Here is a 58314-nt window from a genome sequence, read left to right on the forward strand (position 1 = left end):
AATTAGTGAATCAGTGGTGGGTGAACGAGTGAAATTAATGAATGAAAGAAAAAGAGATTAAAATAAGAGCGAAACAGAGGAAGGGATGAGAAAGAGAGAGAGAGAGAGAGAGAGAGAGAGAGAGAGAGAGAGAGAGAGAGAGAGAGAGAGAGAGAGAGAGAGAGAGAGAGAGAGAGAGAACAAAACAAGAGAAAGAGACAAGAGAGAAAATTTGTCAGAAAAATCGAGAGCGAACGAGAGTGAGAGAAAGATTTTGTGAGTCAGTGGTGAGTGAACTAGTGAAATGGATGAATGCTAGAAAGAGATCGAAATAGAGAGAGAAACAGACGAAGGGACGAGAAAGGTAGAAAGACAAATGAGAGGGAGTGTTTGTGTGTCAGAGAGAGAGTGTGAAAGATACAGGGAAAGCGAGAACGAGAGTGAGAGAGAGAAACAGTAAGTCATTTGTGAGTCACTATGTGAAATGAATTCATATAAGAAAGAGACAGGCACAAGAAAGAAATAGAGAGACAGCGGGAGACACGAAAGAGAGAAAGAGACATGCTCGAGTGAATGAGTATGAGGTGCGTGAGAGAAAGATAATTAATAAGGTTAATTAATACCAATATGATAAAACGTACACACAAAACGTATACAATAAATAATCGAATAAACTGATTTAATATGACATTTTCTTTATAAGCTGAAATAATAATTGAAATTGGATGACATAATTATTTATTACGATCGCTTAAGATATTTGAGTATAAATAATTAAGGTCCTGGGTTGTAATCCCGGCGTAATTCTTGGTTTTTTAATTGAAAATAGTATGGGAAATATATTGTAAATTTTTTGGCCCCTCATCTGCGACACCTAAAGTGTTAGGACGACTATTTTTTAGCATTTATGAGTATTATTTTATTCTTTTCTAAAATAAATGTAAAATTTAAAAAAATATATTTATTATTATAACCATTGCCAATGTTCTTAAATTATAAAAACGATTAATAACCCAATTTAAAAGTAAATTGTTTGGCTTTTGATTTAATTTAAATGGACAGTTTCCAATTATTTTTGTGTTATTTTGCTTTAGCTAACGCGTTTGTGTTTATTACATATTAACTGATTATATTATTTGTAAGTTATAAATGGCTGTTCCTGGCTTCTGAAATGCTGAGAATGCCAAACGGCATAACATTGAAAATTTAGCACACAATGCCGATAACATTAATTTGATTTGATAGTATAGTTAGCATTGCTAAATAACAATACAAACCGTTGCATAAACTTGTTCCGAGTCCGTGTCTCGAAAGTTTTATAATTTGTTATATTTATGTTTCAAAAATTATGGTGTGCGGGACCGAGGAAGTCATGATTATACGGTATCTCGTGGATCTTCGGGCAGACCTTGAATGTAAAGCCTTGGTTGTTGTTTTTACCACATATTACATAACAAAATGTTGACGGTTTTTTAATCAAATAAAACGAAGAAAAATTTATGTTGGAATATACAATATTGATTGGTTTGACAATAAAAAGGCGAGCTTTTACGAAAGCTGGTTTACTTGTTGTATGCAAGTTCTAATAACGGAGTTATAAAATAGGTCATAAATAGATTGCTCTGGTTCCAAAATTCTAACTTTTGTTTTGTTATTTTTCGATTTGAATTTGTATAGACTGAAATACGCATATGAACGTACATACATACGAACAAGTGCCGAGTTGAGCCTATTGGGTTCTCGTAGTCCCCAGGCAATTCCAGCTTTTTATATTTACAGTAAATTGCCGGAAGACATGAGAATCACCAACACGGGGTGTTGGCAGTCCGGGGGCAGACCTCAGTATTATCTGTCCGGCCACCGAGGTTCGGGTCCAGGGGGTTGTTAAAAGCTAGCTAATTCAGCACCTAACGACTACAGTTCCAAACCCACTCATTCTCACGTTCATTCTTAAATATTTTGACTCCTATTTACGTACCGTTCTTTCCATTAGGGTGGTGGAGACTCGATATTCCTCCATCACCTTTCACACATATTGTACAGCTAGCCTAATTGAGGGTCCGTTTTTGTTATGTGTCTGTCAATTGAAATATTAGGGGTATTCACGATCTTTGTGTTAACCCTGTTAACTCTGTTAAGTCCTGTTAAATCGAGAAAAATGATGACGTAGAATTGTAAGAATCGGCTAGTTAACATTGCTCGATTAAACAGGCCAGGGCCAATGTTAGATGTTAGGTCGAAAATGTAGTCACATTGCTAGCCGTTAGGGCGTAGGTAACCAACATGGCAGCCATGAATTTCATAGCTGTTTTTTGTTTACGCGTCTTTTTATTCTTAAAAAAGTATAAATTCAACCAGACCAATACATTTCTTTTGTTAATTTCTGACCTGTCCTTATACTCTCATTTATAAAAGGTGACATCTCATATATTATAAAATTGTAGGCAGTTAGACCTTAGGTTACAGGTTAGGTATGTCGGCATTAATTGAAGCGTATCATTTGTTAGTACTTGTCGAGTGCATAAATAGCATTTTGAATGAAAGAGTTGATTAAGATTCAGTTTTTATTAACTTCTGGCATCTTACAATTTAACAGAAAAGAAAACCAAAAAAAAAAGCAACACCAAACCGTCAACGACTGTTATAGCTTTATTTTTGGTTCTCCCAATCGCCACGAGCAGCATTGTGAAAAAATTAACGTTTAACACCATCTTACAAAAATCGTGAATACCCCTATTATTTGTCTCTGTAGTTCTGTATTTTCGTGATGCTATGCCAATAATGATAAAATATCATTTATACTGATACTTAAGTATACTTTATATTTCGAAGGAATAATATACAAATCAGGAGAAATTAAAACTACTCAGTATGGTTAGGGATGGCAAGGTTACTCGATACGGTGATTATACAACGTGCAACAACTGCATAAACTTATATGATTTAATCGTTACAAATTTTAACAACAAATTCCAACAACTAATAAATTCGATATAAAAAACGGCGCGCGCAATTAAACGATCAAAAAATTTATGATATGTCATCACATACAAGTAGAAACTAATAAAAAATGCTCAATTCACAACTATATCGAAAGGTACGTACAAATTAATTAATCTATCTACACTGAAAGGCAATAAAGTGACAACCCTTAATATTTTTAATTAAAGATTATTTAGCGATCATGAGATGCGGTTTGATGTGACGAAGGTTTTATGAAAACATTTTCTTTATCGTGCCAACGTTTCGATTTTTATTGAGATCATCTTCAGGGCCTGGGATTTATAAACATTGTTTAAATTTTACAAACACATGTAGGATATGAAAAAAAATGAATTTATACAATGCTAAAAATTTTAGATTCAATCAAAGTATTTGTACAACTACTGTTTAAAAAAAAAAAAAAATATATATATATATATATATATATATATATAGCGGTCATAAATTATTTTTTTAATTAAATTTATTTATAAAAACTGGTCTTATTAGACCAACCATTAATTAATTTAATAATATACATAGAATAAATAAATGTTTAAATTCTTATAAACTCATTGGTACAATAAGATGTATATTTCACTATCCACAAATTGTTAACTACAATAGTTCATATGGCTTGTTCTTTTTAATCGTTTGAGTCTGTTTCGGTTATGTAGGAGGACGCTTCCACATTCTCGTGCAGGCTGAGGCGAGACTGGTGTACGGCGGCAAATCTTTGTATTTCCGCCGTGACCTCCGGGATCTTAAGATCCAAGTCCTTATTCCTTAAGTACCAAGGTGCAATGACTACGTTACGTAAGATTTTATGTTGGAGTGTTTGTATGATTTTGATATTGCTGTGTTTGGTACAACCCCATAGTTGAATACCACATATCGACATAGGCTTTAGGACGAGCTTCTATAATAATAGGGGTATTCAGGATCTTTGTGTTAACCCTGTTAACTCTGTTAGGTCCTATTACATCGAGAGAAATGATGACGTAAATTTGTAGGAACCAGCTAGTAAACATTGCTCGATCTAACAGTCCAGGGCCGATGTTAAATGTTAGGTAGAAAACGTAGTCACATTACTATCCGTTAGGGCGTAGGTAACCAATATGGCAGCCATGAATTTAACAGCTGTTTTTTGTTTACACGTATTTTTATTCTCAAATACGCAATTATTAAATCACACCAATACATTTATTTTGCTCATTTCTGACCTGTCCTTGTATAGATACATCCTATATATACAACTTTATAGGATATGGGATGTATCTATATGAATGTGCTGTTAGACGTTAGGATACAAGGTCGGTACGAATTGAAGTGTGTCATTTGTTAGTACTTGCTCAAGTGCATAGCTAGTCATAGTATTTTGAATGAAAGTGTGGATTAATTTTTCTTTTTTATTAACTTCTGTCATCTTACAATTTAACACAAAAGAAAACCAAAACAAACAAGAACAAGCCTTCAAGGACTGTTATAGCTTTATTTTTGGTTCTGCCAATCACCACGCGCAGCATTGGGAAAAAACACAATATGCACATGCTAAGAAAAGAAGAGCATTCACGATCTTACAGTCATTTCTATAGTCGAGTTAACACGAGTTAACATCTTACAAACATCGTGAATACTAGACTACTCTGACGTTCAACTCAAGCCGAAGTTGTGTTGCAGTCGCGTCGGATTCATGCGTCGACCGCAAGTCGCCCATCTATGGAGCGTCTCTCCAGACGTCACACCCACCCCAGAATAAACCTCTGTAAACAGCCAAATTACAAATTGATTTTTTTCTGGTTTGTTTGTCTTGAGATTAAGTGCAATTATTTCATAGCCTAATAGGTCTTTCAATGACAGGAAAAAACGTTGATTCGGCAAGGCGACAAAAAAATCTCCTATCCCTAAATTAAAATCCAATTGTTGAAGGTCGGAAAGAAGAAGAAAGAGTCAGTATTGCTAAGAGGGGAGGCGCTCGAGTCCGGCGAGTGGGGACGGCATCCTGTTCAGTATCATACAAAATGTTAAATTGATACTGCTGTAATGCTACCCAACAACAATGACCGGCTCTTCACTAGCACTCGCCCTGCTGGCTTTCTTGATATGTAAGTTGTTTAATTCAATCATCTGGGAAGACGAGAAGGGTAAAATCAGAAACATCATAATTTATCATTTCTCTTCGTTTGAACGAATCTGCACGACCGACAAAATTTCAAACGAAGCTAATTCAGCCAGTTGATCTAGTTGATAAAAAATCGGCCAAATGACGATAAAACTTGAATATCTAATATAAAAAGAAGCTGGTGTTCAAAGGAAAAAAATCATCTTTCAAATAGCTGCACTAAATACTATTTACAACTAATTCGAAAAATGTATCTGGTTAAAAATAACAAACACAACATACGGCTACATAATAGAGGGTTATCCATATTTACATGCATTATTGGCTGAACGCAAGCACTAATAAGCACATAAAAACACGTGCGCACCCCAATATTTCATTTAATATTGTTAGCCGTTTTTTTAATTCTAGAAACATTATTTTTATATATTTTATTACAGCCAGATGTTTTCTTTTATCATCTTCATATAATTTAAGTAATTAATCAAATATCGAATAAGCCTGTTTAGCTTCATGCATTGTAGTTTGGATACATTATCAAACAAATTTATTTAAGAGTGACAAAATACAGTTTTGTTCAATACAAAACCTTGTTGCTTTTCCTTCAACGGTAAAGTGGGTGTCCTAGCAACATTTGCGTATTTCATTTTGTTTAAAAAGTAAAAGTTCGTTATTATATATTTTGATTGTACATATTAATAATTTAAATGAATGATTTTTAACATTCGCCAAACACACGTACACACACAAAGGAAAAAGTGTGGGGTGAGAGAGAGAGAGAGAGAGAGAGAGAGAGAGAGAGAGAGAGAGAGAGAGAGAGAGAGAGAGAGAGAAAGAGAGATAGAGAGAAAATGAGTGAGTTAGTCACTAGTGAGCGAGTGAGTGAAATGAATGAATAAAAAAAGAGAAAGAGCTGAGGGAGAGAAAGATGTAAACATAGAGAGAGGTGTGTGAGAGAGAGAGAGAAAAGAGAGAAAAAATTGTAAGAGTGAGTGGGAGAGAGAATGAGAGGGTGCGTAAGTGAAAGAGGGATAGAGAGAGAATTAGTGAGTCAGTGGTGAGCGAACGAATGAAATGAATGAAAGGAAGAGATTGAAATAGAGAGAGAAACAGAGGAAGGGACGAGAAAACTCTGTGTGTGTGTGTGTGTGTGTGTGTGCGCGTGCGTGCGTGCGAGAGAGAGAGAGAGAGAGAGAGAGAGAGAACAAAACCAGAGGGAGAGAGAGGAGAGAGAGTGAGAGAGAGAGAATCAGTGAGTTAGTCACTAGTGAGTGAATGAGAAAAATGAATGAATAATAAAAGAGTAAGAACTGAGAGAGAGGAAGAGGTGAAAATAGAGAAAGAACAAAAAATCTAAGAGTGAGGTGGAGAGAGAAAGAGAGGAAGAGTGTGAGTGAGTGAAAGAGAAAGAGCGAGAGCGAAAGAGAGTGAGTGAAAGAATTAGTGAATCAGTGGTGGGTGAACGAGTGAAATTAATGAATGAAAGAAAAAGAGATTAAAATAAGAGCGAAACAGAGGAAGGGATGAGAAAGAGAGAAAGAGAGAAAGAGAGAGAAAGAGAGAGAGAGAGAGAGAGAGAGAGAGAGAGAGAGAGAGAGAGAGAGAGAGAGAAAGAGAACAAAACAAGAGAAAGAGACAAGAGAGAAAATTTGTCAGAAAAATCGAGAGCGAACGAGAGTGAGAGAAAGATTTTGTGAGTCAGTGGTGAGTGAACTAGTGAAATGGATGAATGCTAGAAAGAGATCGAAATAGAGAGAGAAACAGACGAAGGGACGAGAAAGGTAGAAAGACAAATGAGAGGGAGTGTTTGTGTGTCAGAGAGAGAGTGTGAAAGATACAGGGAAAGCGAGAACGAGAGTGAGAGAGAGAAACAGTAAGTCATTTGTGAGTCACTATGTGAAATGAATTCATATAAGAAAGAGACAGGCACAAGAAAGAAATAGAGAGACAGCGGGAGACACGAAAGAGAGAAAGAGACATGCTCGAGTGAATGAGTATGAGGTGCGTGAGAGAAAGATAATTAATAAGGTTAATTAATACCAATATGATAAAACGTACACACAAAACGTATACAATAAATAATCGAATAAACTGATTTAATATGACATTTTCTTTATAAGCTGAAATAATAATTGAAATTGGATGACATAATTATTTATTACGATCGCTTAAGATATTTGAGTATAAATAATTAAGGTCCTGGGTTGTAATCCCGGCGTAATTCTTGGTTTTTTAATTGAAAATAGTATGGGAAATATATTGTAAATTTTTTGGCCCCTCATCTGCGACACCTAAAGTGTTAGGACGACTATTTTTTAGCATTTATGAGTATTATTTTATTCTTTTCTAAAATAAATGTAAAATTTAAAAAAATATATTTATTATTATAACCATTGCCAATGTTCTTAAATTATAAAAACGATTAATAACCCAATTTAAAAGTAAATTGTTTGGCTTTTGATTTAATTTAAATGGACAGTTTCCAATTATTTTTGTGTTATTTTGCTTTAGCTAACGCGTTTGTGTTTATTACATATTAACTGATTATATTATTTGTAAGTTATAAATGGCTGTTCCTGGCTTCTGAAATGCTGAGAATGCCAAACGGCATAACATTGAAAATTTAGCACACAATGCCGATAACATTAATTTGATTTGATAGTATAGTTAGCATTGCTAAATAACAATACAAACCGTTGCATAAACTTGTTCCGAGTCCGTGTCTCGAAAGTTTTATAATTTGTTATATTTATGTTTCAAAAATTATGGTGTGCGGGACCGAGGAAGTCATGATTATACGGTATCTCGTGGATCTTCGGGCAGACCTTGAATGTAAAGCCTTGGTTGTTGTTTTTACCACATATTACATAACAAAATGTTGACGGTTTTTTAATCAAATAAAACGAAGAAAAATTTATGTTGGAATATACAATATTGATTGGTTTGACAATAAAAAGGCGAGCTTTTACGAAAGCTGGTTTACTTGTTGTATGCAAGTTCTAATAACGGAGTTATAAAATAGGTCATAAATAGATTGCTCTGGTTCCAAAATTCTAACTTTTGTTTTGTTATTTTTCGATTTGAATTTGTATAGACTGAAATACGCATATGAACGTACATACATACGAACAAGTGCCGAGTTGAGCCTATTGGGTTCTCGTAGTCCCCAGGCAATTCCAGCTTTTTATATTTACAGTAAATTGCCGGAAGACATGAGAATCACCAACACGGGGTGTTGGCAGTCCGGGGGCAGACCTCAGTATTATCTGTCCGGCCACCGAGGTTCGGGTCCAGGGGGTTGTTAAAAGCTAGCTAATTCAGCACCTAACGACTACAGTTCCAAACCCACTCATTCTCACGTTCATTCTTAAATATTTTGACTCCTATTTACGTACCGTTCTTTCCATTAGGGTGGTGGAGACTCGATATTCCTCCATCACCTTTCACACATATTGTACAGCTAGCCTAATTGAGGGTCCGTTTTTGTTATGTGTCTGTCAATTGAAATATTAGGGGTATTCACGATCTTTGTGTTAACCCTGTTAACTCTGTTAAGTCCTGTTAAATCGAGAAAAATGATGACGTAGAATTGTAAGAATCGGCTAGTTAACATTGCTCGATTAAACAGGCCAGGGCCAATGTTAGATGTTAGGTCGAAAATGTAGTCACATTGCTAGCCGTTAGGGCGTAGGTAACCAACATGGCAGCCATGAATTTCATAGCTGTTTTTTGTTTACGCGTCTTTTTATTCTTAAAAAAGTATAAATTCAACCAGACCAATACATTTCTTTTGTTAATTTCTGACCTGTCCTTATACTCTCATTTATAAAAGGTGACATCTCATATATTATAAAATTGTAGGCAGTTAGACCTTAGGTTACAGGTTAGGTATGTCGGCATTAATTGAAGCGTATCATTTGTTAGTACTTGTCGAGTGCATAAATAGCATTTTGAATGAAAGAGTTGATTAAGATTCAGTTTTTATTAACTTCTGGCATCTTACAATTTAACAGAAAAGAAAACCAAAAAAAAAAGCAACACCAAACCGTCAACGACTGTTATAGCTTTATTTTTGGTTCTCCCAATCGCCACGAGCAGCATTGTGAAAAAATTAACGTTTAACACCATCTTACAAAAATCGTGAATACCCCTATTATTTGTCTCTGTAGTTCTGTATTTTCGTGATGCTATGCCAATAATGATAAAATATCATTTATACTGATACTTAAGTATACTTTATATTTCGAAGGAATAATATACAAATCAGGAGAAATTAAAACTACTCAGTATGGTTAGGGATGGCAAGGTTACTCGATACGGTGATTATACAACGTGCAACAACTGCATAAACTTATATGATTTAATCGTTACAAATTTTAACAACAAATTCCAACAACTAATAAATTCGATATAAAAAACGGCGCGCGCAATTAAACGATCAAAAAATTTATGATATGTCATCACATACAAGTAGAAACTAATAAAAAATGCTCAATTCACAACTATATCGAAAGGTACGTACAAATTAATTAATCTATCTACACTGAAAGGCAATAAAGTGACAACCCTTAATATTTTTAATTAAAGATTATTTAGCGATCATGAGATGCGGTTTGATGTGACGAAGGTTTTATGAAAACATTTTCTTTATCGTGCCAACGTTTCGATTTTTATTGAGATCATCTTCAGGGCCTGGGATTTATAAACATTGTTTAAATTTTACAAACACATGTAGGATATGAAAAAAAATGAATTTATACAATGCTAAAAATTTTAGATTCAATCAAAGTATTTGTACAACTACTGTTTAAAAAAAAAAAAAAATATATATATATATATATATATATATATTCTACATGCTTCATACAAAATATTACGTGTAATACAATAACCATAAATATAATATTTTTAATTATCTCTTAAACAATCTTCTTACAATAGTATTTGCTTCGTTTGAAAGGATTAGAGGTAAATAAAACACAGATACAATTTCCCAGGAGTTTCTATGGAAGGTCCCACAAACTTGATTTTCATCGAGGGTTCCCTAACATCTGCGCGATAGTTTGAAGATGTGTTAGCAGAAGATGACAATGCAAATCCCCACACAAATGATCGTTGATGACTACTTGGAACGGGCATCAATTCAATGTTCGGAGTGACCGGCATGAAGTCCCGAAATAAACCATATTGAACACCTTTGGGTCGAGTTGTCAAAGTCGCCCAGTGATGCCAGAGAATTTGGAGGATTTGCGAATGCCACTGTTGGGGAAGTATGTAAATATTCCACAGCACTACGTTCAGAACTTATAAAATCAATGCCATGTCGAATGCAAGCGGTGTGATCAATGTAAGAGGAGGAAATAATTCGTACTGAATTTAATATTTTGTACATTCTTTCAATTAATTAATCTTTATGTAAGTTATTGGTTAAAATGAAAAGTTAATGTCACGAGCTGGATTAGACCCCACGACCTTCGGCTCAATACGCCGCTGCTCTATCACTTGAGCTATCGTGACTTCGATCCACTCAGACACCAACTTTCCATCTCAGCCCACCTTTAGAATTTTCCCTCCTTTTTGCCATTTTTCAAATGTCGTGTAATCAGGATCCGATTCTCGTCGACAAATGAAATGGCCACGGGGAGCTTTAGTGAACATAGTTTTACTTATTAAATCCATTATATTTTGTGATCCGAATATTAAAAAATGCCATTCTATGAAGTTTTTACCGTCGTAAAACTAATTATATCTTCACTTAATCTATTAATAATACTGTTCTTCTTTTTAAAACTATTCTAACGACCTTGGTGTTATTTTTGACCTCAAAATAAATATAACTGCTCACATTGATCATATTAAATCTTCAAGCTCTGTGCTGGGTTTCTTATCTAGTTACTCTAATAATAAAATAAATAACAAATTTATCAAACCTACTGTAATAAATCTATTCATAAACTTCAATCTGTACATTTAAAATATCTCAGAATTCTTCATAATAAAATAGGAGTTACTATTATTGACTATAGACAGTTTGAACAGTACTCTAATTTACTTCCTAAAGTCTCCTCTTAGGCAAGTCTTCCAAAGCTCTGATTTATTTACACTTTTTAAAATAAACAACTACAATATTGACAGTCCCTTTTTACTTTCAAATTTACTTCTCTACGAGTCACTTGACCAGGCATTATAGACTCTTTCATATTTCCTAACGTCCTATTAAATGTGATAAAAATACGCCTATTGACATAATTATACGTTCTGTCAATAAATTTTCTCGCCTTTCTATTTTTAATTATTCTCTTTCTACATTCTACCGTCAGGTTTGCAGACAAGTTACATCTTGAATTATTTTATATATTTTATGGTAATATATCTTTCATAATTTTATAACAATATTAATTTTATATCGTATACATTATTTAACTTGCATTTCTTGCAGACAAACACACACGCAGACATAAGGGTACGTGTATATTTGCTGGTTTTAACTTTAAATACATTTTTTTTAATTAAAATTTTTAATTATATATTTTTTCATCCCATTAGTATTATTAAACGACTTCACTCTCTTAATTATTTACTTCTGTTCCAATAAACAATATGTTATTTCATTTGATTTTATTTTAAAAAAATATGTTGATTGACTAATTGGGAATAATAAACTATTATTTTTTTCTGATTATTTCTGATGTGTGTTTATTATTAACTTGTTGTTTCATTATTTGTTGTAGTCGTGAAGAGCCGTCAAGAATGAGATAGTTAAGAAAAATACCTTTTTCAATTTTTTGCCGTCGTTTCGACGTTTATTCGGGTCATCTTCAGGGCTTGAGTAAATTACAAAGTATAGGTTAATAGGAAAACATATGATACACATGGATCTATAAATACACTGCTATAAATACAATTCACCTGTAAAAAATTAATTCTATAAAAATAATAAAAACATTTATAAGCTGTTTGATAAAAATTGCAGCAATGATGATTTCGATTGTAAAAGTGTGTGTGTTTCTTACTGACCTGCTGTTTCATAATTAGTTGAATTCGTGAGGAGCCGTCATGAATGAGGGAGTTTAGAAAAACACCTATTTCATTTTTTTCCCGACGTTTCGGCCTTTATTCGGGTCATCTTCAGGGTTTGGGTAAATTACAAAATATATGTTGATAGGAAAACCTACAATATACATGTAACTATAAATACGCTACTATAAATACAGATCATCTGTGAAAAAATTAATTATATAAAAATAATAAAAGTATTTATAAGCTATTTAATTAAATTGCAGTAATGATGATTTCGATAATAAAACGAAGTGTGTGTGTTTGTTTATAGTAGTTTAGAAAAACACTTTTCATTTTCTTGCCGACGTTTCGACCTTTATTCGGGTCGTTTTCAGGGCATCGGTAAATTACAAAACATACGTTGATTGGAAAAAATACAATTTAAGATGTAATTGTAAATTTTTCAACCATGTTTTTCATACTCACATAAAGCGTGGTGCTATTCTTGTGCTGTCATGACCAGAATAAAGGTCGAAACGTCAACAAAAAAATGAAAAAGATGTTTTGCTAACCTACTTCATTCTTGACCGCTCCTCACGACTTCAACAAATTATTTCTGATATTTTTGTCGTTTTGTTTGATTATGAAAGGATGTTTTGCTGTTTTTACTTGCTTAATCAACATATTTTTGTTGTACATTATTTACTCATATTATTTATATAATAATCTTAAATATCTTATAATACATTAACCGATCGTTTCGACAGCATGTGTACAATGGTAAATGTGATGTAACAATTTTCTTACTGTATACACAATGTAATTTTTTCCCTTTTATTTTCTGAGTTTTGCTTTATGTATCGTTATGTTTTGTACATTGATATATTTCTATGTTTAAACATTTTTGTAAATTGGATTTATTCCATGAAATATCTGTCAGAGACCAATGAAAATACAGATATTTTTGCAATTTCGTCTAATTCCTATCTCACGATGTGTGAATTTTATATAAAAATCAGGGACAAAGCTAATTTGAAAGAAACGAAAAATTAGTTCTTTCGTCAAGCTTTCATACAAAAAGAAACATGTAAGCACCTACACTATTAAAAATTATGGCTTCAACGCTAATGAATTTATGAGGTTAGCTTGGCAGAGTGGACGAGATCCTTTGCTACATTACAATTGTACAACACATCAAAAATATGTAGATCGTTGTAAAAACGTCTCTGAGGTTTGAAAAATAATTTGTTATTCAGCATGACATGAAATTTCCAAGATTTTCCCCCCGTCGTGACAAATACGCAGATTGAACGCTATGATTTGCATGATATGTTTTCCGGGATTTGTAATTAAGCCAAACGGGAAACGGTCTCGCGTCCGGACGGCCTTCGTACCAGGACCGGTTCCTGGTCTCGCGGATTGCCTACTCGGACACTTTCGATTTTTTCACAGTGACCCAATTTTACCAGTGCAAATATTTCAAATCAGGTTCGATTATCATCGGGAGTCGTAGCTCAGATGGTAGAGCGCTCGCTTAGCATGCGAGAGGTACCGGGATCGATTCCCGGCGCCTGCAATCAACATTTTTTGGTAGTTTGGTCATTTTCGATCTTTTTGGCTAACTTTACCCCCATTGCTTCGATCTGTGTTTTAAGTCGGGAACACGCTTACCTGATGGTTCGCTATGTGACACTACCCAAGGCGACGGGTAGCCTCGTCACGTTTTGGTAGGGTGTGCACATCTATGCGACGTCAAGCGCACGCCACGTAGAGTCACACAGCGTGTATCACAATAATCACCTTCACAATCCCAACTCCTCTTTTGTTCTTAATGCACTAATTTGAGAAAAACCGTGTAATAAATTGTTAGTTAAATTTAATTGTTTTAAATAAAGTTATTCCGTTGCTTTGATAAATTTTCTGCCTAACCATCATAATTAAATAATTTTTATAAAAACTCATGAATTTTTGATCTCGTTTAATTTGGTTTATATTAAAATAAGAATATTGTTATTAATACAATGACAAAATTACATATACTTAGTTTGAAATAAACTACAAAAAAATATGCGTGTCCTGTTCTGACGCTACTCAATAATTTTATCAGCAAAACCATGAAATAAATTGTTAAATAAATTTTATGAGCAAAACCGTGTAATAAATTGTTATTTAAATTCATTTTATCAAAAAGTGGTATTACTGTGTTTTGATAAATTTTCTATCGAACTAAAAAAAACGTAAAAACGTGTTTACGCAGAAAACAAACACTTTGAGTGAGTAGAAATTCTTTGATTGAATATATTTAAAAAAATATTTTTTGCATTGTATAAATTCATTTTTTCCACATCCTACATGTATTTGTCAATTTAAACTATACATATTTGTAAATCCCAGGCTCTGAAGATGATCTCAATAAAGATCGAAACGTTGCCACGATAAAGAAAATGTTTTTCTGAAACCTACATCACACCAAATCGCTTCTCACGATTTTCGAATAATCATCGACTAACGGTCACTAATTACCAACCATTTCTACCAAACCATTAAAATTAATTTTTTGAAATAAAAACTAATGAATTTTTATCTCGGTTAATTTGGTTTATATTAAAATAAGTATGTTGTAATTAGTATAACAACAATAATACATATAGTTTGAAATAAAAATATGATTGTCCGGTTCTTTTGTCTTCGATTGTACTCGATGCTAACAGACGAAAATCAGGACAGTGGGGATCGCATAGCATAGAGTCGGGTAGCGTTGCATAGCATCCGGCAGATGTGCATAATACAATTTTATAGAAAATCTGACTTTGGATTTGGGTCGGGTAGCATCGGGTAGCGTCGCATAGCATTGCATCGGGTAAGTGTGTTCCTGGCTTTAGGCTTCCAAGCCCAGAATATATAAATCAGTAATGATGGACATATCAAAATGATGTGAAACGACCTAGCCTACATTCTCGCCGATCTCAAGGATAGTGACTTTCGGATACTCTCAATGTGAGTAAAGTGACGCCTAATTTCTTTCGAAACCAAATATTTATAGTATCGAGTTTCCACTTTAAATACAAGTACTGGTACCGAGTACTTCCTTTGGTACCGGAAAAAAACTCGAATGGAATAGTGGTTGAGTGAGCTTAAAAAAATACCCGCATGGAATGACTTTCCTATTCTATCGATAGGAGTGTAGTATCGAATAATTTCTTTCGATACTAAATACGTATAGTATCGAATCTTCAATTTTGATACATTGGTATACGTATTGGTATCGAGTATATTCTTTGGTATCGGAAAAAATACTCGAATGAAAAATGGTATAAATGGAACCAAAGTGTGCTTTAAAAAATACCGGTATAGGAACTGAACTAAAGTAGAGAAATAATTGCGTTGAGATTTGCTTGGGAACATTGGTCGAACGGAGATCCTTCCTCTATGGTCACTTCTATCACTTCTACATTACATTCTCAAAAGTTCAAAACAAACAAAAATTTCATTAATATACCTCTCATTCATTAATATACCATTAATGGTGCTCAGTAATAACTAGATATATATTTTTTTAAATTTTATTTAATCTTTAAATTTAAAAGTCAGGGAAAGAAATCGCTGAGTTAATTCCAGGATTTGCATCGATAATTTGAATTTGTCACAAAACAAGCTTCTGGAGAGAATGCGCTCTCTCAACAGTATTTCCAATGGCCAACATAATGATTACTGAGCTGCAAGCTGTGATAATTAACCCGACATCAGTACTGCATGAAATAAAAGAAGCGCTTCTAACGGATTCCCGGATAAGATTATCAAATTTAGAGAAAAATAACAACCTGACTATTTCAACCATTTTTCACTCAAGGTTCGAGAATTTTCATTACACCAAACCAGCAGCTCGCTCAAATGCTATGAGCATCATTAAACGGGGAACACCCGATGCAACGCATGCGACGCTACCCGACGCATATCCAAAGTCAGATTTTCAATAAGGTTGTATTACCCCGTGCATATCTACCCAATGACATGCAACGCTACCCTACTCTACGCTTTGCGATTCCCACTGTCCAGATTTTCGTCGTGTAGCATCGAGTACAGTCAAAAACAAAAGAACCAGACTCTCATATTTTTATTCAAACTACAAGTATTACTGTCGTTATATTAATTACAACATACTTATTTTAATATAAACAAAATTAACCGAGATAAAAAATTCATTAGTTTTTATTTAAAAAAAATTAATTCTAATGGTTTGGTAGAAAATAGATCAAAACACCGGAATACCATGTTTTGATATAACGAATTTAACCAACAATTTATTACATGGTTTTGCTCATAAAATTTAACTAACAATTTATTTCATGGTTTTGCCCATAAAATTACACCATTTTCGTCGAGTAGCTTTATTTCAAACTAAGTATATGTAATTTTGTCGTTATTATCACTTAAAATATTCATATTTTGATGTAAACCAAATTAAACGAGATCAAAAATTCAAAAGGTTTTGTAAAAATTATATAATTATGATGGTTAGAAAGCAAAACACCGGAATAACTTTATTTAAAACAAGTAAGGTTAACAAACAATTTATTACATGGTTGTGCTCATAAAATTTAACTTACAATTTATTACAAGGTTTTACTCAAAATAGTGCATTACGAACAAAAGAGCCGTTGCAATTGTGATAGTGATTATTGTGATAAACGCTGTGTGACTGTACGTGGCGTGCGCTTGACGTCGAACATATGCGCACACCCTACCAAAACGTGACAAGGCGTCGGGTAGCATCGGGTAGTGTCGCATAGCATTGTATCGGGTAAGTATGTTGCCCCATCAGCTATCTGCGACTTCTGCCAGTCCCATGAGTAGAAGGAAAAGGTCAGAAGGGAAAAAATGGGTCAAGTTCGAAGGATCCTTGTACCTCAACAACACATTAGGTTCTCTAAAAAATGATCCACTAAAAGAATGGGAAGACATGAAAACTATTTTTCTTGGTCTTTATGAGCGACTCTTCTAAAAAACTGGACAAATTTTGTGTTATAAAAGAAACAGGTTGCCCCAAACTTAATGGTAATTAACTTATCTTCGGCAGAGTGAAGGGGAGGAATATTGCGGTATTTCGCAAGCCCCAATCTTTTATTATCTTAATTACATTAATAAATAAGTTTTCAATTTTTTATCTCTTACTGCCAAACCACTTATTAATTACATATATAAATAATTGTATATATAAGTAATTGTTTCGTAATTTTTTGAAATCTATTTCTGCCAATCATAACGTTACGCTCCAATTGTTCAAAAGCTAATTGATAAGCTTCCATTTGTAAGTATGTCTTTACTTGCCAGTAATGAGCGCCATGTCAACGCCTAAACCGTTGCGGCCACCGACGCCCCTAAAATTGATAGTTTAAATTTGAATTTCTTACTTTTTCTTACGAACGTAAAAGATGCTTAATATATACATCACTGACGATTGTGGTGTACATTGACTGTAAAAGTACATGAACGATGAACGTGAATAATACGGGGCTGGCTTCCAAGTAATAGTGTGACAGCTCTTGGCAATGTTAGGAATTTGTCGGTCTTCATAACAATTTTAAAACCATCTATTAAACACTTAATTATGTCAATTTGTGACATAATTAAGATTTTTTTGCCTTCATGATGACCTTAAAATAGGTCGAAAGCTTGGCAGTACAAAGTGAATTAGTTTTTCTCATCAAGACCATACACAGATCCAGCTTAATCAGTAAAAAAGTAGTTGATACATCTAACACTTTAAATAAAAATTTCCTAGTTATAGAGCAAATATAATTGCTAATCTGAAACTAGTTTCAGGGCCTTTTTATAACCTTTTCTTATTATATTTTATATATGATTTTCCGTGTGTTATCATCTACGTCTAATTACAATTTGATATCTGAACCGAAAATAATTGACTCAATCCGATAACAAGCCGGTCATAGATTCTCAAATAATTTATTGCTTGTTATGGATTTAAAAAAAAATTTTTCGTAACGCCATCCCTTAGTAGGGTTAGTGTCAGTTAGTGTTAACAAAAGATGAGAAGGCCAATTTGAAAGAAAATACTCTTTCATCATTCAAACTACACCGATGGACAAATTTAACGCACCACTCAATTTATTTGATTTTAATTTCAAATTAAATCCATTATCTTTTTTATTAATTACAGAGAATTAGGCATAATGCCTTATTTTACTTCCTTTGTTTACTTTTGTGCTTATTAATCCCATGTACAAAAAAATTGGCATTATGTCCCTCATTCTGTTACGCCTACAGATCGACTTTAATTATCTTTTTACTTCCTGGATTTCATTTGATATTGTTCTTATATTTCTCATTATTCTTATCTTATTTTCCTTTGTTTTTGGTGACTTTTCTTTCAAACCATCATAATTAAATAATTTTTATTAAAACTCATGAATTTCTGTTCTCATTCAATTTTGTTTACATTAAAATAAATATATTGTAATAAATATAACAATAAAAATATATTGTTTGAAATAAACAGCAAAATACGAGTGTCCGGTTTTTTTTTTCAGCGGCAAATATCAATGTGGCAAAATTGATAATTTCTTTTTAAACGATAAAAATAAAATAGATATTTTTTAGTTTATATCATTAAGATTTTTTGTTATAGCTTTGAGTGTTCTTATCCCTAGACGGATAACCATGTTTAAATTATTGGAAGAACTTTGATCTCTTTGGTGTTTTTGTGATGCTATCTGTCACTACTGACAAAAATATAAGTTTGACTGGTTAACAATAGTTCTTATAATTAAATTATCAAAAACATAAACAAATCATTGCAAAAGAGATTATATTTTGATTACACGTTTAAGCTAGTGCAAAAAATGTAACTCAAACCGACCACGGTAGATAGTGAATCGCGTCTGTCAGACAAAAATTGCGAAGACAAGACAGGCAGACAAGGATGACCTCAAACGACCAAACTTGTGGTTCATTATCAACCCCAAAAATATTACAATTAACTAGATTTATTTGTACTAAAGCATACGATTGGGGCGTCATTAGCCGACTGCAGGCTCTCTATCTAAGCGACCATGGTTTCCGTAAAGCGAAGGTATATCGACCATGACCTAGCGTGGCACGCCCGCACTTATCACCAACGCTCGCCGGTATAACTTGAACGGTAACGCTAAATACATTGAAGTGCGCATGCGCAGATTTAACGGTATGCTATCTCAAATAGCGAATCCTAATTTACTTAAAATAGCGTGCTTGTTAACGGGTGACGGTAAAATCAATAAAGTCTATTTTTCTTGGATATATTATCCAATTTAAAAAAATAATATTATATATGTAGAAATATAAAATATTGTTTATTTCATGAATCCCGACTCATAAGTACGTATATTTGGTGTTACAACATTAAATAATTTAGCTGTTTTATTAACACCCGAGGTGGTATGACAGTTAGTAAGAAATGCAGCAATATAGGCTGAGAGGTTAATGAATCCCCCGCACTCTTCGATCAATCCAAATTGATTGGGGGTGTAATGAACAATGCGTGCAAAAAGGATATAAAAAAAGGACATACGAGTACACAAATATATTTTGACAATTCAATGGAACAGAAATTAAAAAGAAGAAAAGAAGAAAAGGCAACACTTGCAAGTCTCGGAAATTAACATAAATATTCTTTGAGAAGGTTTTCGTTGTTTGCGAAAAATGTTTTTAACATAAAAAAATGACAAAAAAATAATGTTGTTTTTTGATTCGCTGTCCTTCACCGAAACACATATAAATGTAATTTTCACTGCCCTGGAAGACGTGCCCGTAGTCCCAGCTTCAACATCGGGTGGCGTTGGAAGTAAAGGATGACTCGCTCACGCAGTCCAGACTCCAAAGTTGGGCGATGTTGGTAGTAAAGAAAGGAGAAAGAGAAGAACAAAAAAAAATGCCTCGTTGTGTTGTTTTCAACAGGTTTGTTGTCACCTCTTGGCTGGTCAGCGCTAAACTCAACTTCTAGTCCGATCATCCTTATCGGAAGGTGGGGTTATCTCTGATTGCGCCTTAAGGCACATCAACTGTGAAAAACCGACTCTTTGGCTGAACAGCCTGAGTAAAATTTAAAAGCAAAATTCAAAGAAACAGACATAGAATATGATTATAATGAGTATAAATACAGTTAACTAACTGCACTGTAATAATTTAGTTTTCCTAAAATTACTTAGCTAAGCCAAAATCTTTTTTCTTTCTTAATAATTTTTGACATCTTTCGTTCTTAATCTTATTTAAACTGAACTTGCCACGAATCGCCGGGTAATTAATATCTAATTTTTACGTTAGAGCTTCTACAACTACCAGGTCATCAGCATTTGCCGAACTATCGTCAGCAATCAAGAAAAAAATCCATATGATAACTTGAACAAACAACCCCAGGAAACAGCAAAATCCGTAATGCAAAAAGACTTCAAATAGAATCAAATATCAATCAAAAAATCAATATACTACAACAATCCGAAATCCCGAACAAACAAATATCCCCAAATCCGACTGTGTTCGCTACCTTGGGTTCCACCTAGACTCACGACTAACGTGGAATAAGGATACACGACTGACACGACAAAACCTAAACAGACGGTTTGGTCTACCTCACAGACTTATAGGACGACAGTCTAAACTATCGACAAAAAACAAACTTACAATTTACAAAACACTACTACAACCGATTTGGACATACGGAATAGAACTGTGGGCAACAGCTAAACCTTCCAATATCCAACGACTCCAATCCTTTCAATCTAAAATCATCAGATCCATTGAAAATGCTCTTTATTATGTCTCAAAAGCTCAAAATCTCAACGACCTTCAAATTCTTTTTATCCAAAAATTTATTCCCCAAAAATTTACCAAGTTCCACAAAAAACTCTCCCACCATCCAAATAGTCTTGCGCAAGCCCTGTCCAATAGAACCCATCCCTACAACCCCAAAAGGAGTCTCAAGAGGAATGGCCCCGCGACCTCCTTGCTGACTAAACAGTAAAACAACATAAACAAAGTGAAGAGGGAGGATATTATTATTTGCTCCCCTCAATGTAATTAGTTGTATGTAAGTTTATGTATCCGCAAATTACATATTGTAAATAACAATTACAGATTGTAATAAGAAAACAGAAAAAAATATATTTATGAAATCCTGCGAAGGATGGAAATTAAGTGAAGCGAGTATGTAATCAATGTCATTATTAAAAATACCTTAAGCTATTACCAAAGATACTTTCCATTAATTTCCTCCCACTTGACCCGGAAGCTTTCTGCATTGTGATTTAGATCTCAACGGCTGAAACTTGTTTCAAGTACATGGCAGAAGTTGAGCGAGTGAAACTGTCAGGATGAAAATTAGAGGGACGACGTTCAACTGTGTCGCGCAATTTGTGGAAACGGTCGTCGTCATTTGGCCGGATCGTCACAAAACTGAAAATTCCTAACATTTTTAACCACCCGATACAATCTGTCTTGAATTGAGTTATCTTGATGACTATCGGATGATAACAAACTTGTTATATAATGTCATATAATTGCTAAATGGTTAGAAAATTGTTATTTGATTAGGAAACCATTTAAGCACAGTGTTTTCAATTTCTTTTAGAAAAAAAAGTTTCTTTCCTTATAAACAAGATCTTAAAATAAATATGAATGTATGTTTTTTAATGACCTCCCTAATCGCACTCATGGGATGACGTTTTACTACCTTCCTTAGTTACCTCAAAACCGTCCAGCAGTTTCCACTGCCAGTGGATATTAAAAACAATGTGTGCAAAAGTATGAGGACCTATCCATCAAAACAATATACGTACATATACGTTGTAAATTTAAAGGTTTTTTATTAATTAAATTTATTTATTAAAACTGGTCTTATCAGATCAACCATTAATTTTAAATAATATTATAGAATAAATAAATGTTTACATTCTTATAAACCCATTGGTACAATAAGATTTACATTTCACTATTCATTTTTAACTACACAAGTTCATATGACTTTGTTATTTTTAACCTTCTGACCATGTTTCGGTTATGTAAGACTTTGGTCGCTTCCACATTCTCGTGCTGGCTGAGGCGAGCCTGGTGTTTGGCGGCAAATCTTTGTATTTCCGCCGTGACGTCAGGGATCTTATGATCCCTATGTAAGTCCTTATTCCTTATGTACCTTATGTATGTAGGTGCATTGACCATGTTACATAAGATTTTATTGTGGCGTGTTTGTATGATTTTGATTTTACTGTGTTTGGTGCAACCCCATAGTTGAATACCATATGTCCACATAGGCTTTATGACTTGTTTATATAATATTTTATTTTGTATAGCAAGGTACAACGTCCTATCAACCACAATAGTTTATATCTTAAACCTATTTCTGAACTTTTTTGCTTCACGTGTTCTTTCCATCTCAGCTTGGCATCTAAGGTCATTCCAGATATTTGCTGTATTGCTGTATGGTATAGTAGTTCCATCGATTGTGAGCGACGGAACTTGGTCCACCTTTTTGTTTGTAAAGATTAGATGAACTGATTTATGCTGATTTAGCTTGATTTTCCTTTTTTTTTTGTCCATTCGTGTATCTTATTACATGCATTTTAGAGGATTTTGGTTGAATGGGTGATAGTCGGTCCTAGTGATATCACCGCTGTGGCATCTGCAAACGTAGCAATTTTAACTTAATCTTCCGAAAATCATTGGTGTATAACAAGTAAAGCAGTGGACCTAATATGCTACCTTCTGGCACTCCTGTATTTATTGTTTTTAATTTTGAATATTGATCTTCTTGTTTGAAACAGTCTGTCTGTTAGGTAGGAACTGATAATATAACATACCTTTTAGTTTATTGATGAGTCCTTCGTGCCAGACCTTGTCAAAAGCTTGTGAGACATAAAGGAAGATAGCAGAACAAACTTGTTTTTCTTCAAGAGATTTTTCTATTACGTCCGTTACTCGGTGAATTTGGTCTATTGTTGAATGTCTTGTTCGGAATCCAAATTGGTGGTTAGGAATCATTTTCTTTTTTTCTACAATGTGTTTTATTCGTTTTAATAATAACTTTTCGAAGAGTTTAGACACTGTCGGTAGTAGCGATATTGGTCTATATGATAAGACCTAGTTCGCCGGTTTTCCTGTTTTTTTTTTATCATAATGACTTCTGCGAATTTCCAGATGCTGGGAACATATTTTAGTCTGATTGCAGCATTAAATAGGTATGTTAGTTTAACTATACCCCTTTTTGGCAATTGTTTTAGTATTTCTCCAGTGATAAGGTCATATCCTGGAATCTTTTTAGCAGGTAATTTTTTAATTTTTTGTGCTACTTCTTTAGGTGAAACAATCTTTATATTTTCTTTTTGTGGTGTGGTTGTTACTTCAAGTAAGCTGCCATTGTTGTTTTCATTTGGTTTGAAGATTTCAGCAAGTTAACTAGCTAACAATTCGGCTTTTTCTCTGCTGTTACTCGCCCATGTACCATCCTCTTTTTTTTAATGGAGGAATTTGGGCGATTGGTATTTTAACTTTTTTATGGCCTTCCACAAGTAGTCAGTGGCTTTGCCTAGTGTTTGATCTTCTAGATATTTCTGATTGAGTCGTCATTTAGTTTTTTTAGCTTCCGTTTAAGTTGTTGAGCCATATTGTTAAGAATGTTGCCTTCTTCTCCAAGCCTTCCTTTTCTGATTTATTAGTTCTTTAATTTCCTTGGGGGATAGTCTGCCTAGTATTACACCATGCTGAAGCCTGAATGATTGAGGTGAACACCTCTGTTTCATTATCTAATTGGCACATTATCTAATTCATAATCTAATCGATAGGAACATTAAGGACTGTTTTTGCATCCACGTCTAAAGCAAAACTACTCCAGTCAGTAGTTAAATTAACTAATTTTGGCTTGCATTGTTTTGTATTATCCTTTCACTTAGCGTCAGTATAACTGCTGAGTGATCAGAATTTAGATCAAAGTTTTCTGTTACGTTAATGAAGTTAGGAGAAATTTTTGGTAATAAAAAAGTCTAAGAGATCAGGTATTTTGTTGCAGTCTGTTGGCCAGTAGGTTGTTTTCCCTGTAGAATGATAGATGCACCCTCGCGTAGCTTTCCTTAGTTCGCGGCCTTTGGTGTTAGTCAGTCTGGATCCCCAGTCGACATGTTTAGCGTTGAAATCACCGCCTACTATGAACCTTTCGCCTAGGTATTCAAGGAGTCTCGAGTAATCAGAACACATTAGATTGTGCTTTGGCGAGCAATATACTGCGCCAATAAATATTTTATGTTTGGCAGAGTTGAGTACGACCACGGTGAGTTGGATCTCATCAGTTTGAAGAGATCGATATTCGAAGTGTCGTATGTTGTCCTTTATGATGATAGCGCTACCACCGTTAGGGTTGTTATTAGGCTGGAAGGTGTGATATATTCTTTAGCCATTTAATTTTAAAAATAACTGTTTTGTTAGGTGGGTTTCAGTTACTAAGCAAATATAATTTTCTGCGTATTTAGAAATATTTCAAGTTCTTGTTTTTTCCCTAGTATGCCATTTGCATTCCAAGTTGCAATGCAATTTTAAGATCTTGTCGGCGCATTTGAAACTAATTTTGCTTCTAGTCTTTCTAGCCGATCAGAAAGTTTGGTCATTGCGGTGGTTATGTTGGCCATCATTTCCACCATGTGCTCCTGATTGTACGTTGACATTGTTTGTTCTGGGATGTCTATGCGGGCTACTTGAGCGTAGGTTACTCCATTTTTAATTGATCTGGGCCGAGGAGCCCTTACTACTAAAGAATCACGTTTATTAGTTGATTTTATGTGGTTTTTCCTTGTTGGTAATTCTTTCGCAATCATACATCCTCTGTAATTTGCGGGATGATCACCTGCACAGTTATGGCATTTTGGAGCTTCTTCTTTCGGCTTAGAGCTGTTTGCTGTTAGGTGTTCGCCAGCACATTTCACGCATATTGCTGTTGTTTGCAATATTTTTGTGTATGACCATATCGTTGACATTTTTTGCACTGAGGAATCGCCTTGCTGTTTTTAATGGCTTCCATTTTGACTTTTATATGGCATATATGTCGGATTTTGAAAATCTTTTTAATGTGTTCGGTATTTTCGAAACTGGGCATGGACAAATGAAGCGGAGTTGTCTTTTCCTTCGTCTTTCTTATTTTATTAACAATTGATATTATCTTAAAACCTTCGTTATGGAGGCAAGTTACAATATCTATTGGATCACAAGATGGGTGTAAATTCCTGGCCATGACTCTTATAGGCCTGGTTTGTATATTTTCATTTGCATGCCACTCGATGTTTTTTGAGCTGTTCATGAGTTCTGTAATTCTCTTATACTCAGTTTCATTGTCAACGTTAATTTTTATTTGATCATTGATCATGAGTTTAGCTTTAGAATTAATTTTCTGTCCTTGAGAGCTTCATATATTGGCTTCATATCAGTCACATTGCTTAGTACTATGGGTGGTGGCCTTTGCACTTTTGCTTGTTTTTTGTCTGATCTGTTATCAACTGATTTTTTGATTAAATCAAAAGTATTACTTGAAGTTTTGATCTCACATTTTCAGGAGAAGACAATAAATTTTCTTTTTTTATTCTTTTGAACGAGCCATACCGTTTCTTGGCTACTATTTCTTCTTCTTCATCAGAAGTCGGTAGTGTGAATTTTTTTTCAGTCTGGCTCGGTGTTGATTTTTGTTCCTTCCAGTTAGGGACTTAATATAGGCCTTCATTTTTACGATCATGTTTTGTAATTCCTCATTACATTTGCGCTCTTGTGCGAATTGCAATTGAAGGGGATTTATTTATTCTGTCTTTCCCATCTTTTCGATCCTTTCCTAACCGGACAGGATAGAGACTGGAGACGAGTTTGGTAGAGCGGAAGGGGCAAGAGTGAGATTTTGAACGCTCGGAGTTTTCCGAGACGTTCTTCTGCTGATAAGCGTTTCCCTACCTTTTTCTGCTGACAAGGCAATCCTTATGGAGTGTAACTGGCCTACTTCTGGTGCAATTTTCAATTTCTTTCCGTTTGTTACAATATTTAAATTGTTTTTTAAGTTAGCGAAACTATAATTTTTAACACACTATTTCCACAACACACTATTTATAAGGTCCGCTACCCACTGGAGAAGTTTCAGGTCAGTTTTCGTAGAATAAACCATCGAAAAAAGAAACTTTCATAGAGCGAAACAAAACACGTCTGATCGCGTTAAACGCCATTGCGCGACTCTAAACTTAAAGGTTGGAAATATATTTCTTTTATAAAGATATATAATGACATTATGAAATTTTGTCGGTCAACGCAAGGTTAATTTTTCGGATATCGTTTAAACGGTGTTACGGCTACAAAAATAATAATTAAGGGCCCCTTTAATAACCCGCTTTTGTCTCTTTCCGGTTCCGTCCGCGCAAAATATGTTTAAACCAGCGGGATTAAGTAATTTTAAAACAGAATTATTCATGCTGTTCTCCTACTGGTATACTGACGGCCCGAAAACCGACAAGGGCACGGGAGCTGGAGTCTTGGGGATGAACCCAAAGACCGAACTGTCGGTAAACCTAGATAACTGTGGTACAGGTTTCCAGTCTGAAATCATAGCGATTGAACACTGCGCCAGGGCATAGGCTAGGAATACATTCCAGGAAGATAGCTATCTTCTCTGACAGTCAGGCAGCACTAGCCTCATCTGAGGTGAAGGTAAAGAGTGTTTGGAACTGCTTGGAGGCCCCGACGTCAGTGACACTAATGACCTGACCCTGGCATGGGTCCTGGACACTCGGGGCATAGTTGCAACGAAAAGGTTGACATATTCGCCAAAGAGGGGGGCCAACATGGACTATCTGAGTCCTGAACTCTATTGAGGCTTAGCATCCTGCAGCAAAAGAGCATACATCTTAAAAGGATCGTTAATGTGTCCAAAACCAGGTGGAACAATACCACAGGTATGAGGCACGCGAAGAGATTCATAGAAGGACCATCCGAAAAACTTACAACAGAATTACTGGAAGGCAACCGCAACCCAACTCCTGACAGGACATTGCCACTTAAGAAAGCACATGCACTGGATAGGAGTACAGACAGAAGAAACACTGCGCAGATACTGCCGAGGAGGAGGAGACCGCAGAACAAGTTTTATGTTTTTGTGAAGGTCTATGCAGGTTCTTGCAACTAGAACAAGAAAAACCGCAAGTAAGATACTACACTAAGGATCCGCTGGCAAAGCTATGATGATTAACAACCTGAATCTGGCGAGTTATAAAAACTAAGGGAGCACAATAGTTCTATTCAGGTCGAGATGCAGAAAGCCTTGTGGCCCCTCTTTTATCCCTAACCCTATGCTGTTCGAGGTAACTCTCAATAAAGACGATAAGGTGAAAATTGGGAATAATTATAAGGGGTTTAATATTTTATGTAATTCGTTTAAGTCTGTAAAGTTCATATTTTAATTATCAATTCTTTCTTTTACAGGTAGGAATTATGGAAAGCCCGTCGATGAAAGTAAAACCATGTTCTACCTCATCGAAAGGTATTTATTCTAGTCAAAATGTAACAGACCTGACGCCCAATTTGGCCGATGGTCTAATTTTGTGAAAGTGTCAAATGAGCAAAATTTGGTGTTAAAAGGGGTAACCCGTTAAAATTCCAAGAGTTCGCCGATTCTCTCGATGACCTCAAGTACAGCGACATTTCCGAGCCAAACCGAACAGTCGTCCTTCTCCATGGCCTAGGCGGTAACTTCAACTCTTCCTCGAATCTTCTGATAGCCGAAGGTATTTTCAACCTGTTCAAATTTATTCAATTGCTTCATATCTATTGCTGAAATAGCGTAAATGGAACTGTTTTGAAATAAGGACAATATTGCTTTAGACATGAAGAGTCAGCCAGTTTTTGGCCGTCGTTCCAGTTTAAAAAGCAAATCTAAAAACAACAATAATATTTTTTCCTATTTAATAATAAACGAAATATTGAGCTAGATTTTATTCGACTTATAGTTATTTTTAATTTTTAATTTATTAATTTACACTATTAAGTGTGTTTTTTAGTGTTTAAGCATCATCCGTTCATAATCATCGTTTCATATAAATAAATTTTTTAAAAAAATGAGTATACGCTATGAAGTATGAAGTACTGCACATTTTTAAATAATATTTTGTTTTTATTTTTTGAATTTACAGCCTTGTTGAGACGAGAAGGTTACACTATAATAATAGCCGATTATGAGAAAGCCGCCGAAGGTCCAGATTACATAAGCGCCGCTAAGTAATTTTTTTTTCTTGTTAAAATTAATTTTTTAACTTGGCCGTAATGACTTCACAAATTCTTTTCCTTCCTAGGAACATGGAAAGAGTAGGGAAGGACGTGGGAAATTTCCTCCTCGCCGCTCAGGAAGACGGCTACATCGCCCTGAAAAGCACGACTTTGATCGGTTTCAGCCTGGGCGCACACGTTGCTGGAATAGCCGGTTACACGATCAAAGAATCTTCCGGATACCTCGACAAAATAATTGGTAATTAATTCACTCATAAGGACAAAAAGACGTCAATACAACGAAAAGCGTGAATGGGTTTCCTATTTGCACCAGCTTGGATAGTTCTTGAAACACGAAATATAAATCGATGACTTTCCAATTTAAAAAAAAAACTTAAGATTCTATACAGGGTTATCAACTTCTATAGTACATCAATTTTATTCAGAAACTATTAACAAGGAAAAATGGTTTTATAAATCCCCAAGTTAATTTTAATTAGGAATCGCGTAATGGTAACAGATTTAATATAACTTTCCCATCTTGCTCAGAAATGACACTAACTTCGATATTCTAAATGAGAATGCTTATCTTTATTGTATAATTCGATTCTACAGCTTATTTTATGCCACTTTTACTAAAAGGAAAATTTTGATAGGATCGACCATTTCTGAGTTATGTTTACTCTTTGTCAACAAAATTTATCAAAACATTAACTATGGGCTTGTATAAGAATAGTTTTAGCTAGAGTTAACCGATTTCGAATTGTACGGGGAGGGCCATCTTGTTGCTTTGTATGCAGCTTAGCCGGATTTCCGTTTAATCGTGATGATTGATTTTAATCACTCCAGAGCAGGAAATCATAAATTTTTCTTTACAACTAAAATGGGTTAATGAAGTATTGCTATAGCAAAAAACACGTTTTTCTATTTTTTTTATTTTATTGTTAATGGTGGGAGAATAACAACGAAAAAAATAAACTATTGTACCAACTGAAAAATCAATACTGTGCTATCTAATCTTATAATGTTTGAACTTTTATATGAAATGCAGGTAGATTTTCCAGTCACCAGAAACGATAATCAATTATAAATACCCTTTTCGAACAAGGGAAAATATTTTCATTGATTACATATAACTGAATATAGTAAATTTTAAAGAACGCATACTTTTTTAACACTATTTTTGTTTCATTAGCCTTTTACATTCTAAAGATAGATCCCAATTATATTTATTTTTTAACAGATTGTAATGATTGAGATAATAATTAATTATTAAAAAGTTAAAGCCTGTAGTGTAGGTATCTATTGTTTCTGCTTATATTCCCACTTTAGCTTCTATTGTTTTTTTTTAATACACCATTGATTAAATAAAAACTGGAGAAGTCTTTTCATCAAAACAACTATTTAAATAAATCTTTTATCTTTTAAAACACGAAAAATGTATTTATTATTGTAAAATAGTAATATTAATACTGGTAAATAAAATTTTTTGAGGTATTATGGAAAAATATACTTGATAAAAAATGATTTATCTCTTAAAAAATAAACAATCTAAGACAAAAACCGGACGCTTGTATTTATTTGTTTATTTTGTATAATAAATAGGCATAAAGATTAATAGTTAACATAAAACGTAAACATAACATTAATAACTTTTTGTTTACCTTTATGAGTGTTACTAATCCTTTTACACTTTTTAGATTAGAAATAAAGAAAATCAGTTTATTTTTCCGGAAAAAAATCCCCGGGCCATGATCTTATTACCCCTAAAATCTATTTATAATGCAATATTTCGCACAACCTATTTCTCTATCCAGTGGGAACTATCGTTAATAATCCACTACCAAAACCACACTAATCCCCCAGTGCCCCATCCTCTCGTAGACCATTAAGCCTCAATCCATTTTATCCAAAATTTTTGAACGTCTCCTTAAAATACTAATTCCCACATTCGACTCTGTAAACTTAATTCCTGACCATCAATTTGGGTTTCGATCTCTCCATTCCACTGTTTAGCAGTGCTTCAGTGTATTCGCACAACATCCTCGGCTCTAGAAAACAAACAATACTGCTTAGCCGTATTTCTTACGTTACGGAAGCATTTGACCGAGTATGGCACCCCGGCCTCCTCTATAAGTTAAAATGTATCCTCCAGCATTCCTACTACCTTATCGTGAAATCCTTCCTCTCAGGTCGATGGTTCAAAGTAAGAATCGGCATCGATTTTTCACCTATCACGCTAATCAAAGCTGGCTTTCTACAAGGAAGTATCCTAGGCCCAATCCTCTACACCATCTACACTGCTGACATGGCCACACATTCAAACACACAACTCACAACCTACGCGGACGACACCGCAACCTTATCAACACACTCTAATCCTATCCTAGCAACATAAGCACATTCAACACCTGAACCTCATTACCGATTGGTGCAATCTTTGGTGGATCAGGTTAAACGAACAAAAAAGCCAACAAGTTACTTTTGCGCTCAAACCTGTTCCTCAGTGCACATTTACAACAAGAGCTGAGCATCCAATTAAATTTAACCTTCACAATAAAAAAAGAGAGTTCCAGCACTGGTTGGTTTCTCTCACACTGCCTCCTGGTCTGACAGGTCTGCCAGATTTGTTTATAACTAAACTATTTGCTCAATGTATATTGTGTACAGACCCCCATTCCATTGGGACAACTGGGAGTTAATGCATGATAATGCTCGACCGCTTGTAGCTCGAATTGTCGCCCACTATTTGGAGGATGCAGGGATTATCACATTGCATTGGTCAGCACATGGCATGACCAAGTGTCGGGTTAGACACCTTCCCCGCCTCCAACAGGTTGAACAGCTTCAAACTGCTTTTATTAAAGAATGGGATTCTGTTTCACAAGACGAAATCCGATCGCTGATTTACTTTATGCCTGGAAGAATCAATGCCCTCTGCGAAGCCAGAGGAGGTAATGCACGTTATTAAGAGCAAAACCAGAGTCTAACATCCATGCGGTTATTCTATACACTGCGGCCAATACACCTACCCACTGAACTTAATATTACCATAATAATGTCAGTAACAATATTTATAAATTAAATTGTTTAATCACTAAATAATTAATAGTTACAACACATAAACTACAATATTGGATATTTCAAAATGTGGCCATATTTACTTTATTTATACTTTTATCTCTTATTTACTCCATGCCTAGAACACTTAAAGCGTAAAACGCTTTTTATCGCTAAATAATTTTCCAAATTTTTGGTGAATTTTCTTTTAAACCTTCATAATTAAACAAGTTTTATTAAAGCTAATAAATTACAATTAATTAAGGGTTTTAGTTGAGATGAAAAAAGCTAATGGCACGAGCGGGATTCGAACCCACGACCTTCGGCTAGATACGCCGCTGCTCTACCACCTGAGCAATCGTGACCTCGGTCCACTCGGACATCAACTCCCCATCTCAACCCCACCTTATGAGTTTTCCCTCCTTTTGCCATTTTTCAAATGTTGTGTAATCGGTTTGGATTCTCGACGACAATTGAAATGGCGACGGAGAGCTTTAGTGAAGTGTACTTCATTTTAATTCATTAAATTCACTAATTTCGTTAAAAACAGTAAAATTTTACACGGACAGGCAAAAAACTGAAAGGACCAAGCTACAGGTTTTGTAAAATCGCTCATTTTTCCTTGAGCATAGTGAATCTAGGTTTGAGCTAGATTTAAACGTTTCAGTTGGACACTTTGTTAAATCGAAAAAAATCTGTTATTGTTAAATAGTTCCAAATATTTTTCGTAACAAGGGGAGAGAAGAGACCATTCTATAAATCGAAATAGCCATATTCCCTTATTATAATTAGAATTTTTTCCCTCATAATTTCCACTATTGATAAATGTTTTCAGGTTTCTTCGAATTTCCTCTAATTTGTTATCACACGGAGAATTATCGACCAGCGATGATTAACGGTAGATGATTGGGGTCATTGTGAGCCTATGCCATTAAAATAACTATGTTTATCTTTCTGTAGAGCCCTGAGGAAGGCTTAATAAAAAGCCGCAAACTTGGCAAAAAGAAACGGCCATTTTGGAACGCATAACTGATTACAATTGCTAATTTGTTATGTTCGGTACTCACTGTTTTGTCAATTTGTTCTCAGAACTTTGTTCAATGTTAAAATCAAAATCATTTAGACGAAGAACGCCAGGCCGCGTTGAAACAAAAATTACGTGATTTTTTTTTACATAATGCAATTTTCATTATTTTTACGTTATTTATGTGTAATATAAAATTTAAGTAAAAATTTTTAGAATGAGACAACTTACTAACTTGAGTTTTATTCTTTCCTCTTGATAAAATGAATTATTTTTGTGGTCACTTTGCTTTCGAATTATCGACAGTCCACTATAGTGGGTGTGGCACGAGTTGGATCCCGAGAAGGTATAACGCGTTTAAGTCTGGCAGGAAGTCTGGGCGTTAATTGCTGGAATTTATTTACTGTTAACCCAAAACTGGGTTAACGCTGTGACATTTCTCCGTGAATTTGTCTAACTGTTCGAAGAAGAATTCACAGACCATTCATCAGGGACAAACGCATAAGACATTTTGTAATTGCCGACTTTTAGGAAGCCCGGTTATTCTGGCCACAGTCCACGGATATCACTTTTCAACAGTCGTGGCAATTTTTGGTAAAATCTTATAAGTCTCACCAGTCTAATTCTACTGCCAATTGAAGGTCTTTCTGAGTCCTTCTTCTAACACCATATTATCTTTTACACATCCGCTTTCTGGAACCTTCGTTAAATAATATCGAATTCTAAACAATATTTGACATTCGCCCCATTCAAAGTCGCAAAATGTATATATTACAAATGTTTACATTAAAAATTTGGGGACCGCGGTAGCCGAGTGGTTAGCATGAGAGACTCTCACGCCGCGGTCGTGGGTTCGATTCCCACCGTCGCCTCTGGCCCTTTTGTCACAATAACCCCCCAAATTTGATCACATATATATGAATTGTCACATGGCTAATATGCATAGTTCATAACGCAAAAAAAAAAAATACATTAAAAAAAGTACTTCCTCGCATTATTTTGTACTGTCAAAGTTAAAAAAATAATTGTATTTAAGTGCGACTCATGTAATTGATAAATATGGAGTATACTTTCCATTAAAATGTGGAAACAAAAAAATTTCATTAACATTAAACACCTTGATTAATTCAATTAATTAAGGTTTTTAGTTGAGATAAAAAAAGTCGGTGTCACGAGCGGGATTGGAACTTCGGCTAGATACACCACTGCTCTACGACTTGGGCTATCGTGACCTGGATCCACTCGGACACCAACTTCCCATCTCAAACCCCACCTTTTGAATTTTCTCTCCTTTTTACCATTTTTATCTCAACTAAAAACCTTAATTAATACGAAGATATGAATTGGTCAAGCGGACCACTAGTGAACCTTGATTAATTTTATTTCCTAAAATATTTAAATTTTTTGAACTGCATTAACACCTCTTTCAGTAAGTTTTGTGAAAAACAGACCGACCATTGATGACATTACTGGGTTTTTGTACTCCCGAGGGTTTACGTTTGTCTCGAATAATTTAGGCCATCTTCAGTGAGTAATTGTCCGTTGCGTTGTCCGTGTATGTTTTTATATACACTGATAGGCAAAAAATTCCATCCAACTGTTTTTTTTTTTTTTCATTTTCTTGATAAGAGAAAATTCTGCCCTTAATAATTTGTCTCATTGTTTTTTTCAATAAATATTTGTTTAAGCTATGTTGTAAATTGGGAATATCAATTAGACATAAACACACTTGATCCTTAATCCAAAACAAGGATAAAGGCTTTTTCAATGTTTAATTTTTACGGGATTTAAAATGTTTATTCAGCCTCATTTGAATTCTGAAGAAATAAAACTTTAGTTTTCATCTTTGTTTTCTTACTTTCAATTTTTCAATTTAAAATGCCATTTAGTGCTGAGGATGTTGGGCGTAATGTGACACTTATTGATGATGGACGTTCCATCAGGTATGCGGGTATTGCCATCGGAGTTCCCTACGAACCTCTGCGAGACGCCGTTAGACGTTTTCGAGAAACTGGGTTCTACCGTAGAAAACCCGGTTTCGACGCCCTAGGGTCCATATTTCTGAACGCACTGCTTGAAGAAGATTAAATCAGTATGGACTGATGGCTTGAATTGACTAGGACACAGGGAGTTGCAATACTCGCATTTGCTCGAGAACACACCCATTGGTCTTTGGTCGATTGGCCTGCTGTACATTTTACAGATGAGTGTAAATTTGCTCTAGGATCTCCAGATGGGCGTGAAAGAGTGTGGAGAAGGTGAATTGAAAGGTACGCAGCCTGTAATTTTTCCCAGAGCCAACCTTTCCAATGTAGGTCGTAACGGTGTGGGCGGGAATTTCAAAGAAGAGTGGCACAAAGTTGGTTGTTGTTCGTGGAGGGTGTTTGACCACTCGCCATGTGGATGAAACTTTGGAACATCATGCGTTGCCTATCCTTGATGAAATCAGCGACAGTCCTACTATAATGCACCGAAATGCCCGTCCACATGTCCCCTCGAATAGTGCATACGTACCTGCCACAGCACAACATCAGGGACTTAGCCTGGCAGCCCGTTCTCCAGACTTGAATCCCATCGAACATTTATGGGATAACCTCAAAAGACGAATAAGACGTCCATCATTTGCTGACTCCACGATCTTGAAAAGACTATTCTTGAAGAATGGGCTAACCTACAGCAAAGAAACATTTCCAGGCTAGTATATCGAGGCGTCTTCGAGACGTAATTAAGGCAAGATGAGGAAATACGCGATATTGAAATGTTAACTGAAAATCTAAAACAAAATTAAAACAAATTTTATCTGTCCGTGTTTTTTAAATTATAATTTTTTTTATATATTTTCCTTAGCAATTTCATTTTTTTCACTTTTCTACACAATGACTCAACTATTAAACGTTAAACAACGTGCAACTTTGATTAATATATAAAAATAAATACAAAGCAAGTTATATTACAAATTCGTGGAATTTTTTGTCTGTCAGTGTTCTTAGGCGTTACTTATTTAGTCATTTTTTCATTTATTTATTGTTTGTTATATATAGTTTGACGAAAATGACTTCTTCCAACCTTGCCGGGGCTACAGTACGAACAAAATGTACGAGAATTTCGTAAAAGTTCGCTTTTACAGGTCTCGATCCACCGTCACCGTGGTTTGCCGACGTCGGACCTGAGCTTAAACTGGACAAAAGTGACGCAGGCCATGTGGTCGTCATCCACACGGCTTCGGGCTACTTGTCCATGGTAGAGCCGTTTGGCCACGTCGATTTCTATCCCAACGGAGGCACCGAGCCACAACCGCTATGCGAATTCAGCAAGCTCGCTTCTAGTAAGAAAACCTTTTTTTTAATCTAAAGCATTGTTAATCACATTACTTGCAAATCAGACATGAATTTGCTCTTTGTTACAAAAATAATGATACAGATTGATTCGTCATGCCTATATAGTCGGGGTCCTGGTTACAGTTGTCTGCAGTCATCTCGCCGCCTACAGATACCTGGCAGAGAGCATCATGAAGCCCGGCTTCATCGCAACCAAGTGCCCGTCCTGGAAAGACTACGAAACAGGATTGTGTGAAGGAAATGAAAAGACGTTCATGGGCTTCGACACAGACTCCAAGTTAGTATGATAAGTTCGTGAAGTTATTGAAACCCCAATTGGTCCCCTACATTTTAAAATCTTAACGAAAATTGGTTATTGTGTAAAAAATATTCACATAGAAAACTTTGAATAAGGTGCTTATTAAAAAAAAACATTAGGGACTTGAAAATAAAATTTTGCCAAACTCAACCTTTGTTTGTATGTACGTGGCTGCAAAAGCGTGTTATTTTTTCTATTTTAGTTTTAAGTAAGAAAAATTTAGTGCCTTAAAACACTGCTAGTCATCACCCGATTAAAAATAGGCCGTGTGAGGTTGATATACTTTTGTCCCAATGCGTACTAATGTGTCTGTCGTTTAGGGAAACTTTGCTCGATATGTCCGCCTAATTGAAGAGTGCAATTCCTTGGCTTTATATAAGGAGCGTGTAGGAACTCATCCTGATTTTAGTATCTGGGTCCTCTATTCCAGTTTTTGTAGAAAACATGGTTGTACTATTATATGTAATATTGATAGTTTTGTGTCCTCAGCGTTGAGTGTGAATGTATATATTTGCGTGAAAGTGACCGGGCTGAGAGTATTGAGTACCCTATCAACCCTCAATTAATTAGTTATACATAATACATGTAACCGGTCATGGTAATCCTGAGTGAATATTATTTAAATAAGAATGAATGTATTTAAGAATGAGTTGAAGAGGAAATTGGTGCGATTTTTAGGCAGTGATTTGTTGGGGCTGAAATGACCTAGCTATTGCCAGCTCCCAGAACCTAACCTAGGTGGGTCAGATAAAACCGAGCTTTTAAGCGGGGAACACACTTCCCCGATGCAACGCCTTGCCACGTTTTGGTAGGGTGTGCACATCTATGCGACGTCAAGCGCACGCCACGTAGTCACACAGCGGGTATCACAAATCAGTATCACAATCGCAACGCCTCTTTTGTTCTTGCATTATTTTGAGCAAAACCTTGAAATAAATTGATAGTTAAATTTTATGAGCACAACCATGTAGTAAATTGTTAGTAAAACTTAATTGTTTTAAATAAAGTTATTACGGTGTTTTGATCAATTATCTTCCTAACCATCATAATTAAATAATTTTTATAAATTTTTGATCTCGTTCACTTGGTTTACATTAAATTAGGAATGTTGTAATTAAAATAACGACAAAATTACAAACATTTTTGTTTGAAATAAACTACATAAAATATGAGTGTCCTATTCTTTCGTACTCGACGAAAATGGTGTAATTTTATGAGCAAAACCATGAAATAAATTGTTAGTTAAATTTTATGAGCAAAACCAAGAAATAAATTCTTAGTTAAATTTTATGAGCAAAACCATGAAATAAATTGTTAGTTAAATTTTATGAGCAAAACAGTGTAATTAATTTTTAATCAAATTCATTATATCAAGAAATGGTATTCCGGTGTTTTGATCAATTTTCTACCAAACCGTTAAATTAATTTTTTTTAAAATAAAAACTAATAAATTTTTGATCTCGATTAATTTGGTTTATGTTAACATAAGTATGTTGCAATTAATACAACGACAATTGAATAAAAATATGAGCGTCAGGTTCTTTTGTCTTCGACTGTACTCAATGCTGCCAGACGAAAATCTGGACAGTGGGGATCGCAGAGCGTAGAGTAGGTTAGCGTTGCATAGCATCGGGCAGATGTGCACGGGGGTAATGCAATCTTATGGAAAATTTGACTTTCGATTTGCGTCGGGTAGCGTCGTATAGGGTTGCATCCGGTAAGTGTGTTCACCACTTTTAGTCCGGACTGCCAGCGTGGTGAGTGATTCTCGAGGTTTGCCGGTACTTTTTTATAGATTAAATAAGCTGGAATTGACCGCGACAACTGATACTATCAACGCTGTACACGTGTGTGCAGATTTAAGCTTATGTATCAAAGATCAATAACAATATATTAGTAAAATCTCTTCTGAATCCTATATTGAATAATAATAATAATTATTATTATATAATCAGCATTTTATCAGATGTTACACAATAAAAACTATTCTACCACCTTATTTATGATTGATTTGCAAGATAGTTCTATATGTGATGGTTACAGTATGAATATTGTTTTTTTGAGTGAATTCTTTGAGATTTTGACATTAATTATGCGTTATTGTTTCAGTGTGGAAGGAACGTATTATTTAAGGACGAACAAGGAGCCACCGTTCGGCTCGCCAATTAACTACGACTATGGCGAAATCGTCGATGAGAGCCAACCGGAGGTCTTCCAGGATGCGGAGAGTGATCCGACCAAGTATCGATATTACACGCCAACCTCCGGTGCGGCGAACGCGCAGGCATTTCTCTCAGCTTACCACCTAGCGATCTACCATTTATTTATCAATTGTATATTTGTTTTTATTACAATAAAGCTTTAATGAAACGACGGGTTCAGCTTTTACGCTGGAGCTGTTTCTCCGAGAGGAGGAACTGCCTCTTCTGGTACTCCCTCGAAATGCGGCACTGTAGATCCTCCGAGAAGACGAGCGAGTCCAACCACCAATCGCACTCCTTGCGATTTTGGTCTAACAAATAAAACCTGTAAAATAAAACATTTTTTTTTTTTTTAATAAAACAGAACTCACTTTCCTCGAGGGTGTATATGTAAGTCGGCGAATCAGCGGGTACCAGCTTCTCCATTTCCTCCAACGCCATCCCTCGTTTAAGCTTTTTCGGGAGGGTACTTTTTAAAGTGAAGTCTGAAAATGACAAAAGTTGAGTTTTATGGGTTTATTTGTTGATTTGAGACGATACACACTCGCCCAAGGGGATCCTATTTTTTCGCTGTATTCGGTTTTAGCGTTTGCCAAATAGGTCCATTTCTTCAAGTCGCACTTCGCCTGCAACGATATCATTTTGGATAAATAAATTTATCATCATACTTATTTTTATAATTAGTGGCACAAAAATCTGGCAATAGTGCATTAACATTATTGGTGTCTAAACATTTCTTGAATTTCAAAAACACTTCTTATTGGATTAAAAACCTCCAATAAGTTTCAAGTTTCGTACAACGGTTGTATAAATCATAATTTTTAAAAGTAAAATTTCTTATAATGTCTATTGTAAGGAGTGGTAATGCTAATTTCTATGCTAACTGTAAAATAAACAACTCTTTATAAAAAAAACTATATAAAAACTTTGACGATAAATGAAAATAAATAACTTCACTAATTTTGTGGTCCCCTTGACCAATTAATATACTACAATTAATTAAGGTTTTTAGTTGAGATAAAATTAATTAAATTAAAAAGATTAATTGGTCAAGTGGACCACGAAATTAGTGAATTTAATGATTAAAAATGAAGTATACTTCACTAAAGCTCTCCGTGGCCATTTCATTTGTCGTCGAGAATCAAATAGATTACACGATATTTGAAAAATGGCAAAAAGGAGGGAAAACTCAATAGGTGGGGTTGAGATAGGAAGTTAGTGCCCGAGTGGATCGAGGTCACAATGCTTAGGTGGTAGAGCGGTGTATCAAGCCGAAGATCGTGGGTTCGAATCCCGCTCGTGCCATTCACTTTTTTATCTTAACTAAAAACCTTAATTAGTTGTAAAATAAATAACTTTTCACTAATGATAAATAATGAATATTTCGCGATGGTGTCAGTAGAATAGTAAAAATATGGTTTATCCTTCGACAAATTTGTGAAACGGATCCAGGACGTCCAGATTTGTCCGACCACCCGTTTTACGAGTTTACGTCAAACCGATATCTGTTTTGACATTTGCGAAAGACGGAACAAATAAGAGGTCGACGTCATCAGAAAACGTTTAACCCCCCTGGCTTGGTACTGCCGGCTTGTAGTTCGTCCTTACGTTTCTCTCCAATTCGGCTATCTCACTGCACTCGCACGGGATTTGCCGCGGTTTGCACACCTCCGCGTCCAACTCGGAAAGCTGGATTATCTTTTTTTCGTAACTGCGAAAAGAAAAGTAGGAAAGCAGGTTTTGTTTGCCAAAGAAAAAAACACGGATCTGTTGTTGGATTAAGTCAAGAGGATTACCGTACGTTCAAATCCTTCTCTGTCGTGCAGTACGCCCTGTAAAAGTGATTATAAGTCGTCTCGTAGCCAGGGACTGTGTTAATCTTTGCCATTTTGAATAAACTACAATATATAAAAACTTAGACTAAAAACATGTGATTTTATATCGACTATCGTCATTTTTATTATTCAAATAAAAATGTTCCTCCGTTAAATGGAACATTACAGCAGAAATCAACGAATATAATTAGAATATTACTAAAATGTCTTTAGAAAACTGATTAAAATCTACAATAAATTAACAGTTGACCAAGGATCTCGTACAAGCAATGGACATTATAAAAAGACAACTTCATAGGGGTATTCACGATCTTTGTGTTAAACCTGTTAAGTATGTTAGGTCCTGTCAGATCGAGAAAAATGATGACGTAAACTTGTAAGAATCGGCTAGTAAATATTACTCGATGTAACAAGCCAGGGCCAATGTTAGATGTTAGGTCGAAAATGTAGTAACTTTTCAATCCGTTAGGGCGTAGGTAACCAACATGGCAGCCATGAATTTAACAGCTGTTTTCTGTTTACACGTATTTTTATTCTTAAATACGCATTAATTAAATCATACCAATACATTTCTTTTGTTAATTTCTGCCCTGTCCTTGTACTCTCATTCATAATAGATACATCCCATATCCTATAAAGTTGTAGGCTGTTAGACCTTAGATTACAAGTTAGGTATGTCTGAACGAATTGAAGCATGTCATTTGTTAGTAGTTTTCGAGTGCGTAGATAGCATTTTGACTGAAAAAGTTCATTAATTTTCCTTTTTTATTAACGTCTGGCATCTTAGAATTTAACACAATAGAAAACGAAAACAAACAACAACAAGCCTTCAAGACTGTTATAGCTTTATTTTTTGGTTCTACCAATCGACACGCGCAGCATTGCGGAAAAAATTAACGTTTAGCATGTTACTAAAAGAAGAGGGCGTTCACGACCTTACTGGACATTTTTCTATTCAAGTTAACACGAGTTAATATCGTGAATACCCCTAATATAAGACCGAAAATCATAAGTTAATGTACTTTTTTATGGCACGTCCTACAATGATTATAATTTTTGAATTTAACATATTCAAACAACAAATTTATTTATTGATTTAAAAAGAAAAAAAAAATGAATTTATTTACAACCACCGATTTTCTTCGGAGGGGGAATTACCCGTTTAGATTTGCGTCTTCGGATCATGTTCATTCGTTGAGGGGAACTGATTAAAATATTCAAAAAACGATTGCTTTATATGTTTAAATTTTTCATATCGACCCAACTATTGTGTGTAGAATCGAAACCGAGCCATTTTACTAGGGCTTTTCCTTTATTTTTCTTAATAACTTTTTCTACTAAGTGGCTGTCTGGATATTTTACTAGCTGCAATTCTTCTTGATAAAACCCTCCTGCTGTTTCCTGGCCGGTTGAATCCATCAAGATATACGTCACAGGATTAGTTTTTAATTTTACATACATTGAAGATCTCTGTGAAAAACAAGAAATGTAACCTTTACTAAATTCTGCTTTGTATTTCGTTATCCTCACGTGATCCCCAATTTTGAATTTTATTTTCCTTTTGTTAATTTTGTTTTTTAAAACGAAAATATTTTCTAATAAATGGGTTTCAATTTTACCGGATTTTACAGCTGCCGGTGCCATCCCTATCGTACGGTGTTTTTTATTGTTGTATTCATTGAGCAGCGATTTCAGCAATGGTAACCCTTCCTTGGTTGGCTAAATCTTTTCCAAAACATTGTTTTTAAGGTTCTAATCGCTTGTTCTACTATGGATGCTTTTGCATTACTGTAGGTGGAATAATGATTTATATGGAATTTTTTAAACGGAAAATTTGTTTCTTTATTGTAAAATTCTTTGCCGATCGGTTTGCAAATTTCTTGGTACACTACCTTCGGATGATTGCAAAATTTTGTTGAACGCTCCTTTTATTTCATTGCCCGATTTCCTTTTTACTTCCATTGCCCAAATATATTTCGAAAAACAGTCAATCACGATCAATATATATTTGAAACCTTTATTTTGTTTACTGTAAGGTATCATCTCTATCAGGTCCGCATGCGATAAATCGACGATTCCTTTCAATATTACTTTACGCCTTTTGAAATTGCTCTTCGCAGGTCGATCAATTTCTTCTACGATTTGTCGTTTTACCTCCGACATGTTTGTTATACGGATTCACATGAAGAAATGATTAATATCGGCATGATATGGAAGGTTTTATACACTTATTCGAGCATCGCGAAGTTTATTTTCAATATATTCGATCTCGCCAGTGACCATACATTGACACAGGTTTACGGTACTTTTACCGCCACTTCAATGTCCATGGTATCATTTCAACTTATTTTTTTATTACATAAATTATTCATTGATTTTTACATTCTTTTTCGGTATGCTATATACATATTGCATGTAATAAAATATAAGAAAAATCACAGATCAAACGTTATAAAACATTAACATTAGGAACAATTAAATACATACAACGAAATAAATGAAATAAACAAATACATGTAACGGAACGCGTTTTTATAAAATCATTCATTAACTAATAAAACATAAACTAATAAAATCATCATTTATTAACTAAGGCCTTAAAACCATACGATTTAGTATCTATTCCATTTTCACATATAATTCTCTTATTATCTAAACAGCATAATGATTTTTTATTGTATTCTATGGTGTAAACTTGATGGTGTTCAGATTTAATCTGATACATACTAATCCTTGAACTGATATCATTGAACAAAGAGTTGTAATATTGCTGAAAAGATAGGGCTTTCTCTATGGAATATTTTTTAATTCCTTTGGCTTTTTTAATTTCGGTTACATCTTTAAATAAAATGGAATACATTTTGGCGCGAAGCCCGACAAAAGAATCAATTATTCTGCCACACGTTTCGTCTTTGAATTTTCCCAAAACCTTTTTATTTTTTAGGGAATAACATTTATGGTCGAGCGGTAAGTCCGACATATTCAAGTAGCCACTTATTTCTAGGAAGTCCGAGTACAAGTCTGGTTATGATTTTGTATATGAAAGAATCCGTATCAGTATAAAGTAAAGTAATTTTTTCCGTTCCAAATTTTGGCAATATAACATCATAAAGGTTATACATCACAGTTTTTGAAATATCCAATACAGCCAACCCAACATAAATTGGTTTATTGAACGTAATTGATTTTTTCTATAAGTGGACAGAGGCTAAATTTTCATATAAAATTATTCGATCTTTAAAATCTGGTCTAGCCATGTATTTTTCAATTTGTAGGATTCCGGAAACTAGTTTTATATTCAATTGTTTTCGAACATTTTCCATAGTTTTACCATATACCGCATTATTAAACAATTTATACATGTCCTTTTCAAAATCTGAATTACTTTGCTGTCTAAGGTTATTATTTAAGTTTATGTATGGCAACACCCATTTTTTTTTTTTTTTTACTAAATTTTATAGCTTGGTGAATTTTGCGTAAAACTAAACCGTGTTCTATGGATTGCTTTAAAGTCATGTAATGAAAAACAGATTTTATTCTACCGTTCAAATGTGTTATTTATGTGTAGAGGTTAGTGACCGTTAATCGATAGTTATTCAGATATCGTGAGATGCGGTCGAGTGAGATGTAGGTTTCAGAAAAACATTTTCTTTATCGTGCCTGAACGATAAAGAAAATGTTTTTCTGAAACCTACATCACAACCGACCGCATTTCACGATATCTGAATAACTGTGTTATTAATTTAGGGTGGTTATCAATTATCAATTTTTCTGGTAAAAATGGAAGATCGTTGTGAATAGTGTGTAAAGAAACAGGATAATCGACATCAATTTCTAAAATATGACCATAATCATCGTCTTCGGTTAATTCATTGATATTTATCATATCAAGATCTTTTACCCACGAAAAATCACGATATGGTATATGTTATAGCTAAACCGTATAAATTGTTGCAATCCTGATAGCAAATATAAGACTCTTCTTGATTCTGATCGAAATGTTACAATTCGTGGTTGTTGGCTTTAGCATAACGGTTAGAAACTTGGCAAATCCCACCTCTGATTCCATTTTCGATCATTAGAAGCATGTCATAATCTTTTACTAACTCTAATCTAATTTTTGAAAACGGAACATAGCGTCCCATGATAGCCCTGGCAATGTATTGCAGGATCCAATCCGTGAGAGTGGAAAATCGAAGTTCTAAATCTTTCAAATATGTCACTTAACAAAAGAACATCCGATTTGAGATATACATCGCTGTATTTTCCCAGAGTACGGCGATCAAATTCTTTCCAAATCATTTGGGCTCGATGGTACTCTTCGTCTGTTATCCCACTACCCGACAACTTACTGAAAAATGTATCTTTAATAGAAATGATAAATGATGGAGTGAGTGTGGTGTTCAATACTCTTTAAAAGGATAGTTCCTACTCACAGTAAGTTGTTTTGCAACAATCCGGATTTCGAGCCTTTTAGCTCATCATCAGGTTGAAGGACTTCTACAACCACGTCTCTCGACATGAATTGCCAAAGTGAACCGCTGATACCTCCACCTACGCAACGTTCCAATTATCAGCTGGTTTTTTTAATGACGCTCAATTTGAACGTGCGGAAATTATAACACAAATAAATATTAGAATAATAAATACTTAATATTACTATAAATTACTATAAATTACTATAAAAATAATAACAATTAAAATAATTAGATTAATTATNAATAATATCAAACATCCAAATAATTAATCTAATTATTTTAATTGTTATTATTTTTATAGTAATTTATATTAATATTAAGTATTTATTATTCTAATATTTATTTGTGTTATAATTTCCGCGTTTCGCACGTTCAAATTGAGCGTCATTAAAAAAATCAGCTGATAATTGGAACGTTGCGTTGGCGGAGGTATCAGCGGTTTACTTTGGCAATTCATGTCGAGAGACGTGGTTGGAGAAGCCCTTCAACCTGATGATGAGCTAAAAGGCTCGAAATCCGGACGTTGCAAAACAACTTACTGTGAGTAGGAACTATCCTTTTAAAAAGTAATGTATATTTATGTGGTAGTACAGTCTCTTCCAGTTCATCCCAAGATTTGATATATTCATAAGCAAATATCCCTTTTTAGTCATAAGGTGGATGTTTTCATTGGAATAAAAATTTTCACAATGAGGAAAACTTGGTAAGTTCGATGCAAGATTGTGAATACTGGTGGGTAGAAAACGGAATGAATCTATGAATCTTAAAGATATCCTATTATTTATCTGTTTAGAGAATGAAATAAATTTTTCTTCTGTGTTAGGAATAACGTTTATTTTTCTATCATCATAACCTAATTCTTTAATTAAAAAATGACTATCATAACCGCTTAAATTGTGTATAAAAACTGGAAGGAATGAAGGGTTTCTGAAACGGATGTTGCATTGATTGTGTGCGGCACCTCTATACTCTCCGGTTGTGGTTATGATCCTTAACTTTTATATCACCAGAGCTAAAAGGTTGACAGCAAATAAAACAAATTTTAGCTTCTCTATATTCGAACATTTCTATATCCGTCAATGATTCATAGGTATTGTTTGCGTGTAAACGGTTGATACCTCTTCAGCCATTCGTTTTAGGTATTCTATGCAGTGAAGAGCTGCATTTTTCCCCCGATATAAGTAAGGAGTGTCAAACGTAGAGAGCGTTTTGTTTTTAAATTCGGATGTGTTTACGACATATACGGCAAAACTCAAGGGAACATGTCGATGTACAAAAGTTGTAACAGAATTAGAGGTTTTGCATTTTTTGTCCAATATAGATTCAAAATCATGGTACTTGTAAAGTGCGTTCAAAATTTGAAAACTTTATAAAATTGTTTTCCTGAAAACCTACCATAATCGGTTTATTCTTATTACATAGTCGTTTGTGCTCTGAAAACTTTTCTAAACCATTGTAACGGTAATCATAGTGTGTAAAACATTTTTTACAAACTAATTTTCGATGGTTTCTTTTCGATATCTGTTTGCAAATCAGTCGCTCAAAATTTTGTATATAGCAATAATGATATTTATCATTTCCTTCCTTTAGCAATAAAACGTCTCTATGGTCATTCAATTCTTCGTCGGTAACGGTTATAGGAAAAATTTCATCCTTTTTATTTAAACCAAAAATATTTATTGAAATTTTGTTTTTTCTAGGGAATTTTGGAATTTCGTTTAAAGGGGTTGGAAAAGATAGACCTGAAAAGTCATAATTATGATTCAAATTGGAGTATTTACTGACTCTCTGGGGATTTTTTTTAATTAATTTGGCTAATATGGCATACACGGCTCACTTGTTATCCGAATTTTTAATATTGATGCATGGCTTTTTGTTTGTTATTGCACTGGGCAACTTAATATAGGATGAAATTCTTACAGGATTGTTTTTATTAATTTTTATCCTCAACCCGTCTACTTGTTTTAATGACCATCCGCTTTTGTACAATTGGGATTCTTCAAATTCTTTGCATATTTTTTTAAAATGATTTTCGATAATATCAAAAATGTCTGAACCGATAAATATTGCCTCATTTGATGTTTTGAAAGCAGTATCAATTTCTTCATCAATACTATTTTTCATTGTACAATCCAAAGACATGTTAACCTTTATGGAGTTGTAATCATTTAGCAGTTCATCTAATTTATTAGCTACCCTCTGTTTTATAGAATTTAAAAAAATATTTACGCCTTGAGCATTGTTGTTTTTTAGAAAATATGATTTCAAACAATTGGCGAAAGCCGTCTCGTATTCAATGAAGTCTTCCGTCATTTCTAGAAGTAGTGATTTAGACGGTTCATACGATTTTTTCTTCGGAGGAGTTGTATTTTTACAAGGTTTGATCAATCCTTTACACGACGTCTCATCAACCGTTCGATGACATGGAAGGACGAACATTTTACCGTAGAATTGACAGACAAATGATTCATTTTCTGTTTGAGACAATTCCGCACATGTCTCAAACGAGTCTTCTGACATCTACCATTACAATATTAAAAATAAAAAATATAAAATTCGGAATCAAAGTTTTTTAAGCATTAGCGACTAATTGAGAGATAACTGAAGCGTGGAAATGCATAACCGTGTACATCAACTAAAAAAACAGAAAATACACAAATCCGGGTTCAGTAGCGGCACGGCAGAGATAAGAAAGCTCTAGGTGAAACAAATTGTTTTTCGCCGAACTAATTACTCTGTTGTTAATAATAAAAAACTAATAGCTTCGGAGGAGTTGTACTTTTACAAGTCCTTTACACGACGTCTCATCAACCGTTCGATGACATGGAAGGACGAACATTTTACCGCAGAATTGACAGACAAATGATTCATTTTCTGTTTGAGACAACTCCGCACATGTCTCAAACGAGTCTTCTGACATCTACCATTACAATGTTAAAAATAAAAAATATAAAAATTAATAATTTATATATTGATTAACCTCGACTTCATTATGCTCTATTTTGGACTTCTCACTTCCTGCGAATGTTTCTTTAGCAGATTCATACTCGTCCTAAAAGAATTTTTTGAACATGAAAATAATTTACAAATAATAAACAAAAAATAATTATTAAAAAACTACCTTAGAATCAGATAATTCCCGCTTTTCAGGCATTGTATTAAACATTGGAGGAATCGGAGATTCTGATGAGAGCTTAAAAAAAATCACATTTAAAATATATCAAATTTTATTTAATTAAAAAATTTATTATACTTACATTAGATTCAATTGAAGAACTCAACGGGCTAATTCTATTGCTAGACATGGTTAATAAAAAACCACTGTAATATATCAAGAAAATCACTACATTCAGGGAAATAGAGTTCATCATGTAAATTTCATGCCTTTAGTTCTAGTAATATTTTCCGGCCAAACAACAATTCAAAATTTTATTTCCGTTTTGTGTTAATTATTTTGATCAACATCACAATAGGCCTGTTATGTATGAAAAGGATTTCAGCAGAAATAGGTTTAATTCGGAATCAAAGTTTTTTAAGCATTAGCGACTAATTGAGAGATAATTGAAGCGTGGAAATGCATAACCGTGTAAATCAACTAAAAAAACTTAGTATTTCGTCGTGAAAATACGGTGCACGGCAGAGATAAGAAAGCTCTAGGTGGAACAAATTGTTTTTCGCCGAACTAATTACCCTGTTGTTAGTAATAAAAATCTAAAAGCATGAGCAATAAAACAATTTGTTAAACTGTCTTCCTTTCCCTCTATTTAACCGTTAGTATGAAACTGTTTTATTCCGATATATTCAGACGGAAAAAAAATACTGCAATTGCGTATAAACATGGAACAACACACAATGTATTCGTAATACCTTATTGCTTTTAAATATTTGATCTTATTTTCAAAAATTCTTAAGCGAAATTAAAACTTGAATAATACAAAAGATTATTTGTAGGAACAGACAATGTATTAAGTACTTGTAAACACTAACAGAGAGAATAAAACAGTTTTCACAAAACACTGCCATTTTTATGACCTACCTGTTACGAAATTATTTTTTTTATCAATATTAAGGAAATTAAGTCCTTTTGTTGAAAATAAATTATTGAGGAACATAAATCCTGCTATCGTTTTAACGATAGAATTTAAAGGCCTCTGGGCTTAAAATTGTTCTGTTTTTTAAAAGTTTAAACATTTTCTATACTTTGGGTCGTATGTTAAGATTAATTCCTTAAAGCTGTATATTTATCAATTAAACTTAAGGACCGTATTTAAATCTGGTTTAACACGTATAGTAAATTTGGTTATATGAAAACAGCTGGCTTCTAATCTTGCCACAAGAGGCCAATTAGACGAGTTGAAAATAGAATACAAGCTCATTTAATCACAAATAAGCAATTAGCAGATGTCAAACGTTCAAAGGTTAAACCTTGATCGTTTCAAGGATCAAAATACATTTCAGAACGTCTCGGTTTGTTTAAAAAAATAAATGTACAACATTTAAAATTTATGTGGTGTTTAGTGACCACTAATTAATGTATATTTGAAGAACGTGAAATGCGGTCTGGTGTGACGTAGGTTTTATAAAACATTTTCTTATCGTGTCAACGTTTCGATTTTTATTGAGATCATCTTCAGGGCCTGGGATTTATAAACACCGTTTAAACTTTACAAATGCATGTAGGATGTGAAAAAGAAAAAAATATGAATTTATAAAATGCTAGAACATTTTATACTGAATATAAAATGTTCAATATAAGTATCTTTACTCAGTCAAAGTGCTTGTTATCTGCATAACGCATTGTATAAATTACTTTTTTTTCTTTTTCATATCCTACATGCATTTGTAAAATTTAAATAGTGTATATAAATCCCAGGCACTGAAGATGATCTCAGTAAAGATCGAAACGTTGGCACGGTAAAGAAACCTACGTCACACCAGACCGCATCTCACGATCTTCAAATAATAATTTAAAATTTATAATAACCTCATTTAGTGGTCTAATGGGCAAATTACTAATTTCAATTAATTAATCTTTTTATGTAAGTTTTTTGTTGAAATGAAAAAGAGTCACGAGCGGGATTCGAACCCATGACCTTCGACCGCTGCTCTAACCACTTGTTCTATTGTGACTTTATAATAACATATATAATTATACCATTTAATGTCTACTTTAAAAACAAAAATTGTGAGTGTACGTTATTGAAAAATGTTATTAATAGATATATAAATGTAGGATGAGGGAGGACTGTAGAGTAACTGAAATCACTTGCAACACAAAAATAAGTTTTATTGCAATTAATTAAGGTTCTCAGTTGAGATAAAAAAGTGAATGGCACGAGCGGGATTCGAACCCACGATCTTCGGCTAGATACGCCGCTGCTCTACCACTTGAGCTAACGTGACCTCGATCCACTCGGACACCAACTTCCTATCTCAACCCCACCTTTTGAGTTTTCCCTCCTTTTTGCGATTTTTCAAATGTATGTACTTCAGTCTCTGCATGGGGATCGTACAAAGCCAGGACTGGTTGCACACTCAGCTTAGCTTTCAACTGTTCAAAGGAACACGCCTGAATAACATTTAAGGACATCGCACCCTTAGTGCTGCCCTTGAGTAGTTCAGTCAAAGGTAGTGCGATTCGGGCGTAATCTGTAATAAACTTGCGAAAACAACCCATAAGTCCAAGAAAGCTTTTCAAAGCCTGGTATGTAGTTGGTTTTGGGAACTTTTCAACTGCCTCTGTTTTGGTAGGCGAAGGAGAAACCCGATTGTTCTTAACTAGTTGACGCAGATATTCAATGGATGTCTTCAGAAAATTGCACTTCTTCCAATTAATGTCCAGTCCAAATTCCTCGCACCGAGATATAACACGTTCAAGATTTCGCTTCGCGTCTGTCTCATTTGTCCCTGGAACCACTATGTGATCAAAGTACATCATCATCACTTTTTCAAAAATTAAGTCCTGGAAAATGTGTGTGACGAATTTTACAAAGGCACTCGGCGAATTACAAAGCCCGAAAGGTGCTTTGCAAAATTGATAATGTCCAGTAGGCGTCACAAATGCAGTTTATCTACGGCTACTTTCCTCGATCGGCACATGAAAAAATCCGTTTTTAAAGTCCAAAGTCGAGAAAATTTTACTGTCTCGCAGCTTATCCAATTGATCGTCTATCAGAGGTACAGGATGCCTATCTTTGATAATTTTTTTGTTCAGACGTCTATAATCTACACATATTCGCCTAGTTCCATCCTTTTTGCGCACTAAGACCAAAGGGCCAGCATATTCAGAATCAGTCGTTCAATTATTCCTTGCTTTAACTACTCTGAAATTTGTAACTCGACATCTTTTAATTCTTGACTAGCCAGCCGCCGTGGGTGAGAAAATACTGGAATTTCGTCCATCAACAGTATACGCATTTTTACAGGGGATTCTTTAATTTTATTAGGTCTATAACATTTCTTGAGGTTAATTAAGGTTTTCAGTTGAGATGAAAAAAAGTTAATGGCACGAGCAGGATTCGAACCCACGATCTTCGGCTAGATCCGCCGCTGCTCTACCACTTGAGCTATCGTGACCTCGATCCACTCTTTCTTGAGGTTTTCAACATAGGTTTTAAGTGAAGAAATACCGACATCAATTTCGTTTAGGTCAGGAATAGTAATATTGAACACATATGGACGATCTTCTGAGGTGAATTATTTTATTTTGGCTGATTAAAATGTTCGTATTCTTAAGGAATTCGCGACCAACTGTAACGTCGATATTCATAGCCACATCATCAACAATAAAAAAATTAATGTTGTCAAATCGTTTTGAGAGGTCGTCGGCGATGAAAACGTCACATGTCAGAGCGCCTTTAGTATGGACTATATTACCACCCAAACCTCGAACATCCACAGATCGGCACAGAGGAGGTTTCCCAAGCGCGATATATGCAGAGTTGCTTAATAAGTTTATGTCAGAACCGGTATCCACAAGAGAGTTAAAAATTTTACCTGATATTTGCCGAAAAATATTGCAATTGCTCAATGACTTCTTTGAAAAAATGGCGGCTTGTGGAGGTGACGTCGTCATAGTAGAGCTCACCGGCGCTTCGGTAACATCGTTTTCCGCTCCAGAAAGATGGCGAAACCTCGATCCGTGATGTAAACAAACTGATCTTCCCTATTTCGCTTTTTGGTTTTACATTTACCTCTATATGACAGTTTCAGGCTAAATGGTCGAAAGCTCTGCATTTGAAGCATTTCATACCTTTCTCCTTATGCGGACAATCCACGGAGTTGTGGTCCCTTTCTCCGCAGCTATAACCACGAAGCCCGTCATACATCAAAGTCGGTTTTGTCCAGCCCGGCGCCATGAAACGTCTCTCAGTGGCTTGCATTGTCACATTTTTAGACAATTTATCCAAATTCGTCATAGTATTTTTTAGCATTTGTTCGTAAATGAACAATTTTTCTTTGAAATCCTTCACCGTCTTAGCACCATATAGGATTGACTTATTAAATTCGGAGTCAATGATTCCTTTTATAACGTACGAAAACAATGCTTGGTCGTCCACGTTTCCGCGATTCGCGATTTTGCGAAGTCTATAAAAATACTGTCGAAACCTTTCATCTCGCTTCTTTTTAGAATTAGACAATAGGAGATGGATTTCAGCGCTATTGATTGGTTTAGATAATTATCGTTCCAAAGCGTCTTTTAATAGGTCCCACGAAAGAAGGCCTTTTTCTGACAAACATGGCCGCCGAACCTGAGAGTTTCCTCTTCGAAAAAATAAATTTCTGGGTAACGTTCCACCCGCATAGTGAAGCCATGTCTTCGAAGTTGGATACCCATATTTGTAAATTGTCTTCTTTGTCTCCCGAAAAAGCGGGAATAGCGTCTTCAACGTAACGAAATAACACGCTAAAACCACCTACCTCCTTAGGCTCAGCCGGTGACGGACCTTTTCGCCTTTCTTCTCCTTCCTCCTGCGCTCCAGGAGTCGCCATTGGGTGGAAATTGGTGTTTTTCCTTCCCATTTTCGTCTCAGTTCGACAACACTCAAAAATTTAAAGTCACGGCACGGCACAACGAGCACGTGTTTTCAACAATATCAACACTCCAACCTATCGCTACCGTAAAGCGGCCCTCAATTGTAGGATGAGGGAGGAGTGTAGAGTAATTGAAATCACTTGCAACACAAAAATATGTTTTATTATTCAATAAAAATACAAGAAAAGACAACACGATGTTAAGCCGACACGACACACTAGGCATTCGACACTTGAAGTAACCTCCCTCTGTCAGCTGTTCCTTTTGTTGAGTTATCCCGCAGGGGGCTAAATTAATGGTTGGAAGCGTCGATCCTACATAAATAATTATTGTTCTATAGTTTTATAGTAACTTACCTTCTTGGTCTGCCTATCTTCGCTGAATTTGGTCAATCAGACACGTTTCGTCATGTCGCCATCTTCAGTATGGAGCATCGCTTTCTTTTGGCATCCAAAGAAATTAGTCCTTCCAATCCAAAGTCCTCAGAATCGCAGTTAATGCTCCCATTACATCACTCCTACAAGAACCTCAAAATCCCTCTCGAGCAAAAAACCATCCCAAAAACATTTTCAACTTTCCACAATAAACTCCTTCTCACCATAGTCGAATTGCAAATCCTTATCGAATAGAAACCACTGTTATAATCCCACAAGAAGGCTGAACGGAAGTTGCCCTCGCGACTACTAAACGAAGATTAGTCCACGCTTATAGTTGGGAGAACGGCAAAATTTAAATTTTTGGCGACAAAAATTGTTGCTGGAAAATATTACTAGAACTAAAGTTGTGAAATTTACTTCTTCCCATATACTTTTTAATATAAAATTGCTTTGACCATAGTCGTAAAATGACAATAAACACAATTATATTAATTCCGAAGTCTTATTACATGTATGAATATTTTGGTGCTGTGTAATTTGTTGAAATTGTGGTATAAAATCTTAATTTCTACTATACATCGTTTATTGTTGGTACTGTTATACAAATCTCCTGTAAAAAATTAATTCTATAAAAATATAAAAACGTTAAAATTTAATTTTATAAAATTGTAGTAATGATGATTTTTTTTTGGTGAGGGTAAATTACATTAAAATGTAATTTTATCAACAAGATATTTTAATATTTTTAAAAAGACAGTATTCCGTGGCCGAAACGGTTTAGGTGTAGGCACGGCGCATAAGGTAACCGTCCCGGGTTCGAATCCAGCTGACTTGCATTCGAAATCTACATACCTACAAATGCGCTATTTTTCGGATTCGTATGGCCTCGTAGTTGAAATACTGTCCCAAAAAAAAAATAATAATAAGAATAATAAAGTATTAGAATCTAAATGGCTTTGATTTCAATAAATTGTAAAAATATTTCGGTTTTTGCATTAAAAAAAAAGTTTTAATATTGTTTACAGAGGCAACAACCTCGATTTATTGATTGGCATTCCGGCTAGTATTTGTTGTATAAGCGGTTGGAAAGTATTGTAAAACGATATGATAGAGAAGCCTGAAATTTGTTGGCGGGAATATATACTTATATAACTTAATAATATACTTACTATATACTAATAATATACTTGTATATCTGAGATATCATACCAGCGTCCCATGCTGAATACACCAGTTCTCGTCCGATCACCGAAGTTAAGCAGCATCGGGCGTGGTTAGTACCAGGCTGGGTGCCCGCCTGGGAACTCTGCGTGCTGTTGGCATCTTTTTCATCCACCCAGGAAGTCGTGGCCCACTTAATGTGGAACTACGACGACGACGGGTGGTAAAATATGGTTAAGGCTCGGTGCCCAAGAAAGGGTACTTCGTGTCCTCATCCACGTCCCTTTCTCACTCCAGGTTCCTTCATTGTTTCCTGGGATCCCTCCCGATCCTTGGTTACAAGAGGGCTGTCCGGGCGCAAAATAATGGTGCAGCCCTGAGGGCTTGGCAACATCTCTAAAGCACAAGCTGTACTCGTGTCGGCCTCGGGTCGGCATGGGGCACCGGGTGCCTTATCAGAGGCACGCGAGGGTTAAGCCAGAAACACACTTACCCGATGCTACGCCATGCGACGCTACCCGATGCTACTCGACGCAAATCCAAACTCCGATTATCCATAAGGTTGCATTACCCCCCTGAACACCTACCCGATGCTATGCCACGCTAACCTACCCGACTCTCTGCGGTCCCCATTGTCCAGATTTTCGTCGGCTCGCATTGAGTACAGTCGAAGACAAAAGAACCGAACACTCATATTTTTATTCAAACTACATGTATTATTGTAGTTATATTAATTACAACATACTTATTTTAATATAAACCAAATTAACTGTGATTAAAAAATAATTAGTTTTTATTTAAAAAATTAATTTTAATGGTTTGGTAGAAAATTAATCAAAACACCGGAATACGATTTTTTGATATAATGAATTTAACTAACAATTCATTGTACTCGCATCGGCGGTATATGCACTAAAATTGGAACAATTTAATAGTTTTGCTCGTAAAATTACACCATTTTCGTCGGGTAGCATCAGAACAGACACTCATATTTTTTGTAGTTTATTTCAAACTATGTACATGTAATTTTGTCGTTATATTAATTACAATATGTTATTATAATTAAAACCAAATTAAACGAGGTCAAAATTTCATAAGTTTTTATAAACATTGTTTAATTATGATGGTTAGGAGTAACTTTATTTAAAACAATTAAGTTTAATAAACAATTTATTAGATGGTTGTGCTCATAAAATTTAACTAACAATTTATTACAAGGTTTTACTCAAAATAGTGCATTAAGAACAAAAGGTGCGTTGCGATTGTGATAGTGATTATTGTGATAAACGCTGTGGAGTGTACGCAACGTGTGCTTGCGTCGGATAGATATGCACACCCCACCAAAACGTGGCATGGCGTCGGGTAGCATCGGGTAGCGTCGCATGGCGTAGCATCGGGTAAGTGTGTTCCCGGCTTGAGGGCACCAGATCCAGTCTGCGAAGACGTGGGAGGGTGCATAGCCATCTGTACTACGGGGTAATAGAAATGTTCCAAAGTTCAGCCCCTCTTACAATGGGAATGGACTCGTAGCTGGCCGTGGCGAGATCCCTGGCGAGCATTTAGAGAAGAGGCTGCCTTCTATCTGTGACCTTCGCACGAAACGTGCGCATGACCAACGTTAAACACCCGGCCTCACGGGACACGGCGGATCGGACGGCAGCGTATAACCGTTGAGGACGCTATGATTATGTTGAATAGTCCCTCGAATGCGTGAGTAGTGGCGGATGGGAACGGGTAGTGAATCGGTTGCTCCTACTCGAGTATGCTTTGCACTTAGGTGTAGGCTGAGCTCGATTGGCGGCTTTTACCGTAGGCAGTCTCGTTTAGGGGGTGGTTAGCAATTCTACTTTAAACAAAACCGCGGCCGGAGCGGATCCGGTAGTTTCTACGCTAGGGAAGCCCCACTACTCTGGGAGGTAGAGTGGCCTTCATTACCTAGGGAGTGCGCGGGAGACCAGGCTGAGTATTTCTGCTTAGGTAGCCCTTTGCGCGCGGCATACGGTTCGATGCTTAATGCGGACTCGACCACTCGGAATGGGCAAACGGAGAGAGAGAGGTTGTCTTGGCCCCTCGGGGCTGAGCGGCCTCTACACCAACGCTGCGGCAGTAACACCCTTCTGCCGTATGCGGAGGTGCGTCAGTTCTCATCTTGAGAATCAAAACGTCCAATAAGGCCGAATAGGCTAGGTGCGGACGTTAAAGATCCTCATTGTCCTTTTTAGGACGACCGAGTATACGGGAAAGCATATCTGAGATACGTTCAGAGTTATAAAGTATAAATGGTGTGGAAGTTGTGATTATTAGAACTTTATGCAATTGAACAAATCCTGAAATATAAATGCACAAATATTACCATTCATATTGTACTAAGCGATAAATTTGTAAAAAAAATATTGTTTTCATCCAAATATTCATTTCGTCAATTTCACAACCCATCGCAAAAAGGAAACAGTTAAAATTTTATCTCTATTTCAAGGGAACTTTATTTACTTTGTATTATTTTTGGTAGTTTTGAAAAATAAGTCTATCAAGTTTCCAACCAAAATTGTTCTGGTACAGATCGAATGCCGGTATTTGATCAGTTTTCCCGATGCCATAAATTGGATTATTAAGAAATCTATCAAACTTAATGTAAAATTGAAAATATTCTTTAGATATAGGAAACCTTATTTTATGCTTTGCAATGAAACAGGTTACAAATCTTATTCCGTCAAAATTACAAATAATCTAAAATCTCACCTCGGCGTAAAAACATAACAAATTGAATGAGAAAAGTCACATTAATAGAATATCAGACGCATGATCATAAAAAATAACAAACTACCTGAAATAAAACACAATTACGACTCTCTCTCTCTCTCTCTCTCTCTCTCTCTCTCTCTCTCTTTCTTCCTTTCTTTCTCTTATCACACTATCATTTTCTAAATTCAATAAGAACTGCTAAAGATATTACCAAAGTGACACCATGGAAGTTACCCATATTTTTAAAAATAAGTTTTGCAAATTTGTCAAAGTTGGAGAAGACAAACGAAGTACTAATTAAAATCGTACAAAATAAATTCCTAATTAGACTGGGGGAGTATAATAAGGTGGTCCTATGTCGGATTTGATAGATATGTAACTTGTTAGACTTTTAGGGTCTTTTTTATGAAAAAGTTAAAATACTATTTTAACAATTACAATAATAATTGTAATTTTTTTACTATTACCATTATTTTAATAAAAGGAAAAATTTAAAAATAAAAGGCACTGTAAGGATAACAGAATTTATTCAATCCAATTATTTCTTTTCTAAAATTATATTTACACTCTTCTTTCTTTTAAATTGAATCTTCAAACTTAAATTTTTACAAAAAAATAAAATCAATTCTTCTTGAAACAATATTAAAAAAAAACTTAAAATATAATTACGAAGTATTTAACCTATTGTTTAAAATAAATGAATTCATATTTACGTATGCGCAATCCCCAAGGAATAAAATGATGGAAATATGGAATAGGAAAAAACTCACACGATGAATGCCGTTTTCCTGATTTTTTTCTCATAGGATGATTCTTCACAAGCCAAGTTGAAAAAGCTACGTTCGAGGTGGTTTGTTCGCAGTCTCCCAATGGAATCCTCCTGTCCACCGCCTTTTAACCTTTCTGCACTTTTGTCTCCCACGAGTTCCAAAGTCCATCACCTTCTTCGCGTCCATATCAATTTGTTTGTTACAAACTGATAGACCAGGGGTGCTCAAACGGTCGATCGCGATCGACCAGTCGATCGCGAGTGCTTTTTGAGTAGATCTCGAGAAGAAAAAAATTTTTAATAAGTAGGTAGGTAACTAAACTACAAAAATGTATTACGTAATAAAATAACACTGCTTGCGGCAAAAGGTGGCTTTATCAAAGGAACGCGCGGCACTTGTCAAAGAAAAGCCGCGTTGTTTCTAGACTAGTAGACAGTACAGTCTAGTCTAGAAACAACGAGAGACAGTACAGTCTAGTTTCGGGCGGCGCGTTTGACGGGAACATTCGAGACTTTCGTTCACGCCGATATAAATGTTGTGCCTGCAGGAATTGGAGTCATTCTGAATTGTAACTTGATGGCGATACTACGTCGATACAAAGTTTATTATTAAATAGTGGAAAATGAGTGCAGTGAAATCTAAAACGTATC

At 35.0% G+C, this 58314-nt stretch overlaps 2 protein-coding genes, 1 non-coding gene and 1 pseudogene across 5 annotated transcripts; 3 read left to right on the forward strand and 1 right to left on the reverse strand.

Annotated features, from left to right (window-relative positions):
• The first annotated feature begins 4965 nt into the window (after window positions 1-4965).
• LOC106663703 (phospholipase A1-like) lies at window positions 4966-38439 on the forward strand. 2 transcript variants are annotated; one of them, XM_014388750.2, is made up of 8 exons: window positions 4966-5066; window positions 27566-27623; window positions 27722-27867; window positions 28273-28357; window positions 28432-28604; window positions 35557-35754; window positions 35873-36044; window positions 38175-38439. In XM_014388750.2, the coding sequence occupies exons 1-8, from the start codon at window positions 5021-5023 to the stop codon at window positions 38428-38430; spliced, it is 1134 nt and encodes a 377-aa protein (XP_014244236.1). In that variant the 5' UTR covers window positions 4966-5020; the 3' UTR covers window positions 38431-38439. The 2 variants fall into 2 exon arrangements, with proteins under 2 accessions (XP_014244236.1, XP_014244237.1); XM_014388751.2 differs by having other exon boundaries at window positions 4967-5066; window positions 35891-36044.
• Window positions 13586-13658, forward strand: Trnaa-agc. The gene has a single exon. It is a non-coding gene; the product is annotated as a tRNA-Ala (tRNA).
• Window positions 38404-40216, reverse strand: LOC106663704. 2 transcript variants are annotated; one of them, XM_014388752.2, is made up of 5 exons: window positions 40063-40211; window positions 39875-39977; window positions 38811-38892; window positions 38638-38751; window positions 38404-38577 (listed from the first exon to the last, which is right to left on the reverse strand). In XM_014388752.2, the coding sequence occupies exons 1-5, from the start codon at window positions 40152-40154 to the stop codon at window positions 38444-38446; spliced, it is 525 nt and encodes a 174-aa protein (XP_014244238.1). In that variant the 5' UTR covers window positions 40155-40211; the 3' UTR covers window positions 38404-38443. The 2 variants fall into 2 exon arrangements, with proteins under 2 accessions (XP_014244238.1, XP_014244239.1); XM_014388753.2 differs by having other exon boundaries at window positions 38485-38591; window positions 40063-40216.
• A 13982-nt stretch (window positions 40217-54198) lies between these two features.
• On the forward strand, window positions 54199-54313 carry LOC112127909 (annotated as a pseudogene).
• Window positions 54314-58314: the final 4001 nt, after the last annotated feature.

The sequence above is a fragment of the Cimex lectularius genome, unplaced genomic scaffold, assembly GCF_000648675.2.
Source record: "Cimex lectularius strain Harlan isolate CLEC.00 unplaced genomic scaffold, Clec_2.1 scaffold227, whole genome shotgun sequence".
Taxonomy (NCBI): domain Eukaryota; kingdom Metazoa; phylum Arthropoda; class Insecta; order Hemiptera; family Cimicidae; genus Cimex; species Cimex lectularius.

Excerpts from the sequence above, each read along its gene's own strand:
- LOC106663704 (XM_014388752.2), bottom strand. The coding sequence starts at position 40,154 with ATGGCAAAGATTAACACAGTCCCTGGCTACGAGACGACTTATAATCAC. Across the intron at positions 39,978-40,062 it reads GAGAAGGATTTGAACGTACG|TTACGAAAAAAAGATAATCC; the intron begins GTAATCCTCTTG and ends TTCTTTTCGCAG. Across the intron at positions 38,578-38,637 it reads CATATACACCCTCGAGGAAA|ACCAAAATCGCAAGGAGTGC; the intron begins GTGAGTTCTGTT and ends TTTATTTGTTAG.
- LOC106663703 (XM_014388750.2), top strand. The coding sequence starts at position 5,021 with ATGACCGGCTCTTCACTAGCACTCGCCCTGCTGGCTTTCTTGATAT. Across the intron at positions 28,358-28,431 it reads GATTACATAAGCGCCGCTAA|GAACATGGAAAGAGTAGGGA; the intron begins GTAATTTTTTTT and ends TTTCCTTCCTAG. Across the intron at positions 35,755-35,872 it reads ATTCAGCAAGCTCGCTTCTA|TCGGGGTCCTGGTTACAGTT; the intron begins GTAAGAAAACCT and ends ATGCCTATATAG.